Source organism: Neolamprologus multifasciatus, chromosome 1 (genome assembly GCF_963576455.1).
Source record: "Neolamprologus multifasciatus chromosome 1, fNeoMul1.2, whole genome shotgun sequence".
NCBI classification, from domain to species: Eukaryota; Metazoa; Chordata; class Actinopteri; order Cichliformes; family Cichlidae; genus Neolamprologus; species Neolamprologus multifasciatus.
Window position 1 is genome coordinate 14784795 of NC_140439.1, and position 72089 is coordinate 14856883.

General features: G+C 39.2%; 3 protein-coding genes across 9 annotated transcripts in view; 2 read left to right on the forward strand and 1 right to left on the reverse strand.

Moving 5' to 3' along the window:
* The first annotated feature begins 18449 nt into the window (after positions 1 to 18449).
* pcdh20 (protocadherin 20) lies at positions 18450 to 52528 on the forward strand. 3 transcript variants are annotated; one of them, XM_085177170.1, is made up of 6 exons: positions 18450 to 18780; positions 19184 to 21418; positions 34941 to 35635; positions 36124 to 36195; positions 43040 to 51283; positions 52380 to 52528. In XM_085177170.1, exons 1-3 carry the CDS (start codon positions 18733 to 18735, stop codon positions 35019 to 35021), a joined length of 2364 nt encoding a protein of 787 aa, XP_085033296.1. In that variant the 5' UTR covers positions 18450 to 18732; the 3' UTR covers positions 35022 to 35635; positions 36124 to 36195; positions 43040 to 51283; positions 52380 to 52528. The 3 variants fall into 3 exon arrangements, with proteins under 3 accessions (XP_085033296.1, XP_085033217.1, XP_085033141.1); XM_085177091.1 differs by having other exon boundaries at positions 36124 to 51283; XM_085177015.1 differs by lacking the exons at positions 34941 to 35635; positions 36124 to 36195; positions 43040 to 51283; positions 52380 to 52528 and having other exon boundaries at positions 18451 to 18780; positions 19184 to 24114.
* Positions 45936 to 59545, reverse strand: tdrd3 (tudor domain containing 3). Its single transcript, XM_085177282.1, has 14 exons — positions 59333 to 59545; positions 57302 to 57386; positions 55912 to 55977; positions 55063 to 55223; positions 52666 to 52807; positions 52405 to 52476; positions 50481 to 50630; positions 50017 to 50169; positions 49270 to 49447; positions 48537 to 48662; positions 47192 to 48120; positions 46818 to 46943; positions 46505 to 46644; positions 45936 to 46189 (listed from the first exon to the last, which is right to left on the reverse strand). The coding sequence occupies exons 1-13, from the start codon at positions 59368 to 59370 to the stop codon at positions 46528 to 46530; spliced, it is 2343 nt and encodes a 780-aa protein (XP_085033408.1). The 5' UTR covers positions 59371 to 59545; the 3' UTR covers positions 45936 to 46189; positions 46505 to 46527.
* Positions 59546 to 65524: 5979 nt separating this feature from the next.
* LOC146525489 (protein diaphanous homolog 3-like) overlaps positions 65525 to 72089 on the forward strand; it is a 174694-nt gene continuing 168129 nt past the window's right edge. Inside the window, exons 1-5 of one of the 5 annotated variants that reach the window (XM_085176358.1) lie at positions 65525 to 65860; positions 65944 to 66143; positions 69607 to 69639; positions 69977 to 70159; positions 70461 to 70565. In XM_085176358.1, coding sequence (XP_085032484.1) covers positions 66030 to 66143; positions 69607 to 69639; positions 69977 to 70159; positions 70461 to 70565 — 435 coding nt within the window. In that variant the 5' untranslated portion in view covers positions 65525 to 65860; positions 65944 to 66029. Of the gene's footprint in view, positions 66144 to 69606; positions 69640 to 69976; positions 70160 to 70460; positions 70566 to 72089 lie in introns of all 5 variants that reach the window. The other 4 variants (XM_085176439.1, XM_085176521.1, XM_085176591.1 and 1 more) reach the window with 4 other exon arrangements.

Here is a 72089-nt window from a genome sequence, read left to right on the forward strand (position 1 = left end):
AGACAGTCTGTTAACCACATACTCATGGTTCAAGACCCTGAGCTGACCGAAGGACTCTTCACACATGTGTGGTCCAAAGGGGTCACAGTGCCCCCTCACAAGAGTCCCTTGTCTGTTCATACAAGCTGTTATTGTGCAGTCAAATATCTAAAGCCCCTGAGCATCCAGAAAGTGTTGGCTAGAGGCTAGTAGAAGTTATACCCTGTTGTTTTTGTGTCCTCTTTGGTAAATATATGTAGTCAGTAGCAGCAGTGATGTCCAAGCACCTTAAGCATGGAAGGTGGCAAACCATTTGTACAGGAGGTCATTTCATTTGATTCTCCTGTTTGACTGTGAAATGGGGTACAACAACCACCAGTCACGCCTAAACTTTTATCAGAAGAGTTCCCCAAAAGAAACAAGGGAGTGATTTGAGAGTCTGGTGAAAGCTCAGACTCACAGCGTTTAGAAAAGTCTTGAGATGTCATCAGCTCCACTACTGAGCTGTGCTGCCAGGAAAGCTAAAAGATCCAAAAGACGTGATCACACTGAAAGTGGGTACCTAAGTCTGGTGATGGTATAATGTTTGAAATCGAGACAAAGTTGGTCACAAAGCTGTGCTCCTTACCAATCTGAAAATCTGAACCTGCCTCAGTGCTGCTTATACAGCTGGATAAGAGAAGGTATCAGGGGACCTTAACTTTTTGGCAGTTAAAGCAGATTTAAACAAGTCAAAGTAAGTCTCAAAATGAACTTGTAGGATTTCATTGAGATGGGAATTAACTTGGACCTAAGCATAATCTTACCAGTTAATCTGGGAATTCATTAAATGAATGACATGTATTGACGCAAAGGGCAAATAGCACATAAAACACAGTAGAAAATTTGAAAAAAAAAAAAAAAGTCCCAAAGAAAGTTAAAAGTGAATTCAGTTCATTCAAGTTTAAAAACCTTTGGCAAAGTTTAAAGACTCCACAAAGGCATGCTGATTCAGCTGTATTATTTAACATCTGTTAATAGAGCATGACATTCATTACATCAGATTCTTAGGCTCAATTAATGGAAGTTCAATAGGGAGATAAGTACTAGCCATCTGCAAAGGGTGTAGAGAGAAGGTTGTCCTCTAAAGTGCTCTAAAATTCAGCTGCAAGTGAAAGAGAAAGGGTTATAGGGTAATGTAAAACGGCTCAACCTCGGTGCCCTGACCAACTGGCTTGAATGCTGGCTTGTAGAGGCCACGGACCTTTTTCTTTTGAGCTTTAACCAGGTGGCTTCTGAAATAAATAACCATTTTAGGAGGAATCCGAAAGAGAAACCGACAAATACACAATAAATAGTAACAAGATAACAACAAAGGAAACATGGAAATCATGTTGTGTTTAAATTGGGGTTATGCAGATGAAGGTCAAAACCTACAAAGGAACACAGCTTTAACTGCATTATTTGAATTCCTTCAGAGCTTTAGAGAAGTTTTGAATGCAAGGATGCTTTTTTAATATTTGGAAGATGTCACTAACTGTTAGTAAAAATAAAAATGTCAATCAAAAAAGCTAATTAAAATAAATCCGCTACTAATTAAATATAAAGACATGCTATGCTGTGACAGCAACAGTGAAGAAGGGTAAGTCCAGCGAAAGATGACTTGTCATCATTGTTGGTTGTCATTTTTGCAATTCCTACACAGATAACATTTAGAAAACCAGCTATACTGACTTAAGATGTGAGACATCATGAATTATCCCTAACTGCATATGCTTTATTGTGAGAGGACCAAAATGAGAAGAAAAACCATACAGAAATTTAGTTTAATTGTATATTTACCCAGTGTGAATATGTAGATTTCCCATGATGCACTGTTCAAGAGCAGCCTTCCCATCCTAAACCTCTTTCCTCCTCCTTTCTCACCCACCACCAGTTTAGAGAAAGCAGGCAGCAGGGTGGAAGCTGGCAGTGTGTCTGTAATGAATGGTAAATGGAGTCATGGCTGCTTCTTTTCATTAACACAGAAACAATTCTAACCATGATGAAGGTTAGTTTTGAATTCAGGCCCAACCACCGCAGACTTATAATTCATCTCACTATCATTGAAAACAGGTTGTCTTTGTACTGCCTCTGGTACAAAATGGCCTCAACAGCTGCAGCTGTAAGTTTTTGATGTTAATGAGGAACCAACTGAAAAAATGTAGTCTAAAAGGAAAGCAAGTCTGTAACAACTGTCGATGTGACTAAACAGTCAATTCACCTCAAAAATCTAAAGTTTATTCAACTTGAATGTAGATAAGATGACTGAGTCATTTAAGTTTCACAAATCATAACATGATTTTGACCAAAATGATAAACATTAATCCAGCTAATTTGGATTTTTAAGGCAGCATAAGGCCTAAGTTTTTTTAAATCGAACCATGGTGTGAATTTACAGTGAATTAATCAAGCAGAAACATAGTTAGCTCTGTGATTATGGAGACTGAGTGAGCAGACATTTTCATTCCCCCTTTTTCCATATCTCTAGCCAATATGTAAGCATGACTTTAAAACCTTTAATGCCTTGTGTCTCTACATGCTCCTTTCCAATTTGCATTTTAAAGTAGGAATATCAGCAGTATGCTGCAAACATGCAAAATGTAAAGCTGTTAGGCTAAATGTTTGATGGGGAAAAGTACACACGTAGCAAACATTATAAAATAATTATTTATCAAATTATAATTTTTTTTTTATTGGCAAGAAATGACCTGCCTTCACAGACCAGGTTGTGCCTTTAAATAAAAGAATAACATGGAGTAGAAAGGAGATCTGAGGAGAAAGCATGGGGGCACAATGATAATAGGCTGCATTAGCCACATCTGCTGGGAATAGGCCTGCAGTAAGGCTACTTGCTCAGTGAAGTGTAATCTTCAGTGGCCTGACCCCTGTGATAGCTAGAATAGTGAGTGATTTGGGTGGAACCAGTGGGGCCTTATACAAAGCAACGGGTTTCACGTTGGCAGGTAGGGTATACAAATAACACACATACAGCATAAACACAGAAGGAGGGCATCAGACTGTGTACAAGCACAGCATGAAAGGTAGATCAGCAGTGATATAGAGAGAAAACTAGATGTTGGAAAGGGGACTGTGGGGAAATTGGCTGGAGGGCGTGAAGGGATGAGAGAGAGAAGATGGAAACTAGACATTGATGGTAAATAGAACAGAGCTGTAGATGTGGAGATGCAATGGAGGAAATGGATGATACTGACGATGACTATGGTGTATAAAGAGTGAGAGCTGAAAGCATAAAACAGGATAGTAGGTCAAAGAGGAGATGTAAAATGAACAGATGACCAGTGTTGGGAAGGTTACTTTTAAAATGTATTCCACTACAGATTACAAAATACACTCTAAAATGTATTTTGTAACATATTTCGTTACGTTACTCAATGTGAGTAACGCATTCTGAATACTTTGGATTACTTAATATATTGTCATGCTTTTTACAACTACATGTATGTACTATTGCTGTGTGATTTATTACTATTACTGAAGGCTACTCGCTATCAAGCTAACATTATTAGCTTCGATCAGGTTAGTTCATAGACTGCTTTCAGAACTGCACATGATTATTTGCAGCTGGCAGGTTGTTAATGCTATCCATCAAGTCTAACAGTCTGCAGTCTATAAAATAACCTCAGCTAATACCAGCTAACAGCATTAGCTCAGTGGCGTGTAGTCTTCAGTAATAGTAATAAATCACACAGAAATACTACATCGAAGATACTGAAGTGGCACTTAACCCAGGTAGCTACCACAAGTAAAACAAGGTAGTTGCAGTAGGTGAACTTTAGTTTTTACAAAAGAACTTCTGGATGTTTCCTTAGGTTGGAGGTGGAGTCTTTTGGCGCTGAGAGCAGCTTATTTGCTGGCCAACAGAGTTGCATTGAACAGTCAGAGTTCACCCATCCCTTTCTTCTTTAAATGTGAAGTGGTGTCGGATTTTCAAGTAAGAAATGCATTCCTGCCCCGTGCACTGCTGGCTCTGTCGTGCTGGCTTCGGGTCCATTGTGTCACTGACGCCACCAACATTCACAGGACGCTTACATTAGAGCCTCTTATTTCGTGTTTTGTTTGGGTTCCCGACAATGCGTGGAATTACCAAAATGAGAGAGGGGATAGCCTAACATATGAAACAGGAAAAGACTGCTGTGTAATCCAGCGTAATCCATCCAAAGATAACAGTAAAGATGATCATAATGCATAAGGATACCTATAAAACAAAACAAGTGCCAAAACAGCACTTATGATTGGGTTAATTTTTTACATTGCAGTGTGGTATGGAAATTCCAAGGTACACAAAGGTCTTGATTCTCAATGCTCTTCTAATAAACCTTTGACTGAATAATGTGCTTTTGATTCAATGATGAGTTTTGACTTTGTTTTTTATTGTTAGTCCTGTAACGTCTAGGCTACCGTGGAGGGCAGCTGGCTGGCACTGGATAGTCTTTAGCCAATGCAGCTCACGTGGGCTTTCCAGGCTATAAAAGATGACAGTTGTGTTCACTCTGTCTCTCTCCTGCCTCCAATTTGTGCTTGCACCTTTAACGGTTCTGCAGCACCTATGACACACAGGCTGCCCTGCCTGCACTACTGATATTGCGCACCTTCCAACGCTGTTGTTATTTTGTATCCGTTTATTTTTAATGCGCTCCATTAAATTTACATACTCCTACTTGTCACTTTCTTTTTGCGAGTTTGATAGTCTGCATTAATTTGAAATGTATTAGTTCCATTTAAGTCGCGCATTCTCACAGATATGAGTAAAGTGGGCAGTATATTAGAAACACCTTTTAAAAACAAATCCCATCACACTTCAAATTACTGCAAAGAAATGAATAAACACACCGAGAACTAAAGGAGCTGTTCAAATGCATGCTGCTTATTTCACATAAGGTGGGATTGCACAGCTGTTGCGTGGCCTTCCTATCCATGTTTTCTTTTGTTCTCACCATTTATTATCCTTTCCTCAGTAGCTTCAACAGTAATAGGCCTCACTCGCTCACGCACAAACAGCGAGCGAACCTAGAAGCTTAAAATGTGCTCAGCATACAATCAAATCATATCACACTCGCGCACCAGCAGAGCTGACCCTTGCCTCATGCTCGTCATGCCGCCACGCATCTATTTTAAGCTGATGATAGCCACAGCTGAAACCAGTTGACCAATTGACTTGACCGTTGTGTCCTTTGTCCTTCAAGTTGTGCTGTGGCCGTTTGCGAATTGGAGGTAACCCAACTCTTCCCACTTTTCCACATCCCTCCATCCTAACGGCCCTGTAGGTACCTGACCTTTAAGAAAGTGTGTGGAGAAACGAAGCGGGGAGGAGGATTGAGAGAGGCTCAGGAGATGTGTGTACCCCCCAGGGAGATGGACAGACTGGTAGACATGGGATGTAGTGGCACTTGAAAGCAAATGGGAATCAGGATGGAAATAGAGGCACATCAGCAACTGTTGCCTGCAGGGTAGAGAGAAGTTGTTTGGTGTGCACCACTGAGGTGGAAATGTGTGGATGGCCCGGCATGGTGGGTGGGCAATAGCTTTTTTTAAAGGAAAAAATAAGGATTTTACAGCTATGGAGATTTTTCTTACCATATGTTTATGAAATACTCATGTGCTGTTGGTAGTAGGTAGGATCTCATTCAGAACATCACTTAAATCCTTGCTGGCATCTTGACAGTTGTAAGGTCCCGAATAACTTGTGGTGCACCTGAGGAACTGGATGTGCTATCGCCCAGCTACCGCATTCAGTCAATTATGTCTTGAGAAGTCTGTGTTTTTTCTTTTTTTTTTTCCCCCCACAATGCCTCTCCCTGTATGGCATACAGAGTACTTTTATTCAAAATTAGGCAATGTGTTCTCCCAAGCTTATACAGCAGTTCTCAGCCTTAAGAGCAAACGCAATTACTATGCAGTGCTTGTAAACATCTGATTAACACTGCCTGCCCCCCCCCCCCCCCGCCACACACACACACACACAAACAATATTACAAACATATTCACGTGCACAAACAAATCATGCAAATAAGAAATAATTCTTTAAAACAGGAACACCGACAATTGCACTGTGTAATGTAATGTTTAAGATGACAACTGAAAAACCACTCTAAAGCATATATGATAATATATCAAGCAGAGGCATGTGCACAGCCACAGTGCCGAACGACAGTACATTCATACAAACATTCCTCCCCCTGTTACTGCTCTGTCTCCGGCTGTCACTAAAGTGCACCCTTTTACCCTTTTACAGGTACATAATGACAAGCATGTTGACAGTGGAGTTTGAGTAGAGGAAACCTTTTTTCCTCGTTGAGCAAATCCAAAGTTGTCATTATTAAAAACTAATTTTCAGAGCCATCTGTTTCCATCTGCAACATTACCCTTTGCCTCTAAAGGGGTTATTGATTTGGGTCCTAATCTACAAGTAAATATATTGTTTGAGTTTATTTTTTTCCACGCTGTCAGCAATGTTAAAAGGACACAGCTCATCTGGCTGATGGATGGGAGCAAATGTAGCCCAGGGCCTAAGGGTGGACTGCAAGAGAAATGTACCTTATAACACACATAAAAGCACACACACACACACACATATAAACAACCCCTCCAGATGGGTCCCCCCTTGTGAGCAGTTTGTAGGGTCCAATTATGTGAGTTCGCATGTGTGTGCGTGTGTGTGTGTGTGTGTGTGTGTGCGTGCGTGTTGTGTTAAGGGGGTTAAAAACTCTGATAGCAAAGTGTTTAGAAAACTATTACTGCAGATGTCAGCTGCAAAAGGCTTCAAGTGTAAAACATCTTTTAAAATAACACACCTAGGTCACAGGACTTACCGTCTATACTGACCATATGCACACTATACCACCCACACTGAGTTCTGGTCAGGTTATTGTTACCATAAACTAGCCTAATACAACATTACAGTTATTTGTTGCTTCGTGTCTGGGGCACTGACGTGTAAGCACAAGCTTTACTGAGAAGTAGATAAAGACGAAAGAGCAAGATAGCTGGTGCTGTAAATGAATGCCATAAAGCACGAATGCTGGATATGCCACCTCCTTCGTCTGCAGCTGCTGAGCTTTTAGTGTTTAGTGCCTTTCTTGCATCACAGGGCACCGCCACATTTATGTTGCCTTGCTAGAGCTAGCAGCCAGTCTGCTGGGTTTTGATGTAAACCATTTTAGCCTTTGCTATGAAAGCTAGTACTTCTAAGGATGGCAATTTAGGTTACTCAGTTGGAGCAAACTACTTTGGTCTTTTCGTGTGCATGGCGCCGCATGACTACAGAATCAGGCTTTAAGTTAGTAGGGCTTCTCGCTTGTGCTTTGTTATTCAGGCGGGCGAATTAGAACATACAATACAATCGTGTAATTACTGGAAATTATTTAGATAACATCTGGGTTAAAACCCACGCAAGCTCCTTTCACAGCTAACTCCTCCAGCAAACCTGACAGCCAGGAGGCACAAAGAGGTCAAAGCTGAGCACAAGTCCCTCTGGGGGGCTCTCGTAACCTTCAACCTTTAGGTGTTCATCCTCAATGTTCATTTCCTAGAGGTGTCGGAGGAAGACAACCCAAGAGGTGCTGTATGCAAAGGCGAGAAAAGGAAGTGCGGGGAGGGAGGGAAAGGGAACTTGAGAAGGTGAAAGAGGACAGAAAGTGCTTTGAATGAGTGTGGTTAAGGAGAGACTCAAGGAGAAGAAAGAGGAGAGGTAGGACGGAGGAGAGTGGGGAGAGTGTGGCTACAAACAGGGTATGTGGGGTTAACAGAAAGGAGAGACTGGGGGGGGGGGGGGGGGAGAAGCAGCGCTCGAAGAAAGAATACAATGAAGACGAGGTTGCATTAGCAGCACGTCTCAGGCCAATTACTCTGCTGCTAACCCTCTCTTCTATCTCTCCTCTGGCTTCCTTCTCTCTCTGTGTCCTGTCCTCTCACTTTCCCTTTCTCTACCGCTCTCTCACTTTCCCTATCTGGGCTCTAACTATCCATGTGCTGTCAGCAGCAACAGATCCCTATATGATACCGGTGTGCACTGGCAGGTTTTATCTTCCTTTGCTACAATAGGAAAGGAGGATCTGAAAGAAGATAAGATAGGACCAACCAACAGTGACAACAGCAAACACATAACAGCATGGCGCGTGCTTTGCACAGTGCTTCACTGCCATCTAGTGGCAGGACCTCCGTCTAATGGCTCTGGTAATAAGTTACAAGTTGTTGCGTTGCAGTAATGTAATCAAAAAGCTCATCTGAGAAGGTGTTTTTACAGATGAATGCAATGCACAGGTACAGGTCTTCGAATTTGTGGTACACCTGTGCACAAGTGAGCTTTAAGTGTCTGTGTTTTCTGCAGTTCCTCTGAAGTAAGCAAAAACACCATGCCATGTTGATAATAACACACGTGAGAATTTAAAACAGTTTCTTAAACATTTTGCTCTGTATATGCATTGCTCTATTTCTGACTTGTGATGCTGATGATTTGCCCAATATAAACTGAATTTATTTCAGGTCGAGCTAATAAGTATCATGCAAATGTATTCTGGAAGAAAAATGAACCATAAATCCAAGTAAATCATTTTCTTTATTTTCTTTAGAAAATAAAAGAATATCAAATGCATATAATATGCATCATATAGTACATATTCGTGAGATTAACTGAACTGTTTTGAGGTATATATTAGTCTGTCAACAGAGTCATCATCAGAGAACAAAAACATTATGGTCTGAGCAGAGCTGAGTGACAAAAACATAAACCTTAAGAACAAAGGGTTACTCCTTTAATTAGATATTTGTAGACTCAATTAAGTGATTAATGCAATTATGAAAGATGGCATAATCTGAGGTAAGGAAAGAGCAAATGTATCACTGCTGTCCAGCAGCCCATAGTAAAAGACAATTATGTTTCCTTTAGATATTCATTCATTTAATGACTTAATAAATTTTACTTGCAAATATTAATTAACCTTGACCACATCAAAAGGTTTTAGGCGCCGCACCAGCCTGTCATCCCAGATGATTAACTGTGTGCAGCATTGTAAAAAACAAAGCCATGCCATGGATACTGTGTTAGGTTGTCATCTGCCTAATAGGGTGTTAATAGTATAACTGGTAGGCTAATTTGCATTCTGCAAGAATAACACCAAAGTTTGTAAAAGAACATCTGTGAAATGTTGTTGTTAAATACTTTGTACACAGACTTTACTTGTTAACTTTTAATTAGAAAGTATTTAGATAAATGCTAAACGTGGGGCTAATCTCAAAGGGCTTTTTATTTGCATGCAAATGTATGTATGTGTCCAATAGTCCACTGTCGTAGGTGTATGTTTGAGCGTGTGTGTGTACGTGTGCACGTGTGTGTAAGCAGGGGTTAGCGTAGGTGCAAAGAGCTGGAAACAGATAAAAATAAAATCACAGGCCCACTTCAGAAATAATGGGACATCTGGTCCAGACATCTGGAGCCAGAGGACTTTTAGAAGCTTCCCAGCACCCTCTCACCTTGTGGGTAAATTAGCAAAGTGAAAAAATATGGCAGGGGTAAACGATGCTGACAATCACACAGAGGGAGGACAGTTGAGACAGGTTGCCTGTGAATTCATCATTTGGAGGTCTTTTTTTGTTTCACGTAAATAAAGGGTGATAGCTGATGTTCCATGTGGGAGTTGAAATGTGAATGCGGGTGTGTGAGAGAAGGGGGGGAGGTATTTGAAAGCAGATGGAGGTGGGAACCATCTCATTACTCTTTGGCAAGAACTGATCAGTTTCCTCCTTTGAGCTAATAAATAAAACTTTTTCTAAACGGAGATTATTATTCCAGGTAGGCTGTACAATGGATGATTGATGGTTCTCTTCTTCACGAAGACATCAGTATAAAAAAAAAAAATCTCTTTTCTGGACCTGACCGGCAGAATCGCCAAGGATTTACCAATGATTTTTGAAACCTATTCCTGAAATGTCAAATTTGTCATAAATTAGCTTTCGGAAATAGGTTTGGAATAAATTTGCAAAATAGACTCTTTAGTTAAAAAAAAAAAGTTGTTCTTGACATTGCCAAGTATAGACAGACAGCTCATCAATTAAAGTTTTCCAGGTTTAAATCTTGCAGTGCAACCTGAGCTTGCAAGACACTGTCTGCCTTTGTAAGTACACATCATGGGCTGATGGGTTGGCATGAGTCTGCTTGAGAGGGAAAGAGAGAGCGAGATGGTGTCAGATGCGATATTGATGACAAGCCACTATGCTAGTCTCTTGTTTCCCCTTGGCTCATTGTAAGGTCACAGTGGAAAGGTGGGACAACAAATGCCACCAAGTCACTCTGACAGCTTGACCCCTGGGAGAGCAGATACCCTTTTCATCAGATGCCCCTCCTCCCAAGCGCCCCATTCCGTGTCCTTTCTTTGGTCTTTCTTTTCATTTTATCCAATTCATCTTTATTTAACATTTACTTTTCTCCATATGGACTCCAGTGCTACCAACTGTTTGCCCTCTTTGTCCTGTTTTCCCTTTTCATCTATATACCTATACTTACACACCCTAAGACACACAGCCTTGCTCTCCCTGGCAGTTTCCCGGGGTTTTCAATCTCATGTCACAAATAGGTAATAAAGATGCCATCAAAAGGACACCAGAGCATCCACATTCTGCCTATTTTCCCTCCCACTCGTAAATCTCCAGAGGGCAGAAGGACATATGTACATCACCTAGCAAACTTCACCGCATTGAGTTATGTTATTTAGTGCAGGCTTGTTCCCAACGTGATCCAAATGTATAACACTCATGTGGACAGAGAAAGAACAAGAAGCACACTGTGTAAATAGGGCTAATGGTGGTCAGCGAATGCAAGCCATTAAGTAACCTGGAGTACAAAGCAAAATGTATCTTCAAGGGCCCTTCTCAGCATGCTAACCACAGAGAGGAGGAAGATGCAAGGGAAGGACAGGAAACGCATACTGTATTTATTCTCCTCCAGCTCCTCCTCAGACAGTCAGATAGGCTCTGAGCATAATGTCCTGTCAGATATGACCTTGAGCAAGTCCATTGTCTCCCAGGATCTTCACTCACACTGTCACATCAGGCCACTTCAGTGTTCTCAATAAAAACAACACAACAACAGCATCCCAATGATGTATTGCTGCGCATCAGTTGCATTAGCAAGCAGCTGGGGCAGGTTTGTCATTCACAGTAATTGGATCTGTACAGTATAATCTTTATGATTTAGCCTGTCTTGTTCTTGTGCTTGGTTTAAATGACATTATATAACGGCTGTCTCAATAAAACCCTTGAACAAACAGGGGGAAAAAATCCCAGAGACATTCCTAAGCTTGGTAAATAACGGTGCCTTTAAATGTATTATTAAATTGCAGCTTAGAAGAACTTTTTACTTCAGTCAGTTTACTTGAAGTTGCATGAACACATAGGCTCAAATCTGCAAAACATCAGTAAATGGTAATGTGGCAGACAGGACTTCCAGTTCCAGATTTAAAAGTTACACTTAGTATTTTGGATGTCCAAAATGTTAGGAATTGGAGTGTGGCACTTTAAAATGCCAAATTTAGGGCCGTGCCTTTAGGAATTATCTCACCTTCATGCGTATGTTTATGTCACTGCACATGGCATTGCACGAGCTTTAGTTCCAGCTAAGTGGCACATAGTTCTCATCTGTGCCCTTATGGCATTTCAGTGATTCACTCCGAATGACTCATTTGACTACACCTTTGTGTGATGAGGGACTCAGATGGGGTTTAAATTATGATTGTCTGAATTATTTCTAAATGTCTGCAACATTTAAAATATGAATATGTAAGAAGGAAATACAGACAAGAATGAAAACTTAGTTATAAATGATGGGGTTCGCCAATAATGGATTGGTGACCTGTCCAGGGTGTACCCCTTTTTGCACCCTGTGACAGCTGGGATGGATGGATGGATAGCTGAAGATAGGTTTGTTTGAGAAATGGTGACATGTCTGCAGAGAGGGCATGTATCCCAGCATGTCACATGGATAAATCACAGATGCGTGGGTTCGTGTAGGTGTAAAGGTACTTATATGTACTTATGTGTGCAGGTGTGTGTAAGGGAGGTAAGGAAGGATGGGGGAGGAAGAGAGCGGATGAGGGTGTCCAGGTGAAATGTTGTGATAACAGCAGAACTGCATTCCCAATTATAAAGTATCCATTCCAAGAAATTTTTTTTTAAAAAGGAGCCTTGTTGTTGAACTGTGGGTATGTGCAGTCAATCAAAGCACCCCCAGGGTTGAAGATCAGCTTTGGCCCATCCTTGCGTAAAGTTGGAGAGATATGTCTGGCACATTCTTCTAAGCACAAGGGCATCACATGAGCTTCAGTCCTAGTATCATGCTTCAGATTATGGCACCCCGGAGTGTTGCTTGTGGGTTCATTTTGTGTTGCAGTCACAAGACAAGCTTGAAATTATGTGGAGATCTCACGTGTTGAAATTAATAGGAGGCTAAGCATATGAGTCTTCCAGGGTAAGACACTTCCTGATGGAATTTTTGTATTTCATTTTTGTTCCCAATTTTGAACTTTTCAGACACCAAGCTGTGAGTAAGTAAGTTCTGACCTCAAGCTTTCACACTGATTCAAAAACTCATGCAGTGTTTTAGTGGATGAGAGAACATAAATGCTGTGAACTCACCTTACAAAATCTGAAATAGCTTTTATGCAGATCTCTGGAGTATTCGTGCACAGTTTGCATCTGTTGGCAGACAATTTTAATTTCCACTGGGATTTTTTTTCATCCAATTTAGATTTTTTTATACAATGTTTTTTTGACAAGACCTAACTGCAGTTGCTACACCATTGTTTCTGTACACACCTGTTTTATAGTTGAAGTGAGGCATTCCTGTGATTTTATTCATCTTGCTAATTTAACACCCACCTACAGATGTGGTCAGAAGTTTACATCCACTCGTCATGGGCATGAATGTCGTGGTAAGATTTGTTTGAACTGTTCTATTTGCAGGGTGGACTGATTGTACAGCACACATCTTTCATCTCTTGTAAAACACAAAGTGGGTGCACAGTCCTTTGGCAAAGTGGTGAATCATCTGAATAACTTATGTACAGTTCTTTGAACTAATGGTCTTGAAATCAGTTTTAGTTAGAAATAGCCAACTTGTGTAAATGTACATGTTTCCTTCTTAGATTTTTAGTAGGTTCCTTATACTCTCAAATTGTTCAGAGTATTTTTCAGTGGAATGAGCGGAGAAAAAAACCTACGCTGGCAAAGAGAAAACTACCTGTTGTCAGTCATGACCAAAGACGTTAACAGGCTGTGGCCTTGTCAAGTTTAAAGATATTGTAGAATCTCCAGGGACACTTATCTAACTATTTAAGTGAGTGCATGTACTGTATATATTTAAGCCTCTATGTATACTTTTGACCCCGTTTGGATTAGAGAAAATCTCAAAATAAATTCAAACTTGTCCACCCGATTCTTGCATGTATATATTCCACTCTGGTAAAACAGCAGTTCAAAGAAATCATTAAAAGCTCCAAATTATCATGACATTGAGTGGATGTAAATTTCTGACCAGAACTGTAAATTCAACACCGATCACTTTAAAGACCAACAACAGAAAACATCACGGGTTTGAAGAAATATCTAAGGATGCAGTGTGTGCCGATGTGACACTAAGAATACAACAGTTCATGACATAATTTAGCATCATTTTCACAATTCTGGCTCATGTCCTAAAGTGAACTCAAAGTCTAATAGTTTTTTGTAAACAAATGAAAATTGTCTCCTTCTTGTACTGGAGAATGTGTATATACTTTGAACCATTCCTGATAACGCACAGAAACAAGCCCTTGTATGACCAGACAAACTAAATCTCAAATTACACTCAGAAGTACAGTTACAAAAATTAAAATCAATGATATCAGTAACTATTACTGATAGGTAGCTCATGAAAGTCAAGGTCATAGACATCCCTTTGAAAATTAAATTTCACTAAATTTATAATAGCCGTCAATGTTTGCCTTGGGTACTTTTATTTCATGCTTTTTTTCTAATCTTCTCCTATCCACTCTTTGTGATCCCGTTCTTGGCTGACAGAAATGAAATCCAGCATGGTCTTCTGTTGCCGTAGCTACTTCAAGGTTCCACATGTTGTGCTTTCAACAGTGTGCCTTTGAAATAATGTTTGAGCTACTGTATCAGCCATTTCTACAGTTTTAACATCGTGCATTAAATTTACAAGAACTTACCCCATTAGTTAAACAGCTTTGAGCTGTATTATGATCTCTCTTTGCAATTTCCCATTTTTGTTTTATTCTTTGCGCCTCCTGAAAATCACGCTCACTGATTATTGAGGAAATTAAAATTATTACTGTTATGCGAGGCAAAATTTGATTAGATGCCCACTAAAGCCTGTTTGCTTAAATCTGTGGTTTCATTTTTTTTGTCAAAATAAAATAAAAGGCATCTGTGGTGTACACTGCTCCCAAATATACATGTCATTGTATTGTATTAATAAACAATGTCAGCCGTATAATGTGTTGGATCCGGACTAAATGTGTGTTGTTTCACAGCAGTAACAGAATGAAAAAGCCTTTTCCGGAGCAAGAATTGATTTTCTCTAAAACCAATGAGGCAACAATTGACTTAGTTTTTGAGATATGGATGTATAAAAAGTTACTAAGCGATTATTTTCCATCAACAAATCGAACCCTTCCGGAAACTCAATTTTATACCTTAATGATATACTCAAAAACCTCAAACTGAGGCTTTGAAATAGTCACACTGTTAGCAGGCAGAAACAAGAACCTGTGGTGGGCCAATCGATAGAAACTTCATTACCAGGAAGCCGGGCTAGTAATCTCCTTGGCTGCAGCTGTGAGGGACATACATTCTTCCACAGCACCTGTTCTCAATGATATATCCAGTCTGCACCTGCACAGGCACAAAGGCACACTCACACTACTCTGCGGTTTAACACTCCCTCACTATCTTACCATCTCTTTTCTCTGTCTGTCTCAAATACGAGCTCACAAGGATTTTGTGTTATTTCATACTCTTGCCTTGCTTCTCTCTCCCAGCCTTAGATGAGCTTTCTTACATTTGTGCCAGGATGCATCTTTAGCAGCTGATAAGAGCAGAAAAGGGAGAAAAACTGATGGGTGAAAACAGAAGAAGAGAGAAGCAGCAGGGGAGATGTGAGGAGGGGGTGGAGAGCAGTTGAAGTTTTTTTCTTTTTCTTTTTCAGTTAATACAAATAGACCTTTGGGGTTCAGAAATTGTGTAGTATAATATCATGTTAGGACAGCTCCATTTTACACCAAAATTGGTTCTATAATGGCAAGCCACAGAGACATTTTAAAGTATTTTTCCTTTCTAGCTTTCCCTCTTTGAGAAAATTGGGTCTCCACAGGAAAAATGACAAATCATCGAGTTATCAGGGATAAGTACTTTTGCAAGTTTTAGGCTTGGACCCGATTCTCACACTTGTAGCGATCTAATTCAGCTATAAAACCAAGGCAGGTAAAAACAAAACTAAAGATTAGGTCCAAGATGGTATTTGGGGCCCAACTAGAAACAAGCAACCAAAGTAGTCCTATATATCTGGACTGTTAACATGTAGCCGAAACACACTTTTTTTTTTTCTTCTTTTATGTTAATTCAACCAGTAGATGGCACTGACAGAGCAAGAACAACTACTGCTTACTTTATAATAACTCTTTCCTACCTTACTTAAATAAAAAAATAATTGTATTCCCATAATGTTAAAGAAAATAGTTCTCCTGCTCATTACTAGGAGCAGAACTAATCACTATTTGTTATCTCCTCCTTGGAGATGAGTAGTAATGCTGTGGGCAAGACTGGAGACTGTCCTCTTGAGACAGAGGGATGCACTAAGAGCACACGGCTGGATAATGTTGTTTCCAAACAGAAATATAGAAACAAGATTGGTTTTTTTATTGGCATTTAGGCCTACCCTTCTATCATAGTGCTAAAGGTTTATACTGAGACTTTGTCAAGATATATCTATATGCTAACAGCTCCCATTATGCATCCCGGTACTGCAAAGTAAAGTAACTGTAGGGGCTTTCTACTGTGGCTCCCACTCAACTATGACTGACATAATATATGTGAACTAAATGGATTTCTGCCCAGTTGAATAAATTTACCCACATTTCATTGTGTGCTACTCCATTAAACTGAAATCTGTGCTTAATCTGCAACAATTATCGGCTTGTGATAAACACAGCAAAAACAAGTTTGATTAATTGAGTGGTAGAAAACAAGTATTTCCGACTGCAGTATATTGATTTGCCAAGAAGCAGTTCTACAAAAAAATAAAAAGCTGTGGTACATATGTCTGGAAATGAGTAATCATATACAATGGGGTTTTTTCAAGCTATATGTGTGTACTTTCACTTTCCTTTTCTGACAAGCAGGTATAGTTTTAGCTCAAAGCTTTCTTGAAATTCCAACTCTCTTCTTGACGTTTAATAGGTCCTCTTAGCACCAGTTCCTTAAAGCCATGTCAGTAGCTTTAGTCCTTTCATGTGTAGCCTTTATGGTTTATAGCTGCTACAGTGCACCAACACTTGAAGATAGATAGATAGATAGATAGATAGATAGATAGATAGATAGATAGATAGATAGATAGATAGATAGATAGATAGATAGATAGATAGATAGATAGTATTGCTTCTTCATCTTCTATCCTCCTTACTTAACAGCCATGAATCTGTATTGTGGATATCAAGATAGCTTAGCAGCCCTTTGATTAAATGAATAGACCAAGTTTACAGGACATCTGTTAGCAGATCTGGGAAAAGATTACTCAGCCTCATCTCATACAGACAGAGCAGCAAATGATGTAATTAAGGCCAAAAAAATACTGCCTCTTGGCCTTGGCCTCTCGCCTCATTCAATCTTTTGTAGTGTAATATAATAACACGATTCCACTTTACAGAATGCACAAAAAAGAAATAAAATATTGAAATTCCTGTTGCTTAATACACTTGAGAAATTGTAGAGCTGTCAACTGCAATTTTAAACAGAAAATTAATACGCTTAGATTTAAATCTTTGTGAGATGTAGAAGTAGAAGATAAAGAAATTAACATGACTAGCAGGCCAGACTATGGGCCAAACTAGGGCACTGCATTCATATTGTGTCAAGATGATTTATATACCAGAAACACAAAACTGATGTAATGTTCTTACTTTACATTCTAATTGATTTTTTCCAAACCTTGTTTTCTATGGCTCCCAGTTTGTTGTTTCTGAAGCTGAGTGAGCTGAAGGTTCACAAGCTTTGAGGACTAACAGATACACAAGTCATTAAAAGACATCACTGTCACTGGTCTTTCTGTTCAGCTTCCCATAATGCAACTACTATAGGGTAAATCATGTAATGCCAACAGCTTTATTCTGGTGTACAACTCTAATTCTGTCATGTCATCTCAAGCAACTAAACCTTAGACCTTCTGTACCTAAAGGCAGCTTTCAAATGAGCCTAATTTCCCTCATCTGCTTCTTTCCCACGCTCTAAAGCCTCTTGGCCTATCATGTCTTAAGTCTGTGTTTACAGAAATATTTCCGAGCTCAGTGCATGGACCAGAAAAACTCTGGTTACAGGATGTAACATTTATTTGGAGATTATTCACTATACTAGAAGTTCTGTCACTGGAATATATGCTACATTATCCAAGAACGTCAAAAATATTACAGAAAATACGACAACTATTACTATTCCTGATAAAGAAGGAAATGCATGAAGTGTGTTACTAAGATTAAGCCCCAGTTTTGCCCAGCCACCAACCCTTGCAATGAAGAAATACCTAACACAGTATGACACATACTGCATGTGTGTGACTGTCTCAATCTGCCCTTTTCCAAAGAACTTCAATCATTTAGTTTCTCTGAGCAGTATGCTTCCAATCCCAGCAAACAGCTGGCCTGGCATTTAGAACACATGGGGATTAGTGGGTTGATTTATTTAGAGGCTCAATCCAGAGTCTGACCATTGCACCACTTATGATGCCAAGATCACCTCTCTGCTGGCTTGCTGATTATATTTTCATTTTTCTTTTATTGATTTCATCCATATTCTGCATGTATGAAGAAGCCATATTTGAATGAATCTCACAATTTGCTTATGTTTGCGATCAATCTAAATCATGTCTGCATCTTAACAATATACTTTCCTATCTATAGATGCATTTAGAAAATCAAAGTCTCCATTTAGGGGTTGTAAGAAGCATTTTACAGTTTATCATATATTTTTCTTTAATTGATTCTGTGGATTTTTATTTCTGCTGTGATTGTTAACTACTGCTGGATTAAACTAATCTGTAGGCGCCTAATATTTTACATCTGGCTTAGTCTCCTGAGTCAGTATAAGCTCAGTTGGCAATCATATGTTTTTAGTTTGCCACACAGACAGGTTGGCAGAAGCCGTGTGGGCGTGTGTAGAAGGTGCAGGTGTGTCAATGTGCTTTGATAGCGTCCTTTAAAAAAACAAAAGAATCTGTGAACCAAAGTGGATTTCCCACTTGCCATCGTCTCTCATTGGTTGTCACGAGGGCCTGATTTGCATATGGTGGGAGTGTCCTGAGCCAGCAGTGGGATGAATGACTTGTTCAAGTCAGATAGAAATAAGGCATAGCACTTAGCAGAGGTCTGCACAGCTCAACGCTCAAAATGCCTGGCTTACTTAAGCTGCTCCTCTTCCTGCTATGAGTGGAAAGTGCTACAAACGGACATAAACATGTTCAACAGCAGACATCCTAGACTCAGCAAAAGAGGAAGAATATGGGTAAGTTTCACAACAATTTGCTTCACAAACAGAATTTAATGTTACGCAGCTACACATATGTTAGATGGCTTTGTGAGCACCATTTCATATCGTTAAGGCAGATAAAGGATTAGGCCCTTATACATAATACTGTTTTTCATTCTCATCTTCCTCTTAAACTTGTGCAGATAAACTTTGATTTCATAACAATCGAATTTCAGGGACTGATTTAAATACTTCATAAACTGATCATATGGATGTTATTTTGTTATTTAGGTATCAGAACAGCTCTGTAACTGATAGGAAAACAAAATATATATTTTTAATGAGAATAAGAATAATATATCCCAAATACCTATTTCTTTACTAACTTTAATTAAACCACAACATCTTCATCTTTTAACATTTTTTCTTGTGTTTACAGGGATTGTGCATCCTTTTGCTTTACACCAACCCCCTTTCCTGTTTGGCAAATTTCAGTCAAGCAAAAGAGCTCATCTATAAGATAAAGGAGGGATTACCAAGGGGGACTTTTATAGGAGCTATTGGAGTAGATTTAAATTTGGATTTCTCTGTTGACCCCCCCTTTATATTCAGTCTCGCTCAAAAGAAGGTCAGTGAACAGTATGTGAACCTAAATAACACCACCGGGGAGCTTTACACATCTGCTACAGAGATTGACAGGGAGACTCTCTGTGCTGATAACTTAGAGGGGCAGGGATGTGTCCTCTCACTGGATGTGTTTGTGCTGCCTCAACAATACTTTCAGCTTGTCAAAGTAAAGATTTTCATTGAGGATGTTAATGACAACAGGCCAAAGTTCCCCACGGATGAGATCACTATGTCTGTCCCTGAACACGCACCAATCAATGCTCGCTATGCAGTAGAGCAATCAGCAGTTGACCCAGACCTGGGTCCTCATGGAGTGCAAACCTACTGGCTGGTTAATGACTTTGGAATGTTCACATTGGATGTTGAGGAGAATGAAGGAGGTGAGCTGACGCCTTTCCTCATTGTGACAGAAGCTTTGGACCGAGAGACTCAGGCGGAATACATTACCGATATAATTGCAGAGGATGGGGGGACCCCTCCTCTACTTGGTGCTGCGACTTTGAAAATTGTCATCACGGATGTGAATGATAACTGTCCCCAATTCAAAGAGTCACAAATTAATGTCACTCTGCATGGGAATACCACCAAAGGGGTACATTTGGCACGTCTGCATGCTTTTGACCCTGACCTTGGTGCTAATGCTCAGATCAGCTATGCTTACAGTGAACGCGTGCCAAGGGACACCAGGAGCTTGTTCCATTTGGACAAAATTACAGGAGTGATCAAGCTCGCAGGGAAAATAGACACTGGCACAGCCACATTTTACAAACTCACTGTTCTGGCTACTGGACCTGGTTGTATTCCTGCTGTAGCCACTGTTATTGTCCATATCATCAAAGTTGTCACTGGACCCCCTACTCTCATACCCCGGTACATTGCGCCAGAAAAAGATGGGGTGGTAACAATAAAGGAATCTGAACCAGCTTTTTCTCCAATTGCTTTTTTTACTGTTAAAAACATTGATAAGAACCAAAGGGTGGACTGTTATTTGGAAGGACCTGGTCCCTTCAGGTTGAGCCCCTATCAGCTGTTCAAGAATGAATACCTGTTGGAGACAACAGAGCCCTTGGACTTTGAGAGGACACAGGAGTATGATCTTATTTTGGTTGCTAATAGCACCCGTGGGATCGTTATCAAGACCTTCCTTAAGGTGCAAGTTTTGGACGAGAATGACAATGCCCCTGTGTTTCAGCAGTCTTTTGTGGAGATATCAGTTGAAGAAAACAATCCGCCAAACACTTTTCTCACTCAGCTCCAAGCGTCAGACCAGGACAGTAAAAGCAGAGGGGAAGTTCTTTACCTCCTCGGAGGCGACGCCCCTGGTATTTTTGTTGTGGATCGAGTTACAGGTATCCTGACTGTGGCCACATCGCTGGACCGTGAGGAGAAAGAGACATACCGGTTCATCGTGAGAGCGGTGGACCAGGGGACACCCAGGAGGGAGTCAATTGCAACAGTGGTGGTGACCGTGCAAGATCGCAATGACAACAGTCCGCGATTCATCAACAAGGATTTCACTTTCTTTGTGCCAGAGAACTTCCCAGGTTATGGTGAGATCGGTGCCCTCTCTGTGACTGATGCTGATGCTGGAGAAAATGGCTGGGTGGCCCTGTCCATCCTGAATGGCAGTGACATTTTTATGATAGACACAGGCCGAGGGGCACTGAGGGCAAAGACATCACTGGACCGGGAGCAGCAGGGGACCTACCAGCTATGGATCGAGGCTGTTGATGGTGGGGAGCCTGCTCTCTCCTCTGTCACAATGGTTACCGTGCTGCTGCTGGATGTAAATGACAACCCCCCAATCGTCCTCTTTCCTCAGTCGAATCAGTCTTACATGCTAGTGCTACCCAACACTGTACCAGGAACATCAATCACAGAGGTGTACGCTGTGGATAAAGATACAGGGATGAATGCTGTGATCGCCTACAGTATCATTAAAAGGAAAGGCGGTGAGCCCGGGTCTTTTGCCATTGACCCAGAAACAGGAAATATCACATTAAAGAGGGAGCTCAGCAATCGTGGCCTATACAGCCTTCTGGTGAAGGTCAGTGATCATGGTCAACCTGAACCGCTGTACTCAACAGTTTTGGTTAACTTCTTTGTCAATGAAACAGTGAGTAATGAAAGTTACATTCAAAGTCTGCTGACCAGAGAGGCTGACATAGAGGTAGAGGAGAGGCCCTGGTACATTGGCCAGATGGCAGAGGGGCCTGAGAGGTATGAGCCGTTCCCGTGTCAGCCTGTCCTCATTGCTCTTTCAGTGACGTGTCTGGGGCTGTTCTTCTTGGTTGTCACGCTGACATCTTACATATGCTGTAGGAGGTTTAAAAAGAACAGGATGAAAAGCTCAGAAGTGGAAATACCTTTAAAAATCCAAAATGACTCGATGCAGGTTGTGAACAGAAAACTCAGACAGATCTCTAACATCTGATGTTCAGTTGTTCACTCGTTCAAAAAAAAAAAAAACACCACCACTGTTTACATAAATGTTTACAAAACTCACTGTAAGAACTTTCTCTTACATGAAGTTCCTCTTTTGGGCTTTGTGATGATTGTTTTTTGTCATATGCCACCACTTTCTGTCAACTGTTGGCAGGCAGCAACGGTGTCATTACAAAAACATCACAGTAACTCAGTGAATATTACCAAGGTCCCATGTAAATACTGTATAAAAAGATTTACAACTTTATATACAAGTTTTGCATTTGATTGGTAAGGACAAGAGACACTGCTTTAGAGAAAAAAAATGCATCTCTTTAGACCATCTGTCACTTGTATCGGTTATACAAATATAATTGAAAAATGAATGTATTTCCAAGTTAAATGTTTATCTATATTCATGAGGTAACCGTGAGGTCTGTAATACAGAAAAGGGCAATCAAAGTGAATTGGAAAAGCTAACACAGAATACGTGAATGCCATAAAACGTCATTCTATACACGACAACCGCAATGACAACAGACCAAACTAGACTAACAAACAAACTAGACGTTTCTTCCCAGAGTTTTCACCTGTGTCTTACTTTCTACTTTTGCTCAGATGTTGTGCAATGATATAGTACATATAAATGATAATTGAGTGATATAATGTTAGGTTAAAAGTTCCAGAAAAAAAAGCTTGTAGGTGCACCTTGAGTTTTTTTGTTTTGTTTTGTTTGTTTGTTTGTTTTTGTCCCCTTTTCTTTTTATCAATAAAAATTCCGTACAGCTGTTGTGCCAAATCAGCACAACAACAAAATAATCACATTTTCATCACTTTGCTACTGGAACTGTGTCCAAACTTGTCAAAAAAGCTACTTTTAAGTTAAATACATCACTTTCCTTTATAGAGTCATGCAATTCTCAATGTGTCTGTGTTTGTGATAGACTGTTTGTAACTATTAAAGATACTTTATTTTTATAATACACTGGATTTTATTCTGTATTGATTTCATTATGTCTTGCTATCACACATATATCCTACATGCACTCAGATGTGTGTGTCTAAACTTTAAGGTTTTAAAGTACCTGCCGCTCAGATTGACTGGTTTTAAAAGAAAACAAGCCTGTAGTTTAGATTAAAATAAACTGAAAAACACAAAGAATGTAAATACACTTTAAAGTAAGGAGGGAAATTGATAGATACTGATTGGCACCTAATAAAAAATACATTTAGACTTCATCTTCTTCATATATTAAATTTGGTATACAAATTAAGTGCCTGTTGGATCGCACAAAGTGTGAGTGTAACTGAAGGAGTCAAAAGTACAAGATTCTGTATTGTTGTTGCCATCACCTGTGAAGAACAGACCTGGTGAGGTAATACCAAGAGTCCCACTAAGAAGGAAAAACATAGTGCAGCTGCTCGTGTCTGGTGTGTTTGAGGATCAAATTCACATTTCTCACCTCTCTTGAGTGGTATTCGCAATCACTGTGCTTTTCATTCCACAACAACTTTGGGATATGTCTGGAAAGTGTGAAAGTGCTTCTGACACATTCTCCCCCAACAGATCAACTTAGAAAGCCTTTTGGTTTTAAAGCTGCTTTTTCTCTGCCCTGTGCTTTTTTGTTGTATTTGTATGTTTGCTATGAAAGTTATGTGGGCAAAAAGGCTTCAGGACTCTTTGTACCTGGGCTAACTACTGTATGCACCCTCCCAAGTGATGCACTCTGTTGTGTTATATGCCTCTAAACCAGTTCAGGTTTGGCTATCACAAGACAGCAAGAATGCAAACAAACCTGTATTGAGAGTACATTCTCCAGCGCAGTTTCTCAACTTAATACCAGCCTTAAATTTTTAACAGTAGCACGTCATTAAAGCACAGAGCACATCAGGAACTGGAAATAGCTCCGTGTAATCCTTAGTAATCACCTTGGGCATATGTATGCTGGATGCATACTATAATGTATTTCAGACAAGTAATAATATGGGTGGCATAAAGGAAATCAATATCATTAGTCTCATGTACTATCAGAGCTGTAACTGATTGGCCTGACTTTAACATTCATTAAGAAAAAGAGTAATCCAGCCACACATTCAATATACTTCCTATGGTCTTAACCTCCTAGGACCTGGTGTCCACATATGTGGACATCACATTTTGGGTTATTTAGACCAAAATACTCAATTTTGCTCAACAAGGGCCTGATATCCACTTACGAGGACATTATACTGCTACTGTTCTATCGAAATTTTAAACGAATATCCTCATATGTGGCTCTCATTTTTCTTAGGAACAAAAATTAGGTAAAAATAAATAAATAAATAAAAATAAAAAATCTGGTAATTCTTTGTTTTTACAAAGTTTTTTTCATCAGGACCCAATCAGCCCAAATATCAAAGAGAAATTAAAAATGCATGCTGTGGAAGAGTCCGGATCTTAGGAGGTTAAATATTTGTATTAACTTAAAATATCAATTTCTTTGTGTTACTGATGAATTCGTTTTTTGCTTTTATCAAGATATTTTTAGATGTATGTGACTACAGGAACTGGAAGGCTGTGTTACAAAAAGCCTTCAATGCTAGAACACCATTGCAAATACAGGTGCTATGTTAGTCTCTCCTCATGTGTCAGCCATAGGCGATACTCAGTCTTTACCTTAATAATGTTGCTGATGTCATCCTACAGTAACTTAGTAACTTCAAGTAGCTTAGCCAAGTGACACATAATATAACAAATTTTGCAGATTTCTTTTCTTCTCTCTTTTCTTTTCTTTTTTTTTCTTGCTCTGAGCAAACAACTACAGATTGTGATTAATTGCAGTAATAACAACTGAGGTCTCACTTTAGCGTGTCTCATTTCTCTTTCACCCGTTCTGACTCTTTCAATAAGTCGTTTCATTCAGCATGTTGAGACAGGAAACAGTCATACAAGACCTTTATGTCTGTGCTGGCCTAAACCCAGATGTTATGATGATAGAGTATGGTTCAGTGTGCAATAACAAACACTGGTTTCTATTAATAAATGGTAAGATTGGATCTTGACATCAGATTACTTTTTACATTTTTAAGCACTTTATTTTGTTACATGCAAATCCAATACCTGATTTTTTTTTTTATTTCATTTTAAGACGTTTCAATAGGTGGAAAGAATACATTTGGCTTCAATATTAATTCTTCTCTTGTATGTCTCTGTTGTGGCCTACAAGCTGAAAAAAAGCACCATGCTATTTCTCACATGTTCACTTTTAGTACATATGTATAAGTAACGTTTCTTACTATAATGGAAGTTTTGATAATTTGCTGGTCTGGAGGATTTGTGTTACCACAATGCCACAATCTACCAGAAGCGCACATCATCCAAGAGCTACATCTAAGACTCTTAAAGTTCATGACAGTACAGACTGTGGCAACATGGCTTTTGCAAAGTTGCATCTGAAGAAACAATAAGACTTCTGGACAGACAAGACCAAAGTGGAGACATCTGGTCATAGTGCACAGCGTCACATTTGGAAAAACCAAACACAGCATATCCACAAAAAACCCTCATCGTAACCGTAAAACACAATGGTGGGAGGGGTGATGATTTAGGCTTGTTTTGCACCCACAGGACCTGGGCACCTTGAAGCCATTGAGTCAATCAAACACTCCTATGTATACCAAAGTATTGTAGTCAAATATGAGGCCATCTTGGACAAAAATTGATCATGCAACTGCACAATGATCCCAAGCACGGCAGAAAAATCTACCTGACTGAAATTCTGTGAAGGGGCCTGCATAAAGAATTGCTCACAATCTGAATGAACTCAAGCTATGCAGCAAAGAAAAGTGGCTCAATATTCCTTCACAATGATTTGACAGACTGATAAATACAAGATTTCTTTGGGGTATCCAAACCTGCTGCATGAATCTGCATCCCTAGCTATTTGTTCTGCAGTCAAAAAATCAAGATATTTCAGCTGTACTGTATCCTTCAGTCCCACCCAGTCTTCCAAAGTACCTTTAACCTTTGCTTTTTGTTTTTTCTAATCTTCAGGAGAGTGAGTTTGATATATGTGTCTTGTTACATAAATCCTGTTCTGGGTTTTACATCTCTAGAAACAGATGGAAAGGGGGCCCAAAAGACAGAGGCACCCCACAGCTTTTCTACATGACTGATCACTTCAAGTGGTGATCCTGCTGATAGCCTGTTTGATATCCTCAGTCCAGGGCAGAATAAACGTGATTTAAATCGTGTTCTTGAACTTGTGACAGACACCCTTAGTTTTCTGTGTTTTATATTATATGCGGCTACAACTTTCGATGCATTTATTTATGTGGTTGTTCATTTGTTTCAGAGAGGTCTTTCTTCATAATCTCATGCAGATACACTGAGAAATTACAGATACAGTTCAGCTATTTTCCCTTCCATCTTTCTCTCCCTCCCTCTCTCTCTGTTTCTCTTACCCTCTCTCTCTCTCCGCTACACCCCACCCCCCTTCCAGGAAAGTCTATCTGAAATTACATTAAATTCTTAATGGTGTAGACAGCAAGTAATTACCATCAGTCACAGCCTGATCTCATTTCCAGATTGGCTTTATTGTAACGTCCCTCCCTTGAAATCAAACAAATAAAGACACAATGAGAGGCCCAGGTAGAGTTACAGAGCTCTGCTGAATAAGAGAGGCTATGTTTCCCAAGTTATGACATCAAATACGACCGCCCTACCACCAACACCAACACCACCCCACCCCACGCACACACACACACACACACACACACACACACACACATGCATACGCACACACAAATGGACTTTGTTCAATCTTCAATAATGCATCTCCATATTCCCCCACTGAAAATCACTGCCTTTGATCTGAAACATCTTTTATTTGCTCTGATGCAACAAAATATAATCCAATCGCACTCTTTTGATCCTGCTGTGGATTACGTTACTAATTTTCTTCAGTCCTCCATCCCTATTTTTCTCTCAGTTTCATCCTGTTTCATCCCAGCAAAACACAGAGGGGCTTCTAGGGAATTAACTGCATCAATTTATTTCAGAATAACTTCTTTTTTTTTTCTCACGACTTCTAACAATTTAATATTGTCCTGTTCTGCCACTGTATGCAGTATTAGAAACTTGTATTTTCTATTCTGATGTTTGTTTTATTTCTATGGCTAAGAGCAAAAATTATGCTCTATAGCTTAATGTTTTGGGCGTGTATTCAGATGATTCTAGTCTATTTTGACCATGGAACTAAGCATGACTCACTCATTTACAATCCTTTAAAAGGATTTTTGCTTCTCCTTGTTTGAACCGTGTTGAAGGGTTGTCTTTGACAGATACGTAATACTACTCTGCGCTCGGGGTTGAATATGATCTGTAATTGAAGTGTATTGATGCAACTATATAGTCAAAGGTAAGAATGGCATTTTAGTGACATTTGAATAGTTCTGAACAATAGAAGAATTATATCAGGACAGACCTGCTTTGGCTAATTTCTTCAGCACGTTGTGTTGAGGTGAAAATGAATGTTTGTTTTTGCCATTACTACTCGGAATAATTATGTAATAATAATTTTGCACAGGTGGCACATATACTAGGTCATTTTTGCAAAATGGATTACTATTTGAATTTCTTTTCGATTATGGCTTCTTTCCTTGTTTTGTTTTTAATAATAATAATAATGGATTGGATTTATATAGCGCTTTTCAAGGCACCCAAAGCGCTTTACAATGCCACTATTCATTCACTCTCGCATTCACACACTGGTGGAGGCAAGCTACGGTTGTAGCCACAGCTGCCTTGGGGCAGACTGATGGAAGTGAGGCTGCCATATCGTGCCATCAGTAGGCAGTAGGGTAAAGTGTCTTGCCCAAGGACACAACGACCAGGACAGAGAGCCCGGGGATCGAACCGGCAACCTTCTGGTTACAGATGCGCTTCCCAACCCCCTGAGCCACAGTCGCTAATATATTCAGCCACAGGTTCTTTATAAATTGCAGTAATTTGTTAGTGATGACTCCCCAGACTGTTTTTTGTTGTTTGCGGGATAAAAATTTTAACATCAATCTTACACTTGCATTTGGTTATTTATATGTTATTTTAATCAAATGACTCGCCAGTCCTAACAAATATTACATAAAGTTAACTGAGGAATGTGTTCCTCCTTTGCACAATGCAGTAAGTCAGGCCAGATAGCTTTCATGCATGTCCGCATCCTCACCACGCACAAATCGTCCATTAATACGTACACTATAGATACAAAACCAACAGCCTTGAGTCTTTTCCTGTCTTTAAACAATTCTCAGCCCCATTAAACGTCATCCTCTGTTGTTAGACTGTAAACAAGAAATGCAAAGGGCAGTCATTCCTTATATTAGTAGAGACTTTCTTTGAGGCCTTTGTGCAAAAAGCTACAGCAATGTACTGGCCACAAGATTAAAAACTAAAGAGTGCCATCTTGCTAGACTACAAATTTAACCCAGAGGCATATAGACAACATTTTCAGGGCCTAAACAACACTTAAAGCTGGGCCTACCTTGATTTCATAAGAGAGAATAGTATTCTTTTTGATCGGTGGCTTGTGGTGTTGCTATCAATCTTCCCCCCCCCCCCAACCATTTGTCCTGAGGAGCCACTCACAATCACACTGCTGTAAAAGCGTTTGGTGAGTGGTGAGCTTCAGTGGTGTACTTTGAGTTTAGTGGTGTTTTGATCTACTAGTGAGTAGTGTTTTGCTTTGGTTTTTTTAGCCATATCTTTTCTGTATTGTCTGATTATGTGCTTGTAGCTGTCTCTGAGTTACCTCATTTTACAAATAAAACAAAAAAACAAATGTTGTTTTTTAATCTGCTCTATTTAGCTTTTTCTTTCACCCACATTTAACATTTCCCCTCACCCATTAGCCATTTTTCTGGAATGTAACAGGAAGTCAGCAAGCTCCAAGCTGTAATGGGGCTTACTGTAAAGTGAATCAAGCAGCCATTCCTTGGAGCAATCATTTCCACTCATACCAACTGTTAAACTGGTTTTCTTCCAAACGATGCACTTGATGCTTGCTGGTTAATGCTTCTGTTTAACTGGGGCAGCAAACAGATTGCTAAGGGGAGCTAACTAACAAGTCGAACATTTTTAATGAACCAAAATTCTCTGATTAGCTGACTACAAGATCGCTGGCTCATCGGTTCCTGTTTTAAAGGAGTGCTTGATTTCACAGACCACTGACTCCCCATCCACTTTCTCTTCCTTCTCTCAGCTGACTCTAATTCTCCCGTGTCTCCTTCCAAACTGATAGGGAACACAGCTACATAAATCCTTTTAAAAAATGACAGAGCTGGCAAAGGGGAACTTAATTAATATTTTCTTTTGCGCACTGGTGAAAAGCCATTTCAAAGGTCTCAAAGCCACTTAATTTAGAGCTGATATACTTTTGACAACTGTTCTTTTTGTCTGTTTGTTGTCTTTCTTCGGCAGCTCAAGTGCCCAGTTAAAGTCAACCTCACCTCAAGCATTTTTAGTTGATGGAAATATAAGTGTGTTCTCATTCCATGGCATAAAATGTTGTGGTTCAGTCAGAAAATGCTGGGTTCACAGATATTTGTGCAATTTTCCATGTGAACAGAAGACCAAACTGCATAGAAGAACCTAGACTGGCTAATATTCATGTCCACACCAAATATCACCTTTTTCCACTCTGTGTTATTTGCAGCTAAGATGTTAAGGTGTACAGAACACTGGTGTCAGCGCTATTGTATAGAGGAAATCCTGTTATGGGATTATGGGTGTGACTATCAACGTAACTCTAAAAAGGTTCCTTTCCACCTGTCATCAGTTTTGCTTTGTACTTGCATTACCTTTGTTATGAATTGTCAAGATAGTGACTGCATATGTTAATGGAATTAGTTGTGGTTGTTTTGCAGGAAAAACTGTGACTCTATCAGTGCTCCTCAGTGCTTTGATATTTTGAAAAAGTATCATGTTGAAAACTACAGCTTTGTGAACAGACGCTATGGGTGGGCTTTAGATCACTATCCACCGGCCACCATACATGTAACCCAGCTGTGAAATTGTGAGTGGCTTCAAAACCTGTGTGAGTCTTTGGGATGAAAATTCCTTCTTGATGCCAAATGTCAGAGGAGAAAGGCCAGACTCCTTCAAGCTGATAGGAAGGCAACAGTAACTCAAATAAGCACTTGTTACAATCAAGGTCTGCCAAAGAGTATCTCTGAAGGCAAAACACATACAGCCTTGAAGCAGATGGGCTGTAACAGCAGAGACTTCACTAGGTGCCACACATGCCAGCTCAGAAGAGGAAACTGAGGCCAGAATCACAAGGATCACCAAAACTGGACAATAGAAGATAGAAAAATACTGACTGGTCTCAGTTTCTGCTGCATTTGGATGGTAGGTTTAAAATGTTGTGTAAACAATGCAAATGGTTAGATCTATCCTGCCTTGTTCAGACTGGTGGCGGCTTAATGGTGTGGAGGATATTTTGTTGGCACACTTTGGGCCACTTAGTAAAAACAGAATTGTTTCTGACCATCCATCCATCTCTTTATGACCGCAGTGTGCCCATCTCCTGATGGCTGCTTCTAACAGGGTTAACGCACCATGTGACAAAGCCCAAATCTTCTCAGTCTGGTTTCTTGAGAGTTCACTGCATTGAGATGACTTCCAGATACCAGATCTCAATCTGATAGATGACCATTGAGATTTGAGGGAATGGGAGATTCACATCATAAAAGCTGATAAATCTACAACAATATGACTCAAAATCTCCGAGGACTGTCCAGCGCCTCGTTGAATGTATGTCACAGAGGATTAGAGCAGTTTTTAATGTTAAAGGTTATTATCCAACCTGGTACTACAAAAGGTGTTGAGTGTATATATGTCATATAGGCACTGTGGTCACTAACAGGGTGTTAGTGACCACAGTGCCTTTGTATTGGGCATGTCCTGTTTGCTTAAAACTCCATCTTCAAATGCATATTTGTGACATACCACAATATTGTCAAAATGTCACAAAAGAGAGGTTTTTACAACTATCCTTAAATTGAAAGCACAGGAGCGAGGGCCTTTATTTTTTAACCACTTTAAAAAGAAATAAAGGAGTTATTTCTTTATCACAATTATGAACTTTTTGCTCATTATTTCTGTTTTCTTTGCTTTGTGGATGGCATGCTGTAAAATCAGAAACGAGAAAACAAAGTACTAAAGAGACTATAATGCACTTCATTCAAGGTTGAAGGAGATCTATGTTGAATATATGTTGCATTGCAAGTAAAGTGTTCCCTCTCCCTCTCCTAGAAAAGTAGAAGGGTATTAAAGACTTAGAAGACAGGTGCCCTATATGGTCTGATTGTCTAGCTGTCTCACTGAGCTGTAGATTTAGCCTGAGTTAATGGAGTGCCAGATGAGTGTTCCTTGTTAATATTAGCCATTCATGCATTTCAGGAAGCCATTTCTTCTTTCAAGGGGCACTAAGTCTACTTACCTAATTTGGTGAATAAAATGTGAAAGTTTTTCGAAGAAAAAAAAAAAAGATCTGTCTTCATTTCTTTTATTTGCCCTCTTTGAGTGATGCTGGTCACTGATCTGCTGCACTGTAAGTGAAAAAGTATACCATATTTGGAAATGGGTAGACCAGAGGCCGAATTATGCATTCACACATCACACAAACATGTGCGGTACAATCTGCCAGTTAACTAATTTAACATACTCGAAATGTCACGCTTTTCCTGTTTTGCAGTAGGTAATGCCAATAAGAGCTGAATTTTCAGCTGAGACAACAGGGCTGCACAATACTAATTGGGTGGCAATAAAAGGGCAACAGAAAGAGAAAAACAGGAGTGAACATATTAATCCTTTTGCACTTTGTTTTTGCCTTCTGACCTGACAGTGACAAGCAAAGAAACAAAGGAAAAAGGCACAGAAATTAAAGAAATGAGCAGAGATTTGAGGCAGCAGAGAGAAAGGACAAATATAGACAGATGAACAGGTGGCTAGAGAAATAAATGTTTATGATGCAGCTCATTTTGCTTCAAGTTTTGCAATTAATGCCATATGGAACCTAAAATTTTGTGCCCAGTGCTTTGTTCCATCGTTGTTTCTTCTTTAAATAAACTTAAACCATGTCTGCTTCTTTTTTTTCACAGGGCTTTGGGGGTTTTTTACTCCCAGGACAGGTTGATAAAATCCAGATGCAGAGATTTAAATGAATATGTCCTCTGCTTCAGCAAGATAATTAAATTACTTTTATTTCATGTAACATGTTTTGTAGGCCAACCTTTTTGGCCCTGATTTTTGGGTCACTTTTTAGGCTTAGAAGAACAAGTTGATGTTTGATTTTACCTGAGTTTTGCTACATGCTAGGAAAACACGCATTTCTGTAATTAATATTAATAAAAACAAACTACTAAAAGTGCACTTTTTCAGATACATGCTTATTGCATTCCTTACATTCCCTTCATTTTAGTCAGCAGCAAAGAGTATGACTTCACTGTTCATTATGGCTTTGCACTAAAAAGAGTCTCCTGTAATATTTCAGGATTGACCAGTTGAAGTATTATACATGATGCATTACTCTTTTACAGAGAGGATTAGAGACACTAGTCATATGTTCCGGCTGGCAACAAACAGAGTGATCAGGAACAAATCATTTGCATGCTTGTGTAACATTCTCCAATGAACTTTGGATGAGTGCTTTCACGCCCCAGCTTAAAAGAGAGCAAACAACACATAGTCCTTACATATTACTATTTTAAGCTCACAAAGCAATGCAATCCTATGCATGCACTGTCTATAAATATTATGGGGTGTGAAAGTGCATGGATTTGAAACACAAATCAAAACAAGAAATGTCAGCTGGCGAGCTGGGAGATGAGAGCGAGATGATCTTGCAGGTCTTACTAATAAACTCCCGAGTCCACCATACTCGGGTGTACTTCACTGCTGCCAAGGGTCCCTCTCAAAACCCACACTTGCAGTAAGCAGTCAAGTACCCACTTGTGTGACGCAGTTCTTGTAATTGCCGTAGTGCCTGTTAGGACTGCAAGAATGTGGAGGATTATCAGATGTCAGTGGGATGCATTTGGACCACTCTGGCAAATAATACTGCATATGACACACTCGAGCTCAGATGACTGGTTGGGGCAAGTAAGTAGAATCAAGAATTCAACATCACAGTTACAATCAGGTGCCACTGAAAACACACTCAGTGGCTGAGAGGATAAAATTTGGTTAAAAAATGTAAATGGCACACAGGAAGCTCTTCAGCCTACTCCATATAAAATATAAATATCATAATTAGATTTTAAATGGCTTCCATATGCTGTATAGTGACAGGTATTTAACACTTTTTTTAATCAGATATTGAGTTTTGACTTTGGAAATGAAGAATAATATCCAGGTTGAATCCAACAATATCTTTAACTCAGCTGGCAACAACTAAACAGATTTCTATGGTGAGTTATACCTGCAGTAGCTATAAATAACACTTCCAGTGGTGATAAAACAAAATCTCCATCAGTGTAGGTTAAGTGTTCCATAGGTTTGTGTTTGTATCCCTCACTTGGCTCCAACCTGACAGTAAGTGAACACACATTTAAGTTTTTATGACTATAAGTGGAGCTATCAGATACACTCAAGGTGTCAGCTCAACAAAAAGAAACGGTTCAGCCTGGCAGAGAAGACGAGATAGGGAAAGAAATCAGGCAGTAACAGTATAAGAGTATAATTCTTGTAGAATGAATGTTGTTCTTTTCCTTCAACAAATAACTAACAAATGTAACTAACAAATGTATTGCAGCCTGCTTAATGAAAAACCTTCCAGCTGCGAGCTCATAGTTTATGCCCCCAGTTGGAGGTTTGTCTTGTTAACAAGCTTGACTTTAGGCATTCTGATACATTTCCAGGTCATATGTTATATTTACTATGCTTTTACTTACCTTATCAACTGCATGGTTTCATTTTCAGTCTAATTATGAGCTGCAAATTCAAACTAAACCCCAGTTTATTTAAAAAAATAAATATAGATATTGATAGGTAACACAAGACAGAAGGCAATCACTGAAAGAACACCGCAGTTAAAATATTCTAGTCTTCAATCTGGAGCACATGATGCAGATCATCCCCAAAAGAACACCCTTAAACATCCTTAAGCATTCTATTTGTGCAAGCTAATGTGTCATTTTTACTGGTGACTAACTCAGCATGAGTACTGTTGCACTCATTTTCACCTTGTGTCTCTGTGTTGGCAATTTTACACACCTCTGATCAGCAGAGTGCCAACTCACTCTTAAGCAGACAGGAGTATAAACACATGCATGAGGTCTAGATGCTCTGCCAGCTTGGATGAGACGCTTTTTGAGCAAGGCAATTTTCTCTTGTTGAGTAATAGCACTCCAAAAAATAAAAAATAAATATGTAAAGAATTTAGATAGCAGTATTTACTGCAGTAAAAACAGTGTCATCTGTATTATGGTTAAAATGTTCTGAGGTCACCTGCATGCTCAGACCTTTGGGAGCATTTTTAACTTGCATCTTGGACAAATAATGCTCCTGATGTGCATTAATGTGATATAGTTCTTATTGAGAGGTGTAATTTTGGCAGTCTGCTATTTAGTATGAATTAACAGGTGTTGGTGGCTGTGCATTATACCTACATGTCACTTTGTAAGGTTTAAATTAACACCTCACTGTGTATTCCCAATATAATCTTTTCTGACTGCAGAAACTAAACATGGTGGTGGCTATGCTTAATAACTGCAGTGTAAATTACATATGACCAGAGATAACCTTCTATGAAATATAAGCCTCTTAGTGGAAAAAAGCCGTATGGCACTAGTCATCTCTGTTGATCGTAGTTTGGCTGCAGTGCTAATCTCTATTGTCCACAGGTTAATCCTGGGATTTGAGAGATTTTAGGTATTTCATCGACCAAATTTAGCTGCAACAAGCGCAGGTAACACATTGGACCCAAATTTTGTGATTGTACATGGTATAGGTGTTCGTGATCGGTGGTATTTATTTAGGCAAAGAAGGGTTGTCAATACCTATAACCACTGTATCTTTAAGAGATTCACTCGGACAGACACCGTAGTGGGAAGAGAATTTTGTGGAAAAATTCATCCATCCATTCTCTTCTGCTTATCCATTTCAGGGTCGCAGGGGGGCTGGAGCCTATCTCAGATACCATAGGGTGAGAGGCGGGGTACACCCTGGACAGGACGCTGGATACTAACGTTGTATGAAGAAAACTGTGAACATGGCCTGTACTGTGAAGCGCACTGACTGGTCGATAAGACTTGAAAAAATTATACAAATGCAACCCATTTACAATTTTTAACAGGAAAGTATGCCTGACCAAAGCATTTTAGCATACCAGCTATACAACCATTAGTCCATGCTAGCACTGTAAATTATACAGAATGACTGTAATATGCTTGCCAACTGATACTGAGTACTCCATTATGATGAGTGTCTCTTCTGCTGCTGTGCCCTTCTCTGGTCTCTGTAACAAAGAGTCAAGAAGCATTGATTAACAGACTTTCAGTCTTTGTAGAAAGGAAGCAAGTGCAAAAAAACAAGTAAAATTAGATAAAAGCATGTATAGAATTCTGTTTATTTAGAAGAGTGGCCAAACACCCCTAGCTGTACTCAAGTTCAGATTAATTATTAATGCTCTTCTAATAACGCCACTATTTCTTCATTTTATACATATAGATATATGATGGCAAATATTTTTTTCTCTTATGTAGTGCAAAAATGCATAAAGGACAACACTACTGTTAGGAAGTCGACAATAGTGCTGTGCTTCTGGCCTGTCTGTGGTGCTGATCAGAAAGAGTTGGTAAGGTAGGCCACTGTTTCTTTTTACTTGCTCATTAATGTTTCTCAGCTTAAATCACAGACTTTGAGAGAAAACACACGTATATGTGTTATCCTGTTAAATTAATACTGTCTACTAATGTTACAAACAGACTGGACTGATACCGAATGCTGTTTAGCTCCAAAAGACAGCTAATGTTGCTCTGGTAATTGCTAATACTGAAATGGCTAATGCCATCCAGGGGGATATTTATGATAACTGTTTAATCCTTCAGTGTTGCTGAGATGGGAGCTTTACTGACCCCACAAAATTCCCCGTAAAGTCTTGTGCTAATTCTTTAGCTACTCCTTTCTTGCTTTGGCAATATTTGGGGGGAGGGGGGTCATTATCATGCCTGAAGACCTGTCCCAGACCCATTTCAGTGCTCTCCATTACTGTAGTATGTTGCCAGTGGTGTTCTTGTTGACCGTGGCCCCAAATGCTTTCAGATAAATAACAAGCTCTTCCTGTGTAGGTTTGGGGTGATCCATCGCCTTTCTCGTGATCCTCTTCACCGCATGAGGGAAGATCTTTGCATGGATCTCCAGTAAGAGAACATTTAATTTTATATTTCCACCAAACTTCTTGTTGACAGTCTTGTAGCCTATTGAACCTTGAGCAGGTCTACCATCTTTACAACTTTAGTACTCATGACAACTTTTTGGTCTTCCCATGGTGATGGAGAGGGCTTTAGAGATATAACGAGATGAGATCAGAAGTATCTGTAATTGATTGATTGCAATCTGTACAACATGGGCACACAGCCAGTCTGTGGCAGACAGAATTCTGGTTGTATTGTAGGGAATCATTTTTTTTATTTCACTCAGTGACATGCAAATCAACTTATAACTTATACCTATTTTTTTATTTTTCTAGATTTTTGGTTGATATCCTGTCTTTCTCAATTAAAATGAAATAACCATAAACTATTTTGGTTCTTTGTGACTAAATAAACTTATCAGTTCAACTGGGGATCAAATACTTTTCCTCCAAACATATGTTCATGGTATCTCCTGAGACATTAAAGTTGAAACTATTTCAATTCTGTTTGAACACATTAGAGTCTTAATGTCAGCCCCAAAAGTTGGTAGCTCATTTTCCAGCACAGTCCTGACCTCTGTTTTCAGCATGATTCACCAAGTCCTCTCACACCGTGGAAATTATCTCATTTCTAAAACCCTCGAAGCTGAATCTAGCCTTGCCCAAGGGGTTGTACTCACAGTTTTTGTATGGCAGGACCAAAAACAGTCTCTTTTCCCTCTGGGTCAAAAGAGGATCTGCTCTTCACAATTCACTACCTCCACAACATACAGTAATTACCTAATTAGGAAAGCCATGGAACCAGAAGCTGAAGAAATAACACAAGAGGCCAGAAGTGGGATGGGATTTTTTTTTATTATTTTATGTCACCTGATCTGCCCACACTAGCAGTTTTTCTATCTAGCAAGCCTTCTGTGTTCTTTCAAGTATTGCAACAGATGTATTGGAATAAAGGACAACTGAGTAACATTGTGAAAGAAGATCCTTGATAAAATTACATTCAAAGTTCAAATCAAACAAAGGCGTTTGTCTGTTCCATTCCAATGTGTACTGACATAAAACAAATTGTGTAATAGACTGTAGCTCCAGTATGTGTTTTTTTAAAGATCTTGATTGCAATGATGTAGGGAAAGAAAACCTCCTTTACATCGTTGACAGCTGAGAAAAGAGTAAGGCTCATCAGTTTTTGTGATTCGTTATGACTGATCTGATGCCAGTGCTGGTGTTTCTGAGATTCTGGGGAAAATGATATGAGTAAGCACTGATAAAAAAGCAGAAATGCAAAGTTCTAGTGATTATTTTGCATTTTATTCATGTTTTTCCTTTTCCATGGTAATTAGACCTTTAAAGCAAAAGCAATAAAGTGAATCCTTTTTGCTGAGCTTTTACAAACTGACTACATTTTGATTTAATGTCTTTGAGGTCTTGTTATCCTGCACCTTATCAATAGCAAAGCAAAACAAAAAGAACTAGACAAGAAGGAGAAAATGGACATTTATAACCTACTGCATTTACAAATCAACAATTAAATACATCATTTGAGCAATGAGAGAAATCCCATTGCTAGATTCCTCGATTCTAACGTGCTGCCCTGCTGCGCCATGATGAAAAAAATGTCTCCCTCGACCTCTAACACCATACAGAAAAATCCGTTTTAGATCACCGGATGCCTTTGATCAGAAGCTTCAGTCACTGACCAGTACGCCATGTCACATCATGTCTGATGCTGGCAGTCTTTTTATCAGTAGCAAGCAGATGCTCATACCAGCAGCTCTATCATTTAAAAGTTTTTTTGCTTGCTTTGGAGGACTGGAGTCGGAGCTACAGAGGTCATAAGATTATGTGAGCAACAACCAAAGAATGAAGCCTTTTGTCCTCTGTGCCTGCAGGTACAGTTTTGTCAGGAGCAACTGTCCTCACAGCTCACTTTAGCATAAGAGACAGTCCCCTATGAAATCCCGATGATTTTGAATTGTTGTGTTATGAAAATACTCGAGATTCAGTGATTTACAGGTCACCTAATGAAAATATGACTGCAGGTCTTTTTTATAAGTGGCAATGAAAAAGTAAAAACAACAAAGTCAGCTGCTTGAGCTCAATTCAATAGTTCTACTTCTTCATGTGACATGTAGCCATTAGGTGTAACTGGACAGGCTCCATAAAAGTGACTGAAAGGTGCTTTACTCTGTTTGCTTTGTTGTGTAGACCCATATGTGGTAAAGGCAAAGATCAATACCCGGCTGCTGATTCATCATTCACCCTTAGTCCATACTGTCTTTGGTCAAACTAACTGGCCCCATTTGACCATTATATTGTCATGTGTTATGAGAAACACGAGGGGTGCTTGGCAACAAATGTTTGGCAGGATGTTTGAAGAATGACCCACATAGGCCATGGTCTGCTGCACACAGAAAACAGCCATTAGAACTGACAAGCGGCACCCATCTTGCTCATTAAGCGTTGAGCCTCTGAACTGCAGCTCAAGTAATAACACTGAAGTCATAACACTGAAGTTTGTAAGTCAGCCAAACTTTATTTTTTTCATTTAGTAAGTAATGTTCCATAAATATGTCAGTTGCAGTGATTAAATGAGCACCGTGACTGGTCCAGAAATATATGGAGTTTGTTTATTCGTATTTGCTAATCTATCAGCAATTTTTTTTCTTCCTATAGTGCACTAAAAAAAGAGATTTTAGTCAAACTTCACAGTCAGTCAGTGCTCAGTTAGTAAGCTGAGGGGTAGTGAGAATTAGAGCACTTAAGGTAGTCTTGTTTTCATCACTTTCAGGTGCACATTTGCAGTAGGTGTAAGATTTGTGTAGTTTATTCTGGGGAAGAAGAAGACAGTGATGCAGAGAGCTAGTTCAGGCGTGTAGGGCAGGTGGTGAGCAATGATCCTGCCATTTTAATGGGGTGCCTTTTCAATAACAAGCAACCGTTTAGGTTGTTTCTCCCCTCATGCACTTAAGGATGTTTCAGCAAATGCAGAGTAAAGTCTGACTCTTGGGGTACATAGCCCAAAAGAAATATAGCACTGTGTAACAGTCTTGAGCCTTCCCTTATTTCTTTATATTTTGTCAGAATTAGTTCTGCAGACATGGCACTGTACAAGTGGTGTCTGGAAAATAACCTGTCTCTCAACATCAGCAAAACTAGAGAAATGATCACCCCAGCCATAAACTGTTCAGACTACTTCCATCAGGAAGGAGGTTCTGCAGCACCGTACCAGCAGACTGAAAGACAGCTTTTTCCACCAGGCCATCAGACTGTTGAACACTTCATAGACACCTCACCTCCACTACTGGAACTTCAACATTATGCACTCCATACTGTATATAAATGCCACTTGTTTTGCACAATATCCAACTACCAACCTCTGTATATTTTATATTTTTATTTTTATTTTTACTCTATTTAATTTGTAAAATATGTATACACACACACTCACACACGCACACATATACACACACGTAGATATACATATTTAGTATACACATTCGGTAATATGCATACACTCTTATATTGTACATATATTTATTCATATAATTCTCAGATTTGGCCATTCTTATATTTGCTTGTTCTTATGTTATTGTATTTTTGCACACCTCTGTTGCTTGTGAAGCTCGCACACAAGAATTTCACTCACATGTACTGTACCAGTGTACCTGCACATATGATGTGACAATAAAAGTGATTTGATTTGATTTGATTTGATTTGGACTACCGGAAATGACCAGTCAGGGAACGCCAGCCCATCCACATAACCAGTGTCAAGGTCGAAAGAGTCAGCAGCTTCAAATTCCTTGGAGTCAACATCACCGAGGACTTCTCCTGGACCCTTCACACAGACACTGCTATCAGGAAAGCTCGCCAGCGATTCTACTTCCTGAGGAGGCTGAGGAAGTTTGGCATGAACGCTAACATGACCTCAAATTTCTACAGGTGTGCAATTGAGAGCTTGCTGATGAGCTGCATTACAGTTTGGTACGGAAGCTGCTCTGCTAGCAGCCGCAAATCACTACAGAGGGTGGTGAAGGCAGCAGAGCACATAACTGGCACGAGGCTTCCTGCCATTCAGGACATTTATCTTCAATGATGCCTCCGCAAAGCACACAGCATCATCAAGGACCACAGCCACCCAGCACATCAGCTGTTCTCCTTGTTACCATCTGGAAGACGTTACAGGAGTCTGTCTGCTCGGACTACAAGACTTAAAAACAGTTTCTACCATCAAACCATACGACACCTCAACCACAACACTTAAACACACACAACACACTCCACAGGATGCACTCAGAAGCTACCCTGCAGCTTCACAAGTACTCTATGCAATCTACACTGGTCACTCCACTTTGAAAAAAAAAAGTGCAATACTGTAACTGTAATAAATGTAACTGTGCAACTCTCGCGGCCCGGTACCAAACGACTCACGGACCGGTACCGGTCCGAGGCCCAGGGGTTGGGGACCGCTGTCTTGAAAGACATCAAAAGCTCTTCTTCAGCTGTGGGCTGCCATCATAACCATTTCCATGGTTAATGAAAATGATTTGAACTGAAATTTTCAAATTTTCATTTATATCTCTATAAGATCTGATGCCACTGATTTTTAGTCTATTTCTTATGTTCCCTGTAGATTAATCAACTGAAGGGCCACATGCATCTCTCAGACTTGTTTTTTTTCCTATTTCTTAAGGATTTAGCTTTCAGGTCCTGTTCATCTGCTATAGATAGTTTTTTTTAAGCCTACCACTTGTTCTTACGTCCTCTGCTTGTCCAGTTCCCTCTAATGTTTTAAGGGTTGCTGCACATCATGCCAACATATGCCCAGTTTTCAGTTAATAGGTCTTTGGGAATCACTTTGTTGAGAGAAAAACGCTACTTTATTTCAGTCAAAGGTAACTGTGTTACCTTTGGCAATTTTTTGTATTTTTAACAAAAAAACAAATTAGTAACAAAATGCCTAAAGATACAATTTCAGGTTGGTTGGTTGCTAAGCTGCCTGTCATGTGTAGTTACAACATTGATCCATCTCTTGAGTTAGGTGTCGTTGTTATGGTTGAAGGAATCAGAGGTGAATGTTAAGTGACTTCATAAACAACAACAAAAAAACACTCAGGTAAATGGACTGGACTGAAAATGAGTATAAAAAAAAATCCAAACAGCTAATGTCCAAAGAAAAACTTGGAAAAAGACTTCTGAAAAGCTTCAAGCACTACTCACTTTCAGAGAGGAACCCAGATGTAGGAGGAGAGAAGAATGGTGAAGGCTCTTCACAGAGAGGTGGTTGCAGTGACTAACCACCAAACAAAAAATAGGTAAGGGTTTAGATTTTTAAACAAAGACTTGTGTGACTTTTTGATCGCACCATGATAAGATGCTCTTGGTTCTACAATCAGCTTCATCACCCATCTTTAAGCTACTGGCATCAATCACTGGTAGAACAATTCTACATTAGGTACTGGCACTGCATCAGTGGAAAAGAGGCAGATTTTAAGTCACTTTGACTTTGTTTTCTGAGATTGATTATGCTAAGTCCTGAACTAAAAACATTTTTCAATTTAGATACTCTACTTTTTATCTTAGTACAGGCCGGGGCTTAATTCATGTCTGTTTATATTGGTTTCTCCTTGAATTTGTCGGCTTCAAATTCAATGACTCTTTGTCTGAACTATAATACTTAATTTATACCACTGCCATTGTTGTGCTTGTGAACAGCAGCAGACTCCAAAAGTGACATCATTACTGCTGGCACATGAGATGCTTTGGTGGTGTTTCAGCTGGCTGCAGCCCTCCCAATTTTTGTAACCTGGTGTGTGCAGTGCTGCTGGCACAACAAATGAGCTGGAGGCACAAGTCTGTGAGCCTCCAGAGGCATCACTACAATCCATCAATGCAGCAGCATAGGGATTCCCAGATGGCACAGAAGTTGTGCAGGGAAATAGCCACAATAAATGGAAAAGATGAGATTTTCTGCAGAAAGCTTGAGTTTATGAGGCTACTTTCTACAACTCTACTTCATCATCAGTTGGTGTTCTGGCAGTGCTTTTTTTTCAGCAGCAATATTTCTCGGTTGATTGCAGAGCGTTGCACATGCCGAAAGTGTTAAGTGTGAAAGGTTATGATGCTGCGTAGACGTCACAAGTCGCACATGCAGTCGCCATCCATCCATGAAAACAATTTAAAGTGTTTAGAGGTCAGCTGTCCCATTTTTTTACCTGCATAGATCATGTTTCTAACATAAAATAACTGCTTTCTTTTAAACAAAAAAATTATATGAGCTGTAAATCACTAAGTCATGCCTAAAACCTAAACACAAAGTAAAACACGAACACTAAAACCTCATTCAAATCAGATATACCACTTGCATCTGTTCAGCAGCAAAGTGGTAGATCATATGCAAACGCTGGAAGTGACGGTAGCACTCTACATCCTGTCCAGAACTGTGGCTGTTATAATAGTAAGTGCTTTGCGAAACAAATCACATTTTCCGAGAGACTCCAGCACAGCATAAACAAGAAGGCACTTGTTTTGTATGTTAGTGGTGTAGACATCTGCCAGATGGTGGTTTGGCTTTATATACTTTGATTCACATGCAAATGACAAATCCAAGCCTTCCACAAGTAAGAAAAAGAGAATGACCCATGAACAAGTGAACATGTGAACTCACCGTGGGCATTTCAACTTGTCCACCATCAAGTGTTAATAATGTTTGTTCACTTACAAAGAAGAAATCTGTCTTTTTATGTATTTTCAGTTTACCGATGAGAGACAGAATATCAACCAAAAATCCAGAAAAACATTATAGACGTTATAAATTGATTTGCAGTATCTTTTGTGTCATGGCCATGCAGGAAGACCCAAGACCCATCTTCAGTGTTCTGGCAGAGGGATGAAGGATCTCGTTCAAGATTTGATGGTACATGGCCCTGTACTTTGGCCCCTCAATGTGGTGAAGTTGTGATGTTCACTTAGCAGAAAAACTGCCACAATACCTCATGTCTCCACCTCTGTGCTTGACTGTGGGAATTGTGCTCTTTGGCTTATACTCTTCCTCCAAAGGGTCAGGTTGATTCCAAACAGCTGGATTTCAGTTTCATCTGACCACAACACCTTTCTCATGACCATCCTCACCCAGTGAGGCAAGATTTTGAATGAAGCTCCAGACTGAAGGCGATTAATTTTATATTTCTTAAATTTCCAAATAACCACACCATCAGGTGTTACCTTGTCACCAAGATTATTGCTGATAATAGTGTTTTCTTTCCTTGGTTAAAAAATAAGCAATTCAAGTTGCTGCCATTAGCACTGTTGCCTCATAGCAAGAAGATCCTGGGTTTCAATCCAGTCTGGGGCTTTTGCACGCTGCCTCTTAACCTATGATAGCTGGGATAGTTTCCAGTAACCTGCCAAAACCCAAAATTGGATAAGTGGAAGAAATTGGATGGTAGTCTTGGAATAATATCGTAATGATAATTTTACTGGATTAACAACTGCATGTTACACCCAATAAAAAACAAGTTCCTTCTGTTAAACCAGTTGACCTATCAAACATGCTAGAAAGGAAATTTGCTCTCTTCTGAGTCACTTTCATGTAACCTCCTAGAAAGGAGGTTACACCCCCCACTGTTCCACAAGAAGAGAATGGATTGGTTTGTTGGGGCCAATGTAGAAATTATGTAAGAAAGGCTGCATTTAACAGGATCGCTAGGTTCAAATGTCACTGCCACAAAGGTACAATGGTGAAAAGATGGAGGGTGGAGGGGGTCAGGTAGGCAAGAAGATAATGGCCAACAGCTGTGAATGAGGGTAGGAGGAGGAGGGAGGCAGGTGGGAAATGAAAGGGGCAGAGCAGTGGGGATGTTAATGTGGGAAAGAGGTTTGATACCTCTCAAGGAGTGAAAAGTATTCCTCCTGCTGCTAAAGGTTATCAGGTTGCAGTTTGAGAGAGGCCTGGTAAAGACAACGCAGAAATGAGCAATCTTGTATCAGTGTGTCACAAACAATACTTATATACACGTATGATTAAACCACTCGCCACATAGCTCTGTGGATGTCAGTCACTTTCTAGTTAGCGTGGTAAACACTGTAATACCAGCGATGCAGCATTATCATGCTAGCATTTGTATGAAATTGGTCACATGGCTAAACTGTGTGGAGATTCACACCCATAGGTAATACTACTGTTGCCTGGTAACACAGATATTTTGCTGTGAGGCAGCAGCACTAACTAGCCAATAATAAGGCCACCGTCTCCTGATCCAGTGTAAAAGGAAATGCAATTAACTAAGCTGACTGTGCAAAAACAGGCTCAAGCACAAACACTACTAGTAGTACTACTTCTCCAACACATTTTACCCCCCACTGTAAACGCTTCCATGTAAGAAACAGTTATGATGCAAGATTGTTTTGTAGCATGCTGAATAATTGAGATCATATCCAACCAGTCTGTCACAGAAAAACATGCGCGGCATCTGAAGCTTTAGATTTACTCTAATCACAGCACCAACAAGATTACATGGACTGTGTAGTTACATAAACATGGAAAAACAAGATGTAATCCAGGCCATCTCACCAGCTTTCAGTCTTTTTTTTTTCTAACTGTATATGAAACAAAAGGGCATGTCACACTAACGTTTATGCTGGATCACCCACTCAGCATTTCTCATGGCTTCATAAATATTACCATTCATATGCCGAGCCTCTGCTCACACCTTGAAAACTGTGCTTATACACTGCCTACTTCACCAAAGGCAATATACAGCAAATGCTCATTAGGGATCTAATAGCTACAGGGTTTTCCTTTCCAGAAAATGATTAATAATCTACAGCATCAAGACATGCACTCATAATAATCATGCATTTATTGAAACTAATAACTGACAACAGCTTAAACCCAAGAACTGCTGCATTATACATGATTTCCCTGCAGGGTCAAGAAAAATATACTCTGTATGAAACGGCCTTAATTCTTCTACCAAAATATACGTTTATCTGATTGAAAATCAATCCCCTCTCATTTGGGCACCGTGTCATAGTCAGTCCTCTAGAACATTGTCAAGAGCTTCACTTTCAGTTCCTCCCTGGTGGATAGGTTTCCATATTACCAGCTGTTAATTATTCATCTATGCTTGCCTGGCGCCTCAGTTGGAAAATAAAGCAAACCCTTTGGACTAGGGATACAGAATAACACGGTGACCTTTCTGCTGAACCCTGGTGAATTGTCCATTTATCCCCCACTGCTGGTATGAGTGAAACTGGAGCAGAAGGTGGAGATTATTTCTTCATGTGCAAAACGTGTCTCCCACACTGCTCGAGTCCATAAACAGCCAGCAGAGTGTGCGCAGTGCTTGAAGAGCTAGGTACAGTCCCCTTTTGTAATGTGCAAAATGATATCTCTGCAGTGTGACCATCTCTATTACAGCAGGGAGAGATTGTCTTACCATTTGGATTTGCTTCACAGAACACAACAAATTAGCCTGAGCTGCTTGCTCTGGACTCACAGACGAGAAAATGTCAGAGGGAAGGTAAGCTGTAAGACAACAACTTGCAAATTTGCTAGGGTAGGTTTGAAAAAATTTACCAAGTCATCAAATAGCCCAAACTCGAGTTAACTTAGAAGCTCAGCTAAATTAATTGATGGAGTAAAAATGAATCCAAGGACCCCGGAGAAGTTTCCTTTCCACCTCTGCATTAGTTTATTCATCATTAAAATTGAATAATTAAAAGCAAAACGCATTAAAACAGATCTGCTACATACTAATAATAACTGTTTATTCTGAAGCAGCCATTTAACAAATCTTCACAACATGTACAGTAGATATGTCCTTGACAAAATAAACAGGAGCTCATGTCAGTTGATTTTTTTTTTTTTTTTTTTTTTTTTTGCGCATGATGTGCGAGCCCTTTTAAAAGTCCTGTATGCCCAAGCCCATCGGGACACTTAAAAATTCAGGAAGCACTCTGGATTGTTGCAGAACGTGGAAGGATGAGGGACACGCACACTGATGGATGAAGCAAAAGGAAACAAAGTTATAATTTGTTTGGTTAACAGATTATGTGATATAACAAACGTTATTGTATTTGGGGAATCTCACAAAATATCTCATGACCACACAACTTCAAAATAAACAGATGTTTTACAGCTGTGACTGAAATAAAAGTCTTGAATTTTCCATATCTATTACAAAATTCAAGATTCCCACCACCACAAATAAAAGAAATGAATGGGAAATTCTAATTTATTTTATATAAAACACATTCATGGTTTGTTCTTAAACACCATTGAAAAGAAAATACACGCTTGCTCATTTATTTACCTGCCCGTGTAAATGCAGAAACATCAATCTCGTGCCCTGGGCGGCTGGTAGTACTGCTGCGTGGGTCGCGTGCGTCTAGGCTGGCCGTCTCCCCCGCGGCGAAACTCTAGTGAACTGTCATAGTAACCATCATCTTCCTCCTGCCATTGTACATTTGATACAGTTGTGATGTGTTACTGTGAGTAATCCACCTAAAACTCATTCATATTTTATCACCTTTCCTCACCTCACTTGATCGCAGTTTAATTAGTAGCTTTCATTTACTATGAACCAACAAGTTCTGAGTTTGATGGATGTTTCCCTATTTTCTTACCATGACATCAGCATCAAGAGGTTTGATGTTATTCAGGAGGACCTCTTCACAATTTCCATAATCGCTAAATACAACCACAGCCGTGGAGCCAGATGGATGAACGGCATCTATTCTGGCATGGTAGAACTTCACACGCACAACCAGACAGAAAAAAAACAGAAATCTCATTACTCTCAAATACAAACCTTTGAAAAACAAATCAAAGGCACTGTCAATACAAAACAAATCCCGCAGATTAATTTTTAGAATTTTAAATAACTTTAACTGTCAAACCAGCGCTCAGCCAAAGAAAAAGAAAACATCTTAAATACAGCAGTTTTCAACAATCATTAACTATTGCTGTCTCATACAGCAATAATGTAGGGATGACGTACCTTACTGTCTTCCCAGTAAAGTGCCAGGCACTCATCTCCAGGTTTCCACATGTGTTCAGAAATATGACCCCTTTCTGATCCTCGAGGACCTTGTCCTTTGCCTTGACCTCCCCTTCTTTTAGACCCTGGGTTATTAGCATTGTTTCTCTTTGGGGGCGGCGGCTCCCTGTTCGGTGGACAAGACGAGGTTTGTGGTTTGATCGGCCCAGTTCTTTTGTGTTCTATAACACCGTTTTGGAAATGAAAAGGATCTCCTGTTGGTATATAAGAACTCTGTGATGACCCCACTTCGGAGCCTCCTCCCTTTGAGTTAAAGTTTGCTGGCCCACTATCCCTTTGTCGCTCAGGGTGATCCAAATTTGCCCTCTCCATCTTCCCCTTCCTCCTGCTGTTGTTGAAGTCTTCATTTCTGTCTACACGTTTATTTCCTTTTCCGTTTGCTTCACTTCCTGCCGAATTGCTCACTTTTGATGTGGGTGCCCCTCTTCTATGAGACGCCGCTGACATATTCCCACCACCATCTCCATTTCTGGACCGTTGGTTGTAAGATCCACTAAACTCCACCTGCTGCTGAAGGTCTTTTGAATGAGTGGAAGCAGACACGAAGGAAGAAGGAAAAATCTGCTCGTCACGCATCTCTTTCTTGTCACTTTGCGATCTATCAGACATCCCTCGTGACCACCTCTCCTGGCCCTTCCACTGCTGGGCTTGGACTGACGTTTGGGGGGTTGCACAATTAGAGAGAGGCTCCTGGCCAGGTTTGGGAAAATCAGTGTCCCTGTGAAAGCGAGGCGGTCTGTCATTCCTTTGTTGCCTATGGTCATTATGCGAGGAGAACTTGGTCTGAGGTGCGTCTTTGGTGTGATAGTCTGAGTTGTAGAAATTTCCTTTGTTTTCGTGATGTCTCTGTGGAGCCTGGCTCTTTGGCTCTGATAAAAGCAAACAAGAAAAGATCAGCTTTAATGAGAAGTATGGCAAAACAATAATGGGAGAAATAGTGGAAGGAATACTAACAAGTGCTTGGTTGGTATTTCAGACCAGTGCTGATTTATTGTTGTCAGAAACATGTCTTAGTTTTTCTGACCTGTCAACAGCCATCTGTCTCAGTCTAATCAAGGCTCAGTTAGAAATCAGTAGATTCCTCCTGAAGAACTGGCTTCAAAAGGTGCTACAAACATCAGCCATACTTTTGCTTTAATTTGTGTGCTCTCCCAGAGGCCCTCCCATAAGTCATCACTACACAGGAACTGGGTTGGAAGTTGCACCTTACATTTCCTCTCTCTCTTTTCCAAAACGATTAAAAAGAAAAAAAATACACTATTCCACAACTTGGAATATAACCCACCATCAATGGAGAAAACACCCATTTTGGATTCCAGAAAGTCAAACAATGTGCTCGGTCCAGATGGTCTTCCTCCTGCTCCCTCTTGATCATCTTCATTTCTGGACCTGCCTCTTCCCTTTCCTCTGCCTGAAGAAAACCCAGGGAAAAAAAACAAAACATTATTTTGACAAAGATTAAATCGATCAGTTTAAATGTGTACACTTTCTGGTCTCCTGCGTCTACATAAAGTATGTGACTTCATCTGCATTAGCCTGCACGTGAGAACTCAACTGAATTTACTTTTAATGAGTTTGTGTGGTACATTTAAAATAGCTTTAGAATAAACTGTACCAGTAGCTGGTTTGAAAAAAAATCTAAGTAATTCAGTGTGATTGGGCAAGTTTTAAGGTAAAACAGGTTGATTTTCACTAATGAAACAGACACAAAGCAATGACTGCATTTAAAACAGAATTTCCATCTAAAACCTTAAGGTGTGCTTTTGAAAATAGCAATAAAGTGTGTGCCTGCAATTTCTGGTAAATGAACTAAAACAAGCAACAAAAAAAACCCTGCCACAAAGGACCTTTAACTAGGCTGCCGGTGATTTTCATTGCATTTAAAGAACCTCCACATCACTCCTCCAACCTCAATCTGGCTCTGCTTGCTCTGTAGACATATAAATTGTTATGCGGCCAAAGTGGGCAGAAGGTGCATCTGGGGCTGTGTGTGTGTATGTGTGTGTTTGTGTGTATACCTCTGGGTTGTGGCTTGTTAGACTCTGCAGCCACAGGGCCAGGTCTGCTACCAGAAGATCCAGTCAGTAGGCTGTTCAGTGCCACTTCAAGGTTGTTATTATTGTCCATCAGAGCCTGTCGAGCAGCCTCTCTGTTAAAGCCCATCTCCATGATGTGCCTCAGAGCGCGTTCGTCAACCTACCCAACAAATGACAGGAAATATATTTGTTGTATGGAGACCACAGAGGAAGATTACATGCATATGATGATTATAAGTACAATTACGAGGTTATAAATGCAGACGTTTAGTGTGACGGCACCCAGGAGCTCCCTTTTAAATTCTGTTTTACCTGTGAGAGCCTGTTGGTGTTGGAAACGATCGCAAACACTACTCCCTCGTCAAACACTACAATTTTACGTTCTGTCCTATTAATGTCTTCAACCCAAACCCTTCAGACTAGAGAAACTGGCAGGACACAACAAAAAGCAAGACAAATGGACTGCTACTTGATTGGAAAACCTCACCAGGGCTCCAATCCATTTACATTTACATTCATTTACCACAATATTATAACCGATGCCTCACCCAATCTCTGAACCATGAAATAAGACTTCAATCCAGACTAAAGAAACCACAGAAGAACACAGAGCAAGTTTGAGCCTTTAAATTGCTTTGTTACAGTGAATTGGGACTTCAGTAATGTGAGGTAAAGCCATTATTTCAACAACTTTGGGGGGGGGTGAGAGATTATAGCTTGTGTTCTCACCAGCTCTCTGTAGTTTCCATCTTGTCTGCTTTCTGTTCTTTCAGCCCGGTCTTCCCGTCTCCTCTGCTGGTAAGACTCTCGGCTCCGGGAGGAGGAGGCAGCGTTGGATAAATTGCCGCCTGCATTTCCTCCACCGCCAAATGTGCGGGGGCCCTGACAAGGAAACAACATTAGGATCAATAGAGCTGCAGGGTTGGACAAAGAGAAAAATACAATAAAAGAAACAGAACTCTGCAAATGACAACGTAATTATGACTTTTAATTTGAAGAGTTACACAACTGTCAAAGGCAATTAAGGTTGAGGTGAATGCCAATAAAGAGCGTATATTTTTAAATTGAGGCCAAATTAAGTCACTTGTGCAGGACGTACAATCGATAAAGCAGCAAATTTTGCCAGCATGGCAAAAACACTGGTCCCGAAAATTAACAACTGAAAAGCTAACAAGTGATAAAGGTTTGGATACCTCTTTGGTCTTGGCCACCTCAGCAATAGCCGCAGTCCGCTGCTTTTCAAACTCGTCGTTCTCGTCAGTGCTTTTGACCACAGTGTGAGTCTGCAGGGTCTTCCTCTGGTCCAGTTCTCGGCTATCCACTTCATCCTTCCTTGCACACTTCTACAGGGAGAGCGAGAACAAGGCTGCAGAGATCATCACTCGTGTACACTTTCTTAAGTACAGAAATTAGTGCGCTTGACAGTTTGCACATTTCATGGACTCAAACTAGAACCAGATGAATTCATCTGGTTTCTCTCAAACTTGACTGTGAACTGTGTTTAATTTCAAAACAATTACAGATGGTGGCTCGGTGCCAATGAGATGGAACTCATCACTTCCTGCAGCTGTTCCTCGACTGCACCAAGTGATGATTTAGTCACATGGGCCAGCAAATGACCGGAGCAATGATATTTACTTTTGACTAGGTTCAGCCACTCTTTGCTTCAATAAACATCAAACCCTGCGACTATTTGTGGGTATCTAACATAACAGGTTGTATTAAAAATGATATTCGTCATAGTAACAAGATTATGCTTATGTGAAAATGATGAAGGCCTGGATTTCTGTCTTGAGTGTTCACTTATTTAGTTATTGCTCACATAATAACTCACCTTCCAGTGAGGACAGTTTACTATTTTTAAGTTCAGTAATTTTCTGTTCTGGTCTGTAGATTAGCAGGGCTAGCCAAAGAAGAGGCACAAAAACAAAAGGATTTGAGAACGACTAGCAGACAACAGGAAATCTATCTGCATTAATATCATTAGGATCATCATGTAAGTAAAACTGTTTTGAACTCAGAGCTTGAGGTAAAAAGACAAAAAGTCTACCTTCTAATGTCATGTAAACTAAATTCTTCTGACTGGAAAATGTCTGGTAGAAACACACCACAACTACACTTTTAAAAACATTCCTGCTGTGAAGCATGATGGTAGAAGCTCCGTGCTGTGAGAGCGCCTCTGAGTAGCAGCAACCAGGATAAGTAAAACTGACTCAACTGACAGAACATAGATCCAAGCAAAACGCAAGCACACACATTTGCTTTCCAGCGCCAAATACCTTGGAACAGAGCAATCTAAAGCGACCCAAAGCAGACTTACTCAACACTAAGTCCTGGAATGACCCCGCATTAGAAAATACAGTTACGCAGAAGATCTAGAGGCTGTTAAATAAGTCTCAAATGCCCCCCTGTCATAAAACTTTACAAAGCTTGAGCAAATCTGGAAGGAAAATCCCAAAATCCAAGTGTGAAGCTGATACCAATGCATTCACTTGGAAGCTGTGATCCTAGCAGAGACTCAGACTCAGTCTTTTTTAAAACTTTAAGTATTCTGTGTATAATAATAATCGTTAAAAAAAAGAAAAACGTTAGCAAATAAAGCATCTAATTATTAGTGGTTACCTTGACGATCTGCTTATCATGTTCACAACGCTTAATCTCAGCTGCCCTTTTACATCAATTACTAGATCTTTTTATTTTAACAAAAATGCAACATTTACGCCTCATGTTGCTGGCGGGAGATAACCTGTCACAGGACAGTTTGATTTTTAATTCTGCTTTATTACACACACAGCGATCAAACGTTTTAAAGATTCATGAAGGCATAATTGTTCCAAAAGATCAGAGAGAACATTGCCAAGATAGGGACACTCCTGGCGCCAGATCTGTGTTTAGTTCCTTGCATACATTTATGAGGTTACTGCTATTCACTACTGCCTGGCTTCCATTAAATCACTGCTGAATTATCATTTCATATTAATGTTCCTGTCAGTATTCATTTTGTTCAATTTTTATGTTATTCTTTCTGTTTTTGTGTTCTTCTTAGAAACATTTTTTTTTAAAATATAATTTTGGATGTTTTGCTTTTTAAGTGAACTATGAAACGTTCTTCCTCACCTGACCAAATGGCACGAAGGGAGGAGGTCCGCCTTCTGCTCCAATGTTACTCCTGCTGTGTTTGGCCAGACTCTGCAGGATGAAGGATAAAGGTACCCCTTTTTTTTTTTTTTTAAATACAAAACTCAGATAAATACAACGTCAGCAACAGCTAATGATGGAGTAGCAGAGGCCTTTATTACACATTTAAAATGATTACTAAAATATGACTTATCTTTTTAGCCAGAGTGGCTGATCAGTCATTAAAATATTGACCCTCACCCTTTGTAGTTCCCACTTCTCCACCATGTGATCAACCTCTCCTCCAAGGACAGAGATTTTTGAATCGTCAAGCAGTAAAAGACCATTTTTAACCTGGACTGTACCAAGAAGCTTCACCTTTGTTCCTGGTGGGGTGTTAAAACTGAAAAACAAAATAAAAAATAATAATAATAGTGAATACAAAATATTAAGACGGTATGAATGATATATTTCTATACATTTCTTTTTAAAAAGCTATTACATTTTAAATATATGTGTGGGTTTAACGCATTGTAACTGCATATTCCAAACCTCACACTAGAGCTGGGCGATATATCGAGTTTTTAAAAAATATCGATATATTTTTATACGAGATATAAGATGTGACAATATCCTTTATATCGATATAGTCTATGTTACGTTATAACTATACTTGTGGAGCCGCAAGTTTGCCTCTCTTTCATTCACTTTTGTCTTTACGCAACATTACTTGGCCTCGCCCCTCCTTCACTGAACACAACTCCCCCTCCTCCCCCATCGCTTCACCTGCAGGAAGCCACAAGATGGACACGGCAAATCTCCGTTAACGAGTTACTGCGCATCGCCCCGTGCGTGGGGCTGGACGCCGTCAACGTGTTAGCTAGCTAACCACGCTAACGAGCTAACCACGCTAACGCCATGCAGCCCAGAGGCGCTGCACAGCCTAAAATCCTTTCATTTTCTCAAAAGTTGATAGCGCGCCTTATGTATGAATTCTGGTTGTGCTTGATGGCCGCGAACCGATTTTATGTGGTACACAGCGCTCAGCAATCTGTCAAAAAAATGTTTTAGTACGACTTTGGTAAGCTACGGTGCTGCACCGCTTGATGGATTGTCGGAGCATTACGGCTACCGAGGAGCCTCGCGGAGTGATACGTACTGTGCTTCAACGTAATATTACCCTACTGTGTATAAGGACCATAAATGGCACCTGTTAAGAGACGCGGTTATGAAGAGGATTTCAAACTCAATGCTGTCAGTCACGCAGTAGAAGTTGGGAACAGAGCAGCTGTGAAATCTGTCTTTGTTACTATGCTCAGCGTCTTTTAGTTTACATTTTGACTGCCCAATTGTGAGCTTTTTGTTATGCACAAAAACAACATTGTTTTCTTTTATTTATGGAGCATTATTATTTAATAAATGCTCATAATTTATTTTTGAGTAAATTTTATGTACATCTATGCTCTATGTTAATAAAAGTGCCTGTGTGACATCTGGGACACAGCTTTGACTAAGAACTCTTTTTTTGTTCTTACTTTATGGCTTTAAAATAAAATAAAAAAATCGAGATATATATCTTATATCGCAGTCCAGGTAAAAAATATCGAGATATGAATTTTGGGTCATATCGCCCAGCCCTACCTCACACCCTATTTCGTTACCCATGCCACTTTATAAATGACATGGAGCATTGCCAGCAGATGGGTGGCAAGGCTAGGAGAGACTATTAATAATCCCAGCTGCTCACCCATCCTCATGGTAAATTAAAAGCCCCTCTATCTCATCAGGCCTGATAAGGCCTCTGCCTCTCTCATTAGGAAAGCACAGGGACTTAGAGGGATTTCCAGCTACTGATGCCGGATGCCAAAGCAACAATTAGGGATTTCACTCCAAACCTCTGGGATAGATGCTTCTGCTGCTATCATGATAGAAGTTCACATGATAGCAGCAAATACAGGAATAAGATGGCAGTCATCCTTGATTCAATCACATACAAATGCACTATTCACCCTCAGTGTCGCTACTTAATTGTCATCTCTCTGTACTACATCACTGTCTCGCACACTGAACAGTCCTGTAATCCAGCTCATCCTTCTTTGCCTCTCACTTATGGCCTCACGCACACTAAAGCGGACACTTTCATAAGAAACACTAACCGGCGCTGTTGCTAGCCAGTGTGTGTGTGCCGCTCATAAAGGGGGGATTTGTTCTGTTCTCTCCTCTCTTCCCATCAGGAAGTCAAGGCCCACATTCTGGCCACTCCACCTGTACAGACTGGCTAGTCACCATGGCAGCAGTCACCAAGGCCACGGTAGCTTGGATGGAGATGTAATTAAGGCTAAGAATTGTTAGATCAGCTGCCACAGCGAGGAAATTGCAGATAAAGGGAAAATTCAGACATGTGGTGGGGTGAGAATGTTGACAGGGAGGTGAAGGAGCAGGGTGTATGCAGAATGTGTTTGGAAAATATGAGAAACCAGCTGAATGCCCCCGATTTGCATCTATGCAGCTAACAGAAAAGCAGCTTTTACATTATCCATTTTTAAATATAAAACAAATAAAAAAAATGTAGGATTTTTTTAACCATTTATACCGCTTTCACAGATATTTACCTTACACTACAGCCTGTTATTTTTAAATGCAACAAAACTGTAATACCTGATCTTAGACAGATGTTTGAACTCCAGTCCAACACAGGTGGTGTGCCCATCTGTCATTTGCAGGCGCAGCATTCGCGGCGCGCCCTGGGACTCCTCGTGGTCTTTAGGAGCTGAGATGTTTCTCACCTTCTGCACCTGGAGGACACATGGACCCTCCAACTGGCCATGTGCAAAAGACAGAAAAATAAATAAATAAATAAAAAAGAGGTGGCTTGAAAGGCAAATCTGCATGTGTGGAGGAGGATTACAGCGCAATACTGAAAAACCCTCTAGGAGTTTTCAGTATGTATTGAGGATTACTCCAATTTTTAAGGCAAAAAACCCCCAAAAAAACAATACCTCTTTCCCTGTGGCACAGGTTTATTTATTCATCAAAATAGCCTCAAGGCTTACATTTAGAGCTACAACGACCACTGTTGTTGAACGCTTTTGTAAGGACTCTTCGCACAAAGTTTGATTTCTACACCTGGGAAAAGATATGTGTAAATCCTATCCACATTCAATACTACATACAAAAAGTGTATAGTGCAATACAGCGCAATTTATGCATTATATGTACAAGGCAGAGTGCATTACCAGGGTATAATGGGGTGTATCATATTCGGAGTCTGAAGGGAAGAGGAGGTAAATGCACATAAAATTACATGTTTTGATATTTGGGTTTTTTCCCCCTCCATTTGCTCGATTTTACTTTCATGGGCAAAGAAGTGGTTTCTTGACCTACATTTGTTAGTGTGCTAGGGACATCTAGTGGCAATAATGAAAACTGCAGTTCTAAAGTTTCCTTTCAACAGTGGCTGCAGCTCATCATTTGTAATTGAGTTTCATAAATATGTATGCCTCTCACCTTCTCAGTTCTTCCACTGTTGATATCAGATGGTAGATATTTTCGCCCAACAGTTCTAAGATCAGTCTACGAAACAAAAGCTGCTTTATTAGAATATGTATAATAATCATATATTCATATAATGAAACAATGTACATGTGAAACAAAAACAACAAAACACATTTTTAACTATTCAATCAGATGTAATCTCACTTTTTGTAATCTCATTCCACATGGTGGAGAGAGTGCAACTGTGCACTATTGCAGTACAACAGTAAAACCAGTATATGCGCCAATGTATGGAGTAATTTTGATATACAAGAATCAGGATCGGAACTCATTGCTTTTTAAATCCAATCACCACTTTATTTAACCTAGATTTTTAACAGAATTGTATTTTTTAAAAAGGATTTTATTTTCCTCCAAGCCATAAGAGATCAACATTAAAATTACAAATGTGTCTGCCTCCCAAACCAATTTTACAACCACTTTTTACCGCAGAAAACAATGTCTGAACAAAATAAGCGCTCCAGGTAAAACCAAAAAAAGCAGCCAGAGTAGCAAAATATCTCTCTAATATCTAATTAAATGCACCGTTTTGCTAGCAAATCATCAGTGGCTCCAATTTATTTTTATACCTAGTCTGACAATGTTAATAACTTTAAGCCCCTACAAGTACCACTCTAAATTTACTACAAGCTGATTAAACCAGGTATGCAGTAATATCTAAAAGTACAGTGTGAGACCTTTCCGCAGCACTCCATGCTAAACCTTAAAGGTCAGTGTTTCTGCAGTAAATGCACTGACTGCGCGTTCTCGACTCGTTCAATACTGCAGGTCAGGTCTGTAGCATCTTTGTCATTCTAGGTGAAGAACCCTATATGAATGTTTATGGTTCCTCTTTAAACATTTTCATTTTGTTTAGCTGCGTATCAAATGAAAAAAGCCTTTAATTCTTTTTTTTAAATACACAATTATAATTAACAGATCATTCAAATACCCACATTCATTCCATACTATTAAAATGAATAGATTCCTGGTTTCATGATGATTGATGATATAATTTGAGAGGGCAGTCATTGAGTGATCGAAGAGGGAAAAGGATGAGTTATTTCTGGCTCAGAAAGGTGCCTTTTAGGGATGAATAGAATAGCATGAGTGAATGGTTCTGCATAGAGTAACTACAACAAGTTTACTTAGATTCACTTGTTTGGCAGATATTTATGTATGTTTCTGTTATTATGTTTGATAAACTAGTAGTATCTAACAAAAACTAGTAGTGTCTAACCAAACTAGTTAAAAAAAATACCAACATTTAGTACAATGATGGTGATTTTTCTTAAACTCTAAAACTCAAGGCAAGGTGTTAAACGGTAAAAACATTCTGTATATGTGTTTGTGTTGCACTTACATCAAGTGCAATACGAATTATGTCACTATGTGTTATTTTCTCAGCGGATCCTTTCAGTTCTGCTATGCCTTCATCACTGAGGTACCTGCAAGATGGAAAAACAGGGCAGAGAATACAAGTGAAGCTGGGAAATGCTTCAGACAGTCTCATTTCAACATGTTTAAACAGACTGTTATTATAATCAACTAAAACTTATCTAAAGACGGAGACAAATACTTGACTGAAAAAATAAAAACTGCATTTTAGCGGACATTTTTCTCTTAAAAAAGACTGATAATAAAAATAAAATGCAAATGGTAACGTCTTTGGTTTTAATCTTTTTTTTTTTTTTAGTTTGGTCAAATTTACAACACGCATGTGGAGGTACTGCTGTATTTATTTATTTACTGTGATGTCAAGTGTCTCCATAAATTGTTGTGTGTTTGTGTGCTAATACTTATTCTAAATGTCATACATATTATGATTAATAAATAATCTCCTTTGGGGTGGAGTCAGCATGGGAACCCCAGTTAAAACTCTGCCAAATCAAACATGTGGAGATATCTGCTGCAGGGATCACAGTTATATTTTTGTATTTTCTCATTTGTTTTTATTTTTATTTCATTTTTACTTTTTGTTTTTAACTAAGTTTAGTTTCAAATACTTCCCATAGTGCATTTTCTTGTTTCAGTTTAGTTTGTGTTGTCTGCAAATGTTTGGCTTTAGATATGTTTTTATTAGTTTCAGTGTTCCGTAAGTTTGTTATTGTATGGACGGCATATGTCAGAGGCGAGGTTTAGGAAAATCAGTACACGTATTACTACTAAAAACAGAACTTTTTGAAAGTAACTGTGTCACAGACTTTTAGACACAGAGTGTCTCTATAAAAACATTCATCAAAGCCTCTGTATTTTTATTTATTTTAATTTTGCAAGTTCTCAAATGATTTTAGTTAGTTTCATTTTTAAGTCTTTCTTTAAATCTTTATTTTACATAACTAAATTGGGTTTTTTTGCATCTAGTTTTAGTTTAGTAAACTATAATCACGTTAGTGCTGACCCCTTGTGACAAGGGAGAAACTCAAAGTAATTTTACTGTAAGATATAAACAGTACACAAATTAAAAACAACTCTACTCAAACAGCAAAACATGACAAGTCAAATTAACTCTCCCATCTAATCAACACAATGCAATTACAATTCTACTCTATTACAGTTAATTCATAGTTCAGTATCACAGACGTTTATAAACTGCTTGCTTCAAGATTGTTTTAGAATTCACGCAGTTTAGCAATAAACTGATTCAGATAACAAACTCACCTCCTTCCCAAAACTAAACTGAATATATGGGAAGAAACATCAGAAGAAATCGGGGGGGGGGGGGGGGGGGGGGTTATCATGTAGAGTTACGTTCACAGCCTCTTTGATCTGATCAGATGGTGTGCATGACAACAAACGTAAGCAACCTCGGGACCACTTTTAAATTTGTTTATCTGTACATTATGGACAGAAGAGTTATTATTCATCTCTGTTAAATACATATACGACTCTAGAAGGGATAACAAGTAAGTAGTAAGAGCAAAACCTGAAGCAGTAAGTGTTTAGAAGCTGCATGTGGGTGAATGCTAGCACTCATGTTTAGCTGCTGCAAACTGCTGCTGGGATGTTCTGAGTTTTAAAAGCACTGCATGTTTTAACTATATTAACTTTAATAAGAGCCTCATATTTTTTTTGATTGGCCCTGCATATGACGTTATCACTATGTTTGTTCATGCAAAATACAGCGCCACACTACGCTGTAATAATTGAATGCTAAGTGTGTATTGCATAGCTAGCGTCATTTATCTCGCTAGTATGCTAGCCAGCCTCCAGCACAACTAATTGCGTTGCAAAAACAGACAGAAATCCAAAGTGTTCAAGTAAACCATGTACTTTAATTTTAAGTTATAAGTACGCTAAGTAGTGTTTTTAGAAAACATCAAAGAGTAGTAGTAGTGGTAGTTCTATTAGTAGTACTAGCTAGCTCTTTGAAATTAGCTCACATGCTACCTACCAGCCCTCTTTGGTCAGGGAATCTGTCACATCGGCCATTGTGCTTCCAAACTGCTGATAGAGCAATAAGGACACCAAAAGTTTTAAAGTGGGTTCACTGGAATAACAGCTATCTCGTCCTGTAATTCATATTCTGCTCCAGACAAAGCTCGCTAATATCAGTACTGAACGACTCTACGGTACATACGTCACACAATGACACTGTACAAGTACGGAGTGCCGCGAGGGTCCAAATAACGTTTATATTTTTTTTTCATATGATAAAGCGAAATCTACTTGTCATTCAGTTTAAAGGACACCCGTTTAAAAGAAGTATGACAAACAATATAGACTCTAAGACATGCGAATTTGCATATTAATATTGATATTGCATATCAGTCATTATGCAAACATACTGTTTATAAGACTGGGGAAACCTGCAGTTAGATGAGACTGAAGAGGTCACTTGGATGAGTGATGTAACGTTTCTCCCACTGAAAACGCTATGAACAGAATCAACTTTAGGGGAATATAGACTCTGCGTCACCTTATTAGGTACACCTGTTCAGTTGCCCGCTGTAGCAGATATCTTATTCAGCAACGATGCATTTAGGTACGTAGACACGGTTAAGATAATCTCCTGACGTTTAAACTGAGCATCAGAATATTAAAGTGACTTTGGCACCAGCAAAAAATAATTATAATAAAAAAAAACTAAATAAAATAGAAACTAACCAGTGAGCAGCAGTTCTTTTGCCTTTTAAATGCGTTTTGTTGATGCCAGAGGTCAGAGGACAATGACTAGACAGCTTTAAGCTGAAACATTCATTAAAATAACCACTCATTACAAGACTTATGCAGAAGAGGACCTCTCACTCCGTAACACATCACTCCTGTCAGCTAAGAACAGTAAACTGAGGCTACAGTTCACACAGGCTTACCAAAGCTGAAGAAACTGATGAGTCTTGATTTTTGTCTGTGAGAAGGTTCTTAGTCATTCAGGTCATAGTAATCTAAGGAAAGAAAAGCATTTGGAGTTCTTTAAGTTTCTTGTAGACGTTTCACCTCTCATCCGAGAGGTGTAACATTTTGGACATTCATATTTTGGACAGAGAAGATAGTTTGAAAGAGGCGTGAAAGAAGCCACGCAAGAATGACACAGAAGAATGTCCACTGTGAACGACCATGTTTGAACAGAGGGCATGGCTTAGGACACCAACTGTCTGCCAGTTTTGAGATCCCTTCTCAGATGCCTTAATGCCCACTCACATCTTAGGTCATTTGATTTCAGTAAGTCACATGATAGGGTGGGGCAAGGTCTCACAGTGGGTTCACCCGAAACCTTGGCTGATAGTGACCCATTATAACACCACATCCTACCTTAGTGTTGTTGCCTATCATGTCCATTCCTTTACTACCACAATGTACACATCTTATTCTAGCAATGTATAATTAATGAAGTGGCCAGTGAGCGTATGCAGATATAAATGTAATTTTAAGTATGACTTTATATCCAATAATTTTGGGGTTGGTGAAGACAACCATGGGAGAAGGAATAGGTGGAGTTGCTTACACCGTTCCTGGACAATGCTGAGTTAACTGTGTGTGTATGTGTGTCCACATGCGCGCATGTGTGTGTGTAGGTGAAATAAGTCTATTTCACATGTGGAGCTTTGATGATTGTTTCTATACAGTACTTCAAATGATTGTCTTTTGTTTCTATACCAAAGCTAGTATTTTGCACTCAGACTTTGCAGGTCGGACAGCAAGATTTGTCTGCAGAGCAGTCAAATGTGGGATAGTTGAATTCTATACTTTTATAGAAATGTTACTTATCTAGGAAGCCATTTTAACCACTGTTAGTGTGTCCACTAAAAGTGTCTCGGTCTAAACTTTACACACCTAAAACCTTAACATGACAAATTACAAAAAACCACCCATTGCCAGACCTGGCATCAGTAACAAATTCACATTGCACATTGGAAGATGCTGTAGCTTATATCTCCTTAATATACAGACATGTCATCCCAGAAATTATGGGTTGGCTTGAACACTGACTCAGAAAGTTCTGTTTTAGTTGTTTTTGTTGTTTTGACTTTTTTTTTTATCCAGTTGTTGTTCAGAATAAGGGAACAACTGGGTTTACTAACACAAAATGATCTTTCTCCTTTTTTCTACAAACCTCAGAGTAATACTGGAGTCACACAGCAAGCATGCATCAGCTGTTCCTGGATGCAGCCGACTACTGCTGTTACAGGTTTGATGAAAGGGACTCAGACTCATATACTAAACAACCATGCAGTAAAACCACATGATGAAGAAAAGTGGCCTCTTCATAAGGCCTATGATGTTCAAGCTGTGGGCAGTACTTTGTGGGAATATTAATAAGGTCTCAGTGGGTCCGATATGACAGTTTGTAAGAAATAAGCTACGATGTGGCAGCAAAATTAGTTTGAACAGGAAGGATCATCTCCAGCAGATTTCTTACATTAAATTAATTGGTACTGCATTACACGTTTTTGGAATTTTTATGTCTGAAAATAAAAGTCATGTATTATCTAAATAAGTGCAGACCATTTAAAAATATTTTTAAAGATGACATTTGATACTAAATCATTGTACACCCCATTGATCAGAAAATGCTTTTAATTACTAATAATTATTGCTTTTTCTTATACTTTTTAAGATAGGAATGATATGTAAGTCCTTCATTAATAATCTTCAGGCTATATAGAAGAACGAATGTCAAGAAAATAGTATGTATTGTAAAATTACCTAACAGATAAATTACTTACATTAGTTTGTGTTAGATTCGTTGGCTGCACATCCATAATGTCAATCTCACATTCCACCACATTCCAAAGGTGCTCTACTGGACTGAGATCTGATGACTGTGAAGGCCATTTGCCTGCCATGTGATTGGCTGATCCACAGCCACTTTATTAAGTTCACCCAATCGGTTCAATGACTTGCAGTAACGAGTCACTGAATCAGTTGGGTGTTGAGTGTGGAATGTAGAGCAGCTTTATTTTTTGAGCAGTAAGGGTATTCTATATCATTTAAGTGGTGCTCGACCTTTAACTCATGCTTTATCCTTTTCTGCTTAAGGCTCAGGTAAAACCTCTACTCTTTTTCAGCAATTTGAGGCATGATCTCATAGGGGTAAATTGTCTAAAAGTCCAGTAAACAAAGCAAAGGGGAGGAAAAACACATACATGTGTATTTTGGATGTTGCTTCCCTGACTACTCTGAAATAAAACATGTTATGGAAAAAATCTTATAATCACTTAGGGAGTTATGCAAGAAGAATTTGCTTGAATAGCTTGGTGGACACATAATGTGCAGGCTTAAACCTAATTTATTTTTCAGGCACAGAGACACTCTCTGTAGACATGGAAAATGTGGGTGTCTCTGAATGCTGATATCCATTTGTTTTCTTGTGTATTTAAACTACTGTATAACATTTGTTAATTAACAAACAGCAAAAAGACTTATGGAAACCACCACCACTTTGCATGGTTCGATTATCTCTGAAACCTAGGGCCAGTGGTGCCATCTAATTGAAACCACAAGATGGCAGTATATGCACACTGAAAAGTTAAAGAACGGCCAACTCTCCGTGCAGACGTTGTAACAACATTTAAAGCTGCTTTCACTGTGAAACATAGAAATGGACTGCTCCACTAACAAAGCTTCATGGTGAGGATAAATTTACCCTTATTAGGTCTGAGCCCCTGTGTCATTGTGATAATTGTGAAGTTCTCAAATTCTATACAAAACCGGGCAGTATTCAGCACTAGTTCTTTGCATCCCTATAACCTCTGACTTTGATATGAGATTTAATTTGTGTCAATTGTCATTCTTTGTTGAAAATATCTTAAACATTTACAAATATAAATATATTTCTACCTAAATCACCTTTTTACTGATAATCCTTGAAGCTGTTTATCACAATCAGACATGTGTTAATATGAATTCTACCTTTAAAAAAAGCAAATACAAGAAAAAGCAATGTCAATGTAGAATTGAAATGCTCACACTATTAAAGTATGTAATTCAATCAAAAAGCACAAAAAAACAAACCCATTCAGTCAGATTTTCTGTGTGTGGTATGATGATTTAAACAGATCAGCTGCGTTATCAGTACAAGGGAAATTCAAAATTTATATTATTTGGCATTTGGGGCTTTTGATTGTATATCCCTGTGGCCATTCTTTGACCAACTTGGAAGACTCGATCTCTCATTGTCTGAGAGGATTAGCGAGGCATAATGCCACAAGCCTTGTGTTTGGCTAGATGAAGAGTGTTAACACATTGCTGGCAGTCATGCAGACAGCCCTCCAGGGATTGAAGGAATAAAGGTCTTTCAAGATAACAAGATTTCAAGAGCTTGAATTGAAAGAAGGTCCAATTTAATTTCATAGCTGAAGGTTTCATTTAATGGTGACATCTGACTCCACTTTTAGCCCTGGAAAAACAAAGAAATTCTGAAAATTATAATGTGCATACCAAATATGTTTCTTCCAAATCACATGCCGGTGTATCTCTGGATTTATGCGATCTACCTATGAGTGTGAATTTGGTCCGGCACACTGCATGATTGCAGACTAACAAAATAATAATTAGAGCATAATTGTACTGAATCACTGCTTAAGTTGGCCAAGACTGATGCTTGAAATATAAAGGCTGAGCTGTACTGTATCTTTGTGTTCTTATTTTTCTGATTTTGATGTCTGTAAGACATGCTTTCTGAGAACAACATCAATCAAACTGCAACAGTCAGGAGGTTAAGCATGTCTAATTGTCATGTGACTCCACTTCTATGGATTTGCAAAGGATGAGCATGGTCCTATCAGTCTGGAGGCAGGAACACAGACAGAGGGAAAGGTTAATACCACTTGTGGCTTTTTATCCTATTGCCATCATTTGGTTATGTAACACAATTGTCCTCAAGGGTACGAGTTCCACAAGCATAACTACTGAATAACAACATGAGGTATACAGCAGTTTACAGTTGGCATCCACCAGGAGCAATCTTTAATATCCTGCAGTTTACTGTCAATAGTCTGAACTATTAATGTTTGCTATAATTTATGAGTTTCACTAACAGGGGGCACAAAAAACCTTTAAGGCTTCATGTTGAGGAACTCTCCCTGATACTGTATGTGTTCAGGGATCAAACTGTAGGTTTGAGGAGAGCACATGAGAAGCGTGCAAAAGTTTCTGGTAGTTGCATCACGTTACCGTGTTGCTGTTTGCATTATACAAGATGTTTGGGATTGAACAGTGGGTTTAGCTTGCTTTTACAGTGGAAATCAAAGTGACAAACAAGCAACAATATAAAACACCCTCATTTTACTGTGATCATCAACTTCTGACTGAACTTTATTCCATGATAGATAAACAATTTCTTGGATCCTGGACATGCTACATCATAGGATGTGGAAAAATGTGGACGATTATTACTTTTTTTTTATTGCTAATGTTTTCCTTAGCTATGAGGGTTCACCACAGGAACTCCATCAGCTCTGCCTGCATACTACCCTGTCTCTAACATCCTCCTCTGTCACACCAAATCTCAGCATGTTATCTTTTACTACATCCATGAATCTTCTCTTTGGTCTTTTCCTCCTGCCTCGCAGCTCCAGCTTCAGCATCATTTGTCCAGTGCATCCAGTATCCCTTCTCTGCAAGGCTAAACCATCTCAGCCTTTACCCTCTGTCTCCAAAGCACTCAACCTGAGATGTCCCTCTGATGCACTCATTTCTAATCCTCTAACTAGGTCATTTAAACTAGACCATACATCACTAAAATAAAGCCTGGGTTTGGCCAACTAAATAATAATAATAATAATAATAATAATAAAAAGGTGGTTGTACTAAACTGATTTAAAACCCTTTCTTTCATTGTATTTATATGTGTGCATTTATACTGAGTTATTTTACCCATTTAATTAAGAAATTATATTTAAGCAACCCGTCATTATCGCCTGTCACTTTCTGTTTAATATTTCTATAAGAGAAAAACTGTCACTTGGCAAACTGAATTAAATCTAATATATCTATCTAATACAGAGAGAAAAGCTTGGATGCAAGTAAGACCTACACACAAAACCTATGCACACCTACGGGAGATACTGACTGAATAAAACGAACAACCCTAAAACTGAAGTAGGATTGACTGACACTTCAGGCAGCCAATCAACTCCCTCTAAACTGTGACTCGAGTCACCGTTTGCGGTTCCGTGATTGCTATTGGTTGGATTAAACATGGGAAGCTGACGTAATCATTGCGCGGGTCTGTCAAAAAAAGTATCTTAACTTTACCCACCTAACGCTTCTGCTGAAACTCGTAATGACTGTATGGCTTTCAGTTAATGTTCGGGTGAATTTTGTAAGTCATCGGGAAAATTGTTACGTTTGAGGCGCATTTTTTTTTAGTTAACGAAAAGTAGAGCATTACGTGACAGTCAATAAATTGGATTAGCACTAAGTCAAGTCACCGGTGAATGATAGTATTGTAAACCTGGCTAGCTAGCTAAACGGACAGGTGAGACTGAGCACTAAAACATTAAAAACGCTTGGACTTAGTGTTGTTATGTGCTAAGCATTTTCCTTTGTGTGGTCCTCTAGCTCTTCTGTCGTCTGCTAACGTTGCATGCAATAAAAGGTTTAGGTCTTCAGTAGCTGTCAGCTGGTGTAGAAGTCATTGGGTCATCATGGAGAGTTACAGTCAGCGGTTTGAATCCACCACCGGACGGGACAGTAAATCTCAAAAGAAGAAGGGCTCCACTTCGTCATACACCGATGACGGAGACCGCAAACCAAAATTTGTAAGTATGAAAAGACTAAAACGAGCTTTGGTTTTACTCTAACGGTATGATACAGAAAGCATTTGATAAACGCTGCAAATAGATGGTCACTCAGTGTTTACAAGCAGTTATATAAGCCCCATTCCGTGCTTCAACATATGCTTTCCCTATGATACAACCAGCCACAGAGAAGGACATTGATGTGGACAGAACAGTACACGGGTAGATGGCCCTCCATATAAGGAATGTAGCAGACACCTTGGATCGGTATTTTCTATTACTTTCAGAACGACCAGTTTGGATAGACAAACAACCACGGTTAGACCTCGTGGTGAAGATGTGTCATGCCTTCGTAATGTGCTTACATGTCTGGGGAGGCTGAGAGAAACGAATAGTTAACAAAGCACAGGAGGCTACACAAGTAATGTTTTATACGGTAGAATTTCTTCGACAGCCATAACCTTGAGTGTTTGTTGACTTTGCACGTAGGAAATCAAAAGGTTAAAATTAGCACAGGGTTTAGCTGACACTAATCCATGCATTCCCTCCTACAAACAAGACAGCATTTAGTGTCTTTGGTATTTGTCGGTTGTTGTTCTTCAGCTAGTCTAGCTGTGTAAACAAAATCATATTTTTTTTTGTTTGTTTACACAGCTAAACTAGCAATTAAAAAGACAACAACAACAACCCCAAACCCTTCTCATTTTCTGATAGGAGACTTGCTTGTGACACAGATCTCTTTAAAGCATGCTCAACCTGAAATTGAGTTTCAGTGGTTCGAAATATGCCATAAAAACTTGAGTCTGAGCCTGCCTGTTTAAAGGTGACTGTAGTACTTTGAATCCATCTGCAGGACCTTGCTGAATCTGTGATCTCATGGATATGTAGTTGGGAAAGCAAGAGGACAAAGCCTGTTCTTTTTCCCCAGACAGGTTTCTTTTAGATTGCTTGATCCAAGACAAAGGTGTTGGAAGCCTTGGTCTGCATTCAGTCTAAAATGACTGCACCAGCCAGATGGGACCAAGAGCTCTCAGCAAATCTTCCTTCCATCAACCAGAGGTGTTTGGCGTAAACAAAGGTGTCCAGTCAAGTGTTGGACACCTTTCTGAGACTAATTTAGAAGGCTTTTATTTTATTGCCTAGTCTGCTAAGAAATGTTAAGGCAACTTTATAATTTCTGTTTTAGCCAAACTCTTTGTTCCATAAGTAACTTTGCTCATAGAAAATGTGCAGCATATAGCATAGTAAAATCTCAGTGGACTTCATCTCACATGGAATGAGGCCTTTTGATGTCTTTGCTGTGACTCGGCTCAGGTGGTAATTTTTAGAAGAGTGTTTCAGTGCCTAATTTGTAAGTTAGGAGGATCTGCAACACAGGGAGGGTGCTGTTCTGGCATGATCCGACACAAAGTAATCCCTGAGTGTTAGTGTCTGTCTGGACGAGAGACACCGAGTTGCTTTCACAGGATCTTTAAATTAGGAGTACCTTCCTCTTCTTTTAAAGAGGAAATACCAAAGAAGCGAGGTTTTCTTCAGTTGATAGAGTTAACTACATGTTAGTGAATTTTTCGATGACATCCAGTTTCAATAGAGACAGTATCACAAAGCCTAATGAATGAGTTGTTGCTGTGGAAACAAAAGTCATCTTAAAGCCAATGCCTGCTTTACTAGGATCTCCAACATTTTTTGAATGCCTCATTGTAAGGGGAGCAATGTAGACCACCCCCATCTATATATAACACCCCACACATGCTGGTTTTATTCTTGATTCACCTTCTTGTCAGAATGACATCTGGATTTCTTGAGATTTCTCCATCTCTGTGTATTTTTTTTTTTTTTTTTAACCAGTAAAAACGAGTATTGAAAAACTGCAGCTTGCATTAGTGGGCTTTCTTTTACAGCTTCTCGTGACCTTTGCTTTTGCCTCTTGAAAGCAGAGGTCACCACCATCTCCTCTGCCACAGCTGTAATGCAGGATGTTAGTTTTCTTAATGAGTTAACTGAAATGTTTGTCTGCTGGTAAATGTGCTATATCCATGGTGCGTACTCTCCCAGAGATTGTTCAAAAAGCACTTTATATCTGGTGGAAACATGTCACATCAGTGTGTTAATGAAGTTGTGAGATGCCTTTTTGCCCTTTTTTTTTTTTCGCAAATGGACTAACTGAAGGACTGGAATTGCTGTGGCCATAATGAATTTTACTTTATCAGTAATTACCGTGTTTGGCAAGTTCTTCTTTCATCACAAAAATGTCCTTTATATAGTTTTTAATTGGTAGTTATTTTGTTGTGTGGCTTTTTGGCCAGTTCCTATCATATTCCAGCAGAGGTAGAACTAAAATGATAAAGTGATTACCGTTGTTATTTAATTAAATTGGAAAATAATATTTTTGAGAAAGACCTCATAGATGACTACATGTAACAGGTGTTAAGGAAATCGGTTTTGTGTGGCTGAAAGAAAAAAAAACAACAATATATTGAATTTTTAAATAGTCAAATATCTGTTTTGGAATAGGTCTTAAAATTTGTATTGGTCAGGCTCTGTGTAGCAGTTCATTTGTGATAGAAATGTTGTTTTATATGGTGACCATGTAAAAACTTGATAACAACACTTCTAACACTGGCAAATGGTAAACAGTTTTGCCTAGAGGCAACTTTGTCAAAAATGTCATGTTTGATACTTGGTGATGCAGGTCTCTGGGACATGTGCTATAATAAATAAAGTAATTTATTTAAATCAACTGTATATCTGGCACACCATGGACATTTGGGAAGGAAAACACATAGTCAGGCCAGTTCTATTAAAGGCAGCGAGTCTTTGCTGATTTAATTGACAGAAGAAATAAGTGCATCTTCCTGATATTTTTGGATCATTCATTAAATGGTAAATGGCCTGTATTGTTATAGTGCTTTACTTAGTCCCTAAGGACCCAAAAGTGATGGCAAGCTACATTGTAGCCACAGCTGCCCTGGGGCGCACTGACAGAGGCGAGGCTGCCGGACACTGGCGCTGCCGGGCCCTCTGACCACCACCAGTAGCCAACAGTTGAAGTGTCTAGCCCAAGGACACAACAGTTAAAACAACATTAAACAGAAACTTCTATTATGTGCATGAGTATGCAGACCTTCCTGCCAGTTGTTGGACTGGTGTTGATGTTTTGATGTTTTGCAGAGTCGTACTGTCCACTCCATTTAAAGAAGCATTTTTTTTTTTTAATTGAATGTGAATGTAAAACACCATTGTAACTCTTTGAATGTCAAAATAAGTGTAACAGAGTAGGGACAAATCAATACAGACATTTCACTGTCTGTATCCTTTTTAGATTATGCTGTATGCTGCAAAGAATGGGGCATGTGTGTTTAACTGAAATGAAGCAAATTCTTGAAGTCTGAATGTAAAAATGTGCTCCAGAAGTGTTTGTTAGAATATTTGGTGCTTTTGCTTTGTGTATCCTGATTTGTTTCTTTTTGCTCCCCACTTATAGCACTTACCCTTTAGAAACATCACAGATGATGTGGTAAGCTTTGTCAAACTGATATGCTTCTGTGTGTGCTTTGTGTCATCGATCTCTGCAACATCTAACGTCACCTTACTTGAGGTCACTGCTTCTGCTTATTTTGAGCATCATTAACAAAACCAAAACAGTCAGGCATTGGAGCTATTAACATCATAGGACAGACTTCTTGTTTATAGTTTGTTTCATATTACTAGCATTGCATTCTAGTTTATTACTAACTGTTTTTTTTATTCTCCCTGACTACTAACCATTTAAATGTGCTCATAATCCTCTAAACTTGACTCTAAGTCTGGAGTAATTTTTTCTATTTTTAATTGTGCTTTCTTTCTTTCTATAGCTGGACAGATTTGCCAGTATTCGGATTCCCGGTAGTAAAAAGGAGCGCCCACCCTTGACACAATCTAAGCACAATGCAAACGACTGGTCCAGTTCTTCATCCTCCACCTCACATCATTTTGAGGAACTATCGTCAAAGATAAACTCAGAAAAGGAGATCTTGGCTCTTTTTGAAAAGATGATGGTGTGTTCTTACTTTTTGTACAACATTTTCACATTTCATTAAAAAAAAAGTGCTACCAGGGACTAAGTGATAAAGATATTCAAAAAGACAAATAATCAATTTAACACAAGTGATGATATTTTTCAAACTTTCATTTTAGTTCAGTAATTTTATGATCATGGCCACAAAGCAGCTGATATTTGGCTGTTGACCCTAGAAACAGTGCAGAATGCTAATGTCTTCCAGAGTCGGTTATGCATGCAAAAACAGCATCGCATTTTGGCCACTGTAATGTAGTTTTTTTTTCTCCTTTCTTTTTTAGGAAGACATGAACTTGAATGAGGACAAAAAGACTCCTTTGAGAGAAAAAGACCTCAACACAAAGAAAGAAATGGTCATTCAGTATATATCAACTGCCTCTAAAACTGTAAGTTTTTAAATATTTACAATATTTCACCTATTTTGAGTTTAAATTAACTGACATTTTATATTTATGTGGTTGAATGTTTGCATTGAAACACGTGTTGTTGATGCTTTTAATTAGCAGTGTCTAGCAGCCTGAAGAAGTTTGATTTTCATACTTTCTAACATTTTTGAGTGGAAGGTAACTGGTTCAGTTTTGGTAATGTGAGGTACCATCCACACGTGTTTTGGTAAACATCACTTTTTCTGTGCGTTTTGGCCTTTTTGGAGTTTGAAGTCACAGAAAATGAAGCTTTTGAAACTGTTTCTGTATCAAATTTGAACTTGGAAAATGATTGTGTCACGCAACATCACATGTGTGTGCATTTATCTCCTTTTTAAACAGAAGACTATGACCCATGGTATTGTTTATAGGCCTTTGATTGGCCAGCTTTTCTGCAGTTAGAGGTATATGACCAACACTTTCGACAGCATGTGACATATTTTTTGCATTTTTATGTGGATGGAAATCTTTTAAGAACAAAAGTGGAAAATCCTGCTTTAAATGGTGCGGGTGAATGTAGCTTGAATTTTAGAATACTTGTTCACTGGTTTTCAGTTTTTGGCACCTGTTTAATTGTGTTCTTTTAATGTAGAAGGATATACTTGCCTTGAGTACTCAGCATCTCTCTCACTCACAGCAGTTATCATGACACTTAAGTTAACATTGTTGTTGTGAACAAACAGCTCAGTTAATGTTAAAATAAAATGTATTTATTTATTTTTTTATACCACTTAAGACCAAAAATACATTGTCAAAAATCTTTGAAGAGGAGTGCAACGTCTCACTTTCCACATAGGCACGCACTCTGTTGAGTGAGCAGCAGAGGTGAATGAGCTCTTTGCATATCTGCATTATTCTTGTTGTGTTTTGGCCCAGACATGGAGGTGGATTCATTTTATTTTATGATTATAGCAAACATTTACTGCAGGTAATAAAGAGTGACTGGGAAATAGGAAAACAAGTTATTTTTGTGACAGTCATATTATTGTTGATGGATCACAGTATGTAGCATACAGTATGAGGTACAGGATATTAAAAGATATAAATATTTTAAGCTTCCACAAGTCATTGTAAAGCATCAATATATCATTTTTCTTACATTGAAAAAGCTAAAAAAAAAAAGAAAAGAACTTCCTCCAGACATTGTACTTGTCTTTTGCACTTCTTAAAAGTTAATGTTTTAATTGGTAGGGGGAAAACAAATAATTGACATTATGAACAGTAAAGCCTATTCATATTTGATAGCTACAGGTTTTCTGGTCAAGTTGCCATCATGTATTGCAAAGAAGTATGAAATTTATTATATTTGTTATAACCAGACATCCCTTCAAGTTTGCCTTAGGCTGTCTATCCTTGTCTCTAGTTACCATGGTGACTGGCCTGCATTTGTTACCTTTCATACCTGCATGGTAAAAAATGTGGGCACCAACCAAAAAACAGTGAAATTAATTTCTTTAAGAGAGCAGATTTATAATACTCTGCATT

What these genes read in the sequence shown, in the direction of transcription:
- pcdh20 (XM_085177015.1), top strand. Translation starts at nt 18,733, where the DNA reads ATGTTCAACAGCAGACATCCTAGACTCAGCAAAAGAGGAAGAATATGG. An exon ending in GCAAAAGAGGAAGAATATGG is followed by an intron (nt 18,781 to 19,183) that starts GTAAGTTTCACA and finishes TTGTGTTTACAG; the next exon opens with GGATTGTGCATCCTTTTGCT.
- tdrd3 (XM_085177282.1), bottom strand. Translation starts at nt 59,370, where the DNA reads ATGGCCGATGTGACAGATTCCCTGACCAAAGAGGGCTG. An exon ending in TAATTCGTATTGCACTTGAT is followed by an intron (nt 55,978 to 57,301) that starts GTAAGTGCAACA and finishes TTTGTTTCGTAG; the next exon opens with ACTGATCTTAGAACTGTTGG. An exon ending in AAACATCTGTCTAAGATCAG is followed by an intron (nt 52,808 to 55,062) that starts GTATTACAGTTT and finishes TTTGTTTTTCAG; the next exon opens with TTTTAACACCCCACCAGGAA.